General features: G+C 46.9%; 1 protein-coding gene across 3 annotated transcripts; it reads right to left on the bottom strand.

Annotated features, from left to right (window-relative positions):
- Nucleotides 1–10,278: 10,278 nt before the first annotated feature.
- DAGLA (diacylglycerol lipase alpha) lies at nt 10,279–59,250 on the bottom strand. Of its 3 annotated transcripts, none has more exons than XR_002907996.1 (21): nt 59,094–59,250; nt 55,769–55,907; nt 54,896–55,107; nt 51,760–51,861; nt 50,986–51,124; nt 47,692–47,779; nt 41,911–42,045; nt 39,934–40,011; nt 38,042–38,166; nt 36,194–36,350; nt 35,789–35,872; nt 35,541–35,618; nt 27,822–27,902; nt 24,722–24,864; nt 23,148–23,216; nt 21,937–22,009; nt 20,274–20,470; nt 19,747–19,876; nt 18,343–18,524; nt 14,209–16,222; nt 10,279–13,133 (listed from the first exon to the last, which is right to left on the bottom strand). XR_002907996.1 is itself a non-coding variant. In XM_024198026.1 (20 exons), the coding sequence occupies exons 2-20, from the start codon at nt 55,861–55,863 to the stop codon at nt 15,295–15,297; spliced, it is 3,096 nt and encodes a 1,031-aa protein (XP_024053794.1). In that variant the 5' UTR covers nt 55,864–55,907; nt 59,094–59,250; the 3' UTR covers nt 10,279–15,294. The 3 variants fall into 3 exon arrangements, 1 of the variants encoding a protein (XP_024053794.1); XR_002907997.1 differs by having other exon boundaries at nt 10,279–12,365; nt 12,980–16,222; XM_024198026.1 differs by having other exon boundaries at nt 10,279–16,222.
- Nucleotides 59,251–67,418: the final 8,168 nt, after the last annotated feature.

Genomic DNA, 67,418 nt, shown 5'->3' on the forward strand with positions numbered 1-67,418 from the left:
ACCCTGCTTACCCCTTCTCCATATAGAGCAGGGAGGGGACACAGATGGAGAGAGACAGAGAGAGCTTGGGGCAGCAGCTGCTGTCTCAACTTCCTGATCCACTTAAAAAGACAATGCACTTAAGAGTGGGTCAACTTACTTTAAGGGGCAGTGTGCATTTCTCTCTCTCTCCCACACACAAGGTGTGTGTCTGTCTCTGTCTGCTATGCTATCTCCCCTCCCCTCCATTCCTGCTGCCTTGTAGAGTGTGAGAGGCTACAGTAACAACGTGTTAACCCCTGAGGGCTGAGCCGAGTGCTAGTTCATCATTTAGCAGCAAGGCATTCCATGGGAAATATCCCACCCTCTAACTTCACCACCTCAACCAAGCTTCACAATCATCATAGCTGTGAACAGTATTGTTTAAAACATATACTCTCTGTGTGTGTGTGTGTGTCTATATATATATATATAGTTTTTTGTCTGGTGAAAAAAATTTCCCTGGAACCTAACCCCCCCTATTTACATTCATTCTTATGGGGAAATTGGATTTGCTTAACATCGTTTTGCTTAAAGTCGCATTTTTCAGGAACATAACTACAACGTTAAGCGAGGAGTTACTGTATTTTCTTTCTAGCACTCTTTCCCTCTGCCCATATATTTCTAACAGCTGTCCATGCTCCTGTTCCCCTTAGTCCCTTTGTGCAGCACGATCTCATCCAGATTGTTCCCCATATTCTCCTTACCTGTGTATTCTTGTCTGGTTCCCTTGCTCCTTTTCCATTTCCAGGACAGGTTTACTATTATTATTCATAAAAATAATGTGAGCAGCACTTTTATAGTCACAAACAGCTTTACAAGCATCAATTAAGATATATCCTTTGCCTTGAAGAGCTTTTACTCTCAGATCTCTATGAGGCTACACTGGTCACCACTTCTTCCTTGCATGTTTCTTTTGCAGAAGGATTATGGCCTCTTTCTGATGGCGTCTTTCCAGCATTCTTCCACACTGGTGGATTTTCATACTTTCTTCCACTGCACACCTTTTGCCAAAAGGAGTTGTTTCTTTGAATCTACTGCCCTTGTTCATGTTAACCCAATTTCTCAGCATGTTGATTTCAGATAGCTGATAGTTACTAGTAGCAAACTTCCCTGTAACCCTCGCGTTCTTAGTCAACTCCTCCTTACTAGAAAGAAGACAATTAGGTTGCATTTTCTACTTTCTAGCTCATGGAGTTTCCTGTCGCTTTCAGGATTCTCCTTTATGATCCATGTTGAGCTGCCCAGGGACACAGAGAGGTTAGTATTTTCAGGGAGAGATACAAGGCTTAGAGGTCAGAATGGGTGCAGGGGATTGGGAAGAGGAAAGGAAATACAGGGCCACAAGGATCTCCAAGGAGAAGAGGAGATACCGGCTCTAGAGCTGTATGGGGGAGAGATACAGAACCCAGGGATCTATAGAGGGGAGATACATGGCCCCGGAGATTACCTCAGCATCATCTGAATGCCTCTCCACAGAAACCCCCCAGGCAGCCTTAATGATGAAGCAGTATCTGGTTGTTCCCTGGGCCTTGGCAATAGAGATAGGGTTATTTTCTCCCAACTCTCTCATCCTTGCTCACAGTCCTTTAAGACATCACATCAGTCAAACTATATGGCTCTACCATTCTCCAGGCCAAGCTTGGGGGAGGCACATACACCAGCCATACTTCTACATCCATTTTATACACAGCTCTATACAATATACAGAAACCTTTATATACATATATCTTTATATAATATGCTATATTAATTTGTATCTTTCTTTACAGCAATATTAGTTTAGATCTTTCATACATAGGTACAAAAAAGTCACGTGAGAATGGCACATGAAGAGTGCTTGAGTTTCCTTATAGCCTTCATGCTGGGGCAATGTGGAGCAGGGATCCAGCAGGCAGCATTCTTGGGAAGGGCAGTGACCTCTTGAGCAAGTGTGAGAACATGGGCTCCTTTGCTGCTTCCCCAGTGATTGCATATGAAGGCTCTCTAAGGCCCAGGAGAGGGAGTTGGAGCAGCTCAGGGCTGGATAGAAGGGGGTTGCCTTCTCCCCAATGATGCAAAGACTCTAAACTCTAAACAGGCATGTGGGGTGAATGAGTTTGCTAGAAATTGCCCTGGTCCAATTTGCCCCAGCACAAGCTGTGAAAAAGGGTGAAAGAAGCAGGCAGTGGGGCTTTCCTACACAGAGGGGCCTTGACTTCTGTTGAAGGGAAGGGGAATGGGGAATGGGAAAGGAGTGTGATCTCCTGTACACAAACCTTTCTCCATAGCAACAATCATTTGCTAAAGGCTCCCCCCCGCCCAAGTGCAAGGGCCCAAAGGCCCCATTAGAACAAAGCTGGGTGTTCTGTAACACTGAGTCCATGTAACTGGGCTCCATCCCAAGGGGCATGCAACAGGGAAAGTGAGCAGACTAGGGCATAAAGAGAGCTTCATCTGGGCTCCTCTCTTCTTGCCATCTGCACATGAGCAGCAGCATACTTGGGAGGCCAGGCAGGCAGGCAGTTATCACTACAAGACTCTCCTGCAAAAGGCCAGGCTAATTGAAAGAGTCTTAAAAGGCAGCAGCATCCCTTCTCCTGATGGCCACCATTCTGACCACAGGGATGGGGAGGTGACTCACCACCTATAAACCATTCACTGGATTTATCAACAGTCTGTCACTGAAGTGGGAGCTTGAGGCTCTTGCTTTGAATTGACCTCTACCTCTGACTGCAGCAGATTGGCAGGGGAGCTTGGAGCAGAGGCCTCTGCGTCGCAGATGAGGTCACTTCTCCACAAGACAGTGGCCGCCAGCGGGCGCCACAGACGTGCTGATATGGGCGTTGAGACATGATATGGTGCATGGGAGTGATCCATCAATCACACCTCTGATGCAAGCGCGTTGTATGCACCGTGCCCCCAAAGTGTGTATTAAGACAAGACAGACCATGCAGGCAACTGCCAATAAACCAGTCTGAATGTTGAGTAACATACATGCTACGTGGGAGTGGAAAACGCCCCTCCAGTACTGCCCATGTACCATGTACTTTGGAACATCAGAACTTCACTAGGACTATGACGAACAGCAGAAAAGTGGAGCTCCAATCAATATTGATGGAGGCTTTTGCCCACACTGCATTGTATTTATTTTTGCAAAATCATTTAAACTAGTGGCAAAATAACCATTTCCCTCTCTCATGGACATAATGGCTGGATGGACCTCTCCTATGTCACAGAAAAGCAATACAAGGCATGGCCATGTTAGCAGGGGATTCAAACACAGGGATGAGAGGAGCAGAAATCCCACCCCACTAATGTCAGAGTCTGGCGTTGGAAGATCACTGTTCTAGAGCCACAATCTAAGTGCAGTCAGTTACACCATAAATACAATGCACAGTTTAAACACAGTAAGTTCCTTTCATCATGAAATCTTGCAGAACAGAACCAGAGTTAAAAACAGGGGCAGTTTTGCTTATTATTACTAGATCTTCTGATCACCAGCTGGGGGACAAATACAGAATTGCATGACTGGCTAGACATGGTGCATGTCGGGGGTCACTTTCCCATAGTACAGCAGGAAACTGTCCTTGCCCAAGACAAGATACCAGACTAGATCGATCCGGCAGGGTGACTTATATGATTGTGTGGGTATGAGAAGGAGACCTGCTTCAGATCAGTCAGGCTTTGCTATTGGCACTTTAAGACAACCTGAGGGAGCAGGGGACAGCGAGGAAACATGGCATGGCCTAACCAAGATGGGAAAACAGAGACTGGCAGCCAGAGTGATGCTGGTCCAGTCCCCACCTGTCATCTCCCTTCCTTCCCCATTCCCAAGTAGGAGCACTGTACCTGTCTCTGCAGGTGGGAAAAGGAAACTATAGGCCAGGTGTCCTGTCCCAAACAGGATCCTTGCATTGCAATAGAAAACAAAGGCACAACAAAGACATGAATCCAAGCACAGAAGCAATGAAAACAACATTAATGGAGACAACAAAGTGCTTGAAGGCAAGTTCGTACATTTCCTGATGTCTCCTGGGACCATTTCCTATGACAAAATTCATACATCGGGGAACTGGATTTGCTCTCTCCCTGATTTTGTTTTGAATTTTCCAGTGTATATGCCTTTAAAGAGCCACAGTTTATGCCAACAGCATCCTCATCCCCTCTCCTGCTCAGGATACAGAGTGAGATGGCTCTGAGAGAACCACAGGGCATGAATTTGGCAGGGAGATGCTGAAGCAGAAACCCACCACAGTGGAATGTGGGAACAGAAGCAGCAAGGCAGCATGCTGCCTCTGGCACACCCACCTCATTGAGGGAGCTGAGAGCCCCACAACTAGCCTCTTGATGTGGGGAGAACAGCACCCCACACTTCGGGGACTACAGTTATAGTTTAGGGGCTTCCTTTCTAGAGAACTCATCAGAATTCCAGTTACACAGGATTTATACCCACAGAGATTTGGGTTTCAGCCTTTGCCCACCACATTAATATGGTTTCCTAGCATCTTACTTGGCAGTGAAGCCCCTGACTCTTAGAGTGGGGTGTAAAACACTGATCAAAGCAAAGAGGAACTGCAGTCTCCATGGGATGATCCCTGCTGTATCACAATTTCCTGTTGTGGGGGCAAAGGAGGTGCCAGGAGTGGCCTCTATCATAATAAGGGATCCTAGTAGGTGGGAAGGGAATATTACTAGCACATAGGAGACACACCCCAACAGGGGCTTGAGGCTGAAGGGAAAAGAACACTGCTCAATCCATCTCACACATTCTTTACAAACTTTTCTGCAAGAAGAGGATGATCTAGTGACTTGAGCACAGGCTTCAGAGCCAGGAACTCCCAAATTCTAATCATGTATCTAAGACCTGGTCTACACTATCGCAGCAAATTGATCTAACTTACACAACTTCAGTTACGTCAATAACGTAACTGAAGTCGACATAGTTAGATCCACTTACCACGGTGGCTACACTGCACTGTGTTGACGGGAGAGCGTCTCCCGTCGACTTCCCTTATGCTTCTCAGGGAGGTGGAGTACGCAAATCGATGGGAGAGCACTCTCCCATCGATTTAGTGTGTCTTCACCAGACCCACTAAATCGACACTCGCTGCATTGATTGCAGCAGTGTGGATCTACTGCTAGGTGTAGACATGCCCTAAGAAAGACTCACTATGTGACCTTGGGCACGTAACTACGTCTCTTCCTCACTTTTCCTGGGGATAATAGTTGCCTAACTCACAGCAGGACAGTGAGGCTTGCTCAGTCACAGCATGTGCAATGGAATGTAACCTTGTACCATTCAGGGACAACATTGCAGGGAACCCATCGACAAGAGATGTGGCTTTGACATCTGTTAGTTTAGTTTCACAGCTGACTGCAAATCTGGACATTAACAAGAGGACGTGAGATGCTCCAGCTCGGAAGAGAGTGGTGGTGGGAATATTCAGAGACCTTAAATTCCACAGTAGCCACTGAAAAGGAAGAGTGGAGTTCCTGGTTGTGTCAGTCCTGCTGGAGGCTACAGAGAGGGGGACAATCTCTCATATAGAAGACCAGAGGAGAGAACGTCTGTGAAAAATGAGCAGTGGATTTCTAGATCATTCCTTCAGACAGCGTAAGAGGGGTTGTGTGCACTGCTAGTGAGGAATGAGCATGTGCAAAGGCGCTGACTCCATGGGTGCTCCGGGGCTGGAGCACCCACGGAGAAAAATGAGTGGGTGCTAAGCACCCACCGGCAGCTCCCTGTGGCCCCGCCCCCCTGCTCCAGCTCACCTCCGCCTCCTCCACGAGCGCGCTGCTGCGTCATGCTTCTCCCCCCTCCCTCCCAGTGCTTGCGTTGCGAAGCAGCTGTTTTGTGGGGCAGGGAGGAAGGGGGGAAGAGGGGGAATGCAGCGTGCTGGGGGAAGAGGTGGGGCTGGGGATTTGAGGAAGGGATCCAATAGGGGCAGGGAGGGGGTGGAGACTTTGGGGAAGGGGTTGGAAGGGGGGCAGGGCCAGGGGCAGGGAAAGGGTGGAGTCGGGGCGGGGCCAGGGGTGGGGGGGCGTGAGCACCCTCCGGCGCCGGAGAAAGTTGGCGCCTATGAGCATGTGTGTGTCATCTCTCAGTGACAATAAGGACTATTTGCTGCTTGTGCCAATGCTCTATCAGGCCTTCTCTGCTCCTGGCTGGAAGTGTCAGCACTCTGACACCACCCTGCCTGAGACAAACCCACTCAGGGTTGGGTACCACCAAGACTTAGTCCTCCACGAGCCTAGAAGATCTGGAAAGAGACACTAACCAATCAGGAAAGCACAGGCAAATTAAGAACATTTGCCTGCTTCATCCCAGGAAGAGTGCGGGGTGGAGCTGGGCCAGGGCTGGCTCCAGCTTTTTTGCCGCCCCAAGCAGCGAAGCAGAAAAAAAAAAAAAAGATAAAGACGCGATCGGCGGCACTTCGGCAGCAGCTCTACCGCGCCACTTCATTCTTCGGCGGCAATTTGGTGCCGGGTCCTTCGCTCTGAGAGGGACTGAGGGATCCGCCGCCAAATTGTCGCCGAAGACCCGGATGTGCCGCCCCTTTCCATTGGCCGCCCCAAGCACCTGCTTCCTTTGCTGGTGCCTGGAGCCAGCCCTGAGCTGGGCCAGGAGAGGACTTCCTCAGTCCTAACTTAGAACCCTGGGCTGGGTCAGGACCTTCATTTGCATGTTGTGATCAAGCGGTTACTTTTTGTGTTCGTTTACAAGTTTAAAGGTGCGGACAGCCAAATTTTGAGTTTAACTTTAATTAACTATTAAAAGACCAACACCGAGCTCGCTGCACATGCCTTGCTCTGGGCAGGCTGCCACACTGTTAAATCTATTTATTGTTTCCTTGTTTAATAGTTCATGTAATGTATCATTTTGTACAGCGCCTACCACACTAGTAATACTCATAATAATACTGCCCCTGTTTGTTCTATGTTGGGTTTTTCTTTTACACTGAGTCCTCAGACTTAATACATTACCCATTTAATCGATTACTCTTTTACTTCCCTCTACTCTTATGACTAGTAACTTTTGTTGCTAAGAAACAATAGAGAGGGAGCATGCACTTAGCTAACAGTCATTTACTCCCAATATCACCCTAAACTGAAAGAAGAGGGATCAGGGGGATTGTCCCTTTGCTCTGAAAAAATGCAGAGAAACTGAACGCGCGAAGGTTGGGGCAACATAACGAAACAATGACTCTCTTAGCAAAAACCCAGCTTCAATTTGGGTAGATTCAAATAAGAGATGTCAATGACAAACAGGTGGCAGTGCGGAGGGATCTTCAGAAGAAAGAATCTGAGACTTAAAACCGTACTACAGACAGAAAAAAATAAAATAATTAACTGCAAATTGGTGGAAGGCTAGAGGGACTTTGATAAAAGGCAGAACTAGTAGGGGTTTGCAATAGGTTAACTTAGGATGTCTTGCCAGCAAGTGTTATGGCATTTTATTTACTTAATCACCTTATCAGGAAAGTATTAAAATCTATGTGCTATCTACAGAACATACAAATCACACAGAGCTACTGTAACCAGAAAGAGTAGATTAAAAGCCACTGTCCTTGCCACAAAGTAAGAAAGTCTCTGCAGCCAGACTGTCCGTATGTTGTGTATATGGGGAGAAGGGATAAATTGGGGTTAGCCTTTTGGTTAAATGTAAGTGTGCTTGCTTTACTTAGCATAATGAAGACCAGGCTCTAGCAAAGCACCAGAAGGGGGGAGTTCCCAAGGCACCTACCGCAGAGAAAGCGCTGCTCATCACCATGGGAAATTAAACATTTTACTAGGCTGCCCTCCTGCACAATGGTAAAGTGAGACTTAGCTGGAGCAGGTGGCGTTTAAAAGTACACAAGGCACTTGCCAGTGTGCGTGTGCGCATGTACACAAGCAGAGGAATGGCAGATAGCCTGGAACTGAGCAGTCCAGGACGTTCCAAGCTGCCACACGGAATTTATAGACCTGCTTTTTCTGCAAGTAAAACCTGCAAAGGAAAATATGAACATTTTGCATAGGCTGGGTAATATTTGTTCTGCCTTGTTAGCAGTGGGGTGCTCTCCAGATTCCATACTAGAACCAGTGCTATGTAATATATGGAACAATGATCTGGAAAAGGGGTAAGCAGCAAGGTGGAAACACTGGAAGATGACAAAAAAAATTTTAGATTAGCCAAGATTGGAGAAGACTAAAACCTTAAGGGATTTCAGAAGGGTCTAGCCAAGAAAGGCAAATGGGGAACACAACAGCAGCTGAAACTCAGTGTTGATTAATGAAGCTAATGGGCATTGTAAGGAATAATTTGAACTGCTCATATGCCTTTCTGATTCCAAAGTAACTGTAACAACTCAGGGAAAAAAGACCTGAGCATCATTGTAGACAGTTCAATGAAGACCTCTGCTCAATACCCAGCTGTGGTCAACAAATCAGACAAAATATTACAATGCACGAAGAATGGGAGAGAGAAAGATACTGAAAATATTATATAATGCCATTCTGTAAGTCAATGAGATATCCTCCCTGGGAATACTGTGTGCAGTTCTGAGCAGAAGCATGGAAAAACCTCCATATGAAGATATGGGTAAGATTGGGACTGCATAGGTATAGAGATGAGACAAATCAGAAGGGGACATCATAAAGATATATAAAATACTGAACAATATCACGAAGGTAGATAAGGTGTTCCAGTACAAAGGAACATTCAATAAAACTGAAAGGGACCGTACCTTTGACTGGGTAACAAGCCTTGTGGATGGGGGGCAAGCGGTACATGTAGTATATCTTGACTTTAATAAATCTTTTGATACTGTCTTGCGTGACCTCCTCATAAACAAACTAGGGAAATACAACCTAGATGTAGCTACTATAAGGTGGGTGCATATCTGGTTGGAAAACCATTTCCAGAGAGTAGTTATCAGTAATTCAAATGGGGTCCCACAGGGATCAGTTCTGGGTCCGGTTCTGTTCAATGTCTTTGTCAATGATTTAGATAATGGCATAGAGAGTACACTTATAAAGTTTGCAGACAGTACCAAGCTGGGAGGGGTTGCAAGTGCTTTGGAGGATAGGATTAAAATTCAAAATGATCTGGACAAACTGGAAAAATGGTCTGAAGTAAATAGGATGAAATTCAATAAGAACAAATGCAAAGCACTCCACTTAGGAAGAAACAATCAGTTGCACACATACAAAATGGGAAATGACTGCCTAGTACTGCGGAAAGGGATCTGAGGGTCATAGTGGATCACAAGCTAAATATGAGTGAACAGTATAACACTATTGCAAACATCATTCTGGGATATATTAGCAAGAGTGTTGTAAGCAAGACTCGAGATGTAATTCTTCCGCTCTACTCCATGCTGATTAGGCCTCACCTGGAGTATCGTGTCCAGTTCTGGGCACCACATTTCAGGAAGGATGTGGACTAATTGGAGAAAGTCCAGAGAAGAGCAACAAAAATAATTAAAGGTCTAGAAAACATGACCTATGAGGGAAGATTGAAAAAACTGGGTTTGTTTAGTCTGGAGAAGAGAAAACTGAGGGGGGACATTATAACAGTTTTCAAGTACATAAAAGGTTGTTACAAGCAGGAGGGAGAAAAATTGTTCTCCTTAACTTCTGAGGATAGAACAAGTAGCAATGGTCTTAAATTGCAGCAAGGGTGGTTTAGATTGGACATTAGGACATTCCTGTCAGGGTGATTAAGCACTGGAATAAATTGCCTAGGGAGGTTAAAGAATCCCGTCAGGGATGGTCTAGATCAGTGGTTCTCAAACTTGGGCCGCCGCTTGTTCAGGGAAAGCCCCTGGCGGGCCGGGCCGGTTTGTTTACCTGCCGCGTCCGCAGGTTCGGCCGATCGTGGCTCCCACTGGCCGCGGTTTGCCGCTCCAGGCCAATGGGGGCTGGATTAGATGACCTCTCGAGGTCCCTTCCAGCCCTACGAGTCTATGATTCTATATTTAAATGTATAAAAAGGAAAAGCCTTTTTTATACATGTTAAATTAGCCTGCAGAACTCCCTGCCACAAGATATCACTGGGGCTAAGAGTTTAGCAGGATTTAAAAAATGGACATTTATTTGGACAATGAGAACATTTAGAATTACATTAGATAAAATAAAAAGAAAACGAAGTTCAAGGATGCATAAACTCCCATGTTTCAAGGCACAAGTCAAACTGTAGCTGAGGGAGCGGGGTGTATGTGGATGGGGGCCGGGCCCACGCCTGGCTGTTTGTGGAGGCACAACCTCCCCTAACCGGCCCTCCATACAATTTCCGAAAGCCGATTTGGCCCTCAGGCCAAAAAGTTTGCCCACCCCTGCTCTAGACCATTTTTGCAATTTTAGAGCTCTGGAAAGTCTATAGTGTTTTGTATTAACTACCACTACTTCTGAATAAAATTAAGAGGAAAAACTACTAGAGTTGCAAATGTACACCTAAATCATACATCAGAAGGTGGAGTAAGCACCTAGGGCTCCAAGCTGCGAAGTCCTGACCATTTCCTATGAAGTGCTGAGCACCTTCAACTCCCATAGATGCCAGCAGGCACTGAAGGAGCTCAGCATCTTTCCAGGTGGGAACAGGTGGACAGCAGTGCGGAAGCCAAGGCAATGGTGAGCTGGGTGGATGGAGTCAGGATTGGGCAGGTGGGATACAGCACTGCAACTGGTGCCAAACAGGACGTGGACTGGGGCACCATCTTCTTGACATAGAGTAACCTCACCATCTGGGGCACCAAGAAAAGAGAGGAGAGGGCTCCTGACTGAGTGAAAGGGGTGGAGGCAGACACCAGCTTAGGAGAGAAGAGAGGAAAGCGGTAGCAGCAGGAGATGGTCCCAAACTAGAAGTGCAGATCTAAGGAAGGGTAGTGGAGAGATCATCAGCTCTCTGCAGCAGGGACTGTCTTTTTGTTCTGTGTCTGTGCAGCACCTACCACAAGAGGGTCCGGGTCCCTGACTAGGCGCTACCACAATACAAACAAGAAAATAATTTATGAAAGGATCTCCACACATTAAAACCTGATGTAAAACTGCTCCAAAGTCTGGATCCAAGTTCCCTGAAGTCAACGGGAATCTCTCCATTAACTTCAATAGGCTTTGGATCAAGCTCCTAAAGCTCAGAGGGCAGCTCAGAAATATGCCAGTGTTTGAAAAAGCACAAGAGAAATATCGATCACCCAAGCACACACGGCCCTTCATGGATCCTTACTACTTTCAGAGATAGGATTAGAGCCCATCTCTCTTTGACCTAGGAAATATGGGAGTTAAACTGGTGCTGTTACAATGGTTTAAAGCCTCCCATGTTGTCCCTGAATGTTCCAAGGTTTCAGGGTTACAGTACATCACAGTCTGCTATGGGCTTTGAAGATAAAACATGCTATGCAAGTGCAGTCTCATTATTATTCAGCTAACCACAAAGTGCCTAATTGGGGAGATTTCTTTGTAGGACTCTTTGGCAAAGCTGCATTGGTGTATTAGGTTTCACTTTATACATTTTAATTTTTAAGGTGCACAAAACCCAGCCTCTCAGCTCCAGCAATTTGGGTGCCTTCTGCTCTGATCCTTCACTGGAACGGCACTCCAGTACCAATCACCCACTGATTGGGATGGAAGGCAAGAGTGTGCCCCAAGAACTGACATAAACGATTAAACAGCTTAGCTGCTCTCTAACGTGTCAGGTACATCCAGTACTGCCCCAGTCACATTATGATGTCCCATTGACATTTCAATGGACCATCCAAACATTAAAGGCACAAGGTGGCTGCACAGCAGCTGGAGGATAAGATCCAGCAGTCAAGCAGTGAAGGAATCTTAAGTGCTAGGTATGGTTGCCTCAGAAAACGTGTCAGAGCAGAGGAAAGGCAGAGAAGGTGGAGTGCAGCATGGGGTGTGTATGACGGATTAGTGATGGGTTCAGTGTTAAACATGAACACATCAGATATGTTCTTTTGGGTGCAATGGGAGGCTGCGTTTTGCAAATGCTCTCTATAATGCATAAGACAATGGGGTGGAGTTACGCATCAGTCACTTCAAGGGGGAAATTTAACGTGTGTTTGGGCAGTGCTGGTGCAGAGAGCATGGGTTTACTCTGTGCAAAGAGTCCTGATTTCCCAGGAGGGGACAATGAAAAATGACTACAAGAGGGGAGGCCATGAGATACTGGAGTTGGAAACTTTGCTAATTGGACCCTCTCACACCTCGACTCCCCTCTTCTTTGGTCAGCAGCAGCCCTGGGACACCGGAGGCTGCATATTTCCAAATCCTGGGCAGAAGCTCCATAGCCACAGAGCATGTAAACTAGGGAGCAAGAACGCACCCTGCTGGCCTGATTCCTCTACAGCTGGTCAGGGAGAGAGCTTCTGAATTCCCTGTAATCCAATGGCTTTGAAAAAGTAGACACTGTTAAAACATACAACTGCAACAAAGGGGTGCCCAGGTCAGACATGACATCTTAGTGCAATAGCGTGACCCATTAGTTATAATCTGGTCACTAGTGAAATCACTTAAATGCTAACAAAACCTTCACTAACAGGGAAGCTATCTGATCCCATAATTTCTGTGACTCTGACCCCCTAATCTCCCAAAATTGGGAACCGGCTTCACCTAGCCTCAGCAGATTCTCTGAGGCATCTCCTAATACAGTAGGTACGTACCTAACTACTAGAGGTTGGGATGATTCCTTCATTAATGTTTGTAAAGTGCTTTGAAGATATAAAGCGCTAGGTAAGTGCTAAGTGTTATTATTACCACCCGACCTCAGCCTACTGGGCAAGGCAGGAACATGCGCCCTTTCCCCAAGGCTAGCAGACGGCTTGAGGCAGGGTGTCACCCTGTCCACACTGCAGCACCCTCAGCAGACTGCTGCAGGTGGTGAGCCTACCCTGCTAGTCTGACTCCCTACATTCTGCAAACTCCCCTTGTTATTCTAAACTGTACTGCTCATTGTAATGCCTTCCTGAAAATCACCTTTTAATTCCCTTACCATGCGTTCTTGCCCTGCACTTCCAATGGAGGATGGTATTAATAGTTGTTCTTGTACAGGTGCCAGAACCATTCATGTTGTCAGCACAATGCTGGTTAACTGTTGCTGCAAAGCCAGCAAGGGGAACACACCACACTGCTCTTTTTGGTAGGGCCTATTTAAAAAAAAAAAAAAAGAGGAACTTTGTTGCTCAGCAACTAATAGATTAAAAAAAAAAAGATATTTAGAATCTGGAGGACATTCTTCCCTCTGATTGCCGGAGTCTTAAGAAAGGTCACATTTGGAATCTAAACTACTGGGACAGTTAAAAGATTTTGTTTTAGTATTTATAAATGGAAACGTCTGCACTCCCAATGACTAAGCACTTCATGGTGGGGACTGGGGAATCTACCCTACATGATATTGTCACACTGGACACATAGGAGCCAATTCAACATTGCCATGCTGAGTGGGGGTAAAAACGTTCCTGTTCTTATTTGGTGCCATTTTACACTATTTTTTGTTTGGTGTTTGTACAGCACCTACCACAAACAACCAACAACAAAGATGTACCGTGATGGTGGATTGGACCCATCGATTCCTGTTGTGTAATGGGGCTAACCTATCAGAAGCATGGAATTCTCACTGTACTGGGAATTGCACAGCCAAGGGCTCCGGTAAGATGGGGCATTTTACTGCTGACTCAAACAGGAGATTCTTTTCCGGTGAAGGAGAGCAGAGCTGCAGAGACACGGATTGATTCTGCTGAGTTCTGATATGAAGTCTTTTTCCAGTTAGAGGACTCTTGTAGGTCACAGTATGTTTAACTGCCTAGGCAGTTAGTCTCCCTCCTGCTTCCATCATCGGAAAATCCCTTCCATTCATTCAATAGAGCCAGCAGGCTACCCTGGGCACTGGAATTGAGAGCAACAGGAGTGGTTGCTCAGTCACAATTTTGTTGACAATATATTGGGGCTTTTTAACGAGCTGTCGTGCAGCGGGGTGAAGGGGATGAACCCCTGGGGGGGGGGGAGGCATGCAGCTTCCCCTTGGGCTTGGATCAAAGGGCCTCCACTTTGAAACAAGGATTTGCAATAACAGCACCTCCTGCCCCCTCCACTCTCCCCTCAGCCCCCAAACTGAGGGAACGGCAAGGGAAGGGGAGAGAGAACATTCTTCTTGCTCCAGGAAGGCTTTCCAATTTGCGTAATGAATACCTTCTGAAAAGCTTAGCAGCTCTGTAAACATACATGAGATTTCAACACCTGGTAAAGGTTCATCTTTTCCCTGAACTCCGATGGCAGAGACCAGCATTGGTTCTGTGGGGAAGGTGGACTGGCGACCAGGAACAGGCCCAAGGAGGCTCCCAGGCTCCACAGGGACCTGGCAGATAATGCTGGGCACTGGCAAGCCTTTTAAATACCGAAAGCTAGTTTAAAACAATCCATCCATGTGGTATTGAGATGAAAATCCTGTCAGTCTGTGGTGGGAACATCTCCAGTTCTGAGTAGTCCAGGGAGCTGTGAAGTGATGAAGGTGAGGCCCAAGAGACCTTCTCCACCCCTCTTGTGGAGGACGGATGCAGCAGTGGCCTTCGGCTCTCTAGTACATGGATTTCCTTTCTTCTCAGAAGAAGCCTGGTAGTCAATGAACTCAGAGGTAATCGGGGGAGCGAAAACACACAGTGCCAGCCTGATTCTCGCTGTGCCTGGTCAGGGAGAGGGTGGCTGCATTCCCCGGGAATACAGCTCCAATGGCTTTAAAACGGGAGAAAGTGTCTTATAAAAACAAACACCATGAAAGGGTGACGAATTGGTGCTTGGGTCAGACATGACGTGTTAGTGCAATTGGGCCCAAAGTCGCAATCTGCTCGCTATTGACACCACTTAAATGACAACAGGGAGGTGATCCGACCCTTACTTTTGTTAATCCAGTCCTCTAACCTCAGGGAATCCACCCCCTGACTCCAGCAGACTCCCTCAAGCAGGAAATCTGAGCCCTGTGCCTCAGCAGATGCTCCGAGGCAGGGAATCTGCCCCCTGATTTAATCCAGTAGGCTGAGGTAGGGAAACCAAACATCTAACTCCATTGATGAGACCCCTCTTAGTGTAGCAGGCTTTGAGAGGCAGTACATCTTCTCCCAAACTTAAGCATACGACCCAGCATACAGAATCCATCCCCCTTACGTCACTATGCCACCAGCATGGCACCCCAGAAGGAACATTCTCAGGCGTCTCCCCCACTTCCGAACTGCCCAATGACCAGCTCCTCCAAGTGTTATCCCAGCATTCAGCTCATGGGATTGGCTCTTGGAGCCTCACCCCTCCACTCCTGCACTAGAGGGCTGAGATCATGAGGTCCTCCTGCTTGGCAGGGCTGGTCACATGACCAGCTGGAGTGGAAGTCCGGATTTTGTCAGTGACCAGGCATTCCTGGCTGCTCATGCCTGTGGGAGTGATGTCCATAAGCTCCCCAGACGAACTCAGAGGGAAGGAGGGTGAGACTGAGATGCCAGAAGAGGGATCTGCTGAGCCAGCAAACAACCTAGGGGGCTTGGGGACTAGGTTGGGCTCATACTGTGCTCTCAGCAGGATCTCCTGATCACTGACTGACTTAGGCATCTCAGCAAAGTCACTGGAGCTGTCAGATACCATCATGCAATAGAGGTCCTGGAAGGAGCTGCTTTTGCTGTCCAGGTTAAAGAGGCTGTCTATAAATTCAGCAAACTCCAGCACTTGTGGACTGGGCACATCAGTGAGCCGTCCATTCTGGAGGGTCAGTTCCTCCCGAGGGGTGAAGGAAACGTGGTCCCCTTCGCTACCAGCTCCTTCCTCACTGCCGCGTCGCTGGGGAGTAGTGCCACCACTGTTGTGCAAGGCCTCCGGGGGCTGGGTCTCCTGGGAGTGTTTGGAGAGGCTGTCAGCAGCAAGCAGTTCTGTCCGTGAGCTGAGGGAGGGGTTCTCCTCAGGGATAACGGGGTCTATATAAAAGCAGTGCGTTTCATCCTTCTCCATGACGACGTGGAGGCTGGGTGAACCGCGGATGCTCCGGAAGCCAGAGGAGCGCCTCGACTCAAAGCTGTAGATGGACTCATTGTCAGACAGACTCTCCATGGTAGCGAGAGGAGCGCGACGGTCCTGCAGCTCCACAGACAAGCGCTCCTTGGTATCCAGAAGCAGTAGCTCCACAGGGTCCTTCTGCACAGGAGAAAGGAGCTTGGTCTCATAAAACCCCTCCAAACTGATTTCAGAATGGGACTTGCTCCTGCAAAGAGAGAACAGAAACATGAGGCAGCTGCATGACTCTGAAACCTGACTGATACCAGCTCATTCCTGTGTAAATGAGGGAGTCCCAGACACCATCTCTCAGCACCAACATAGCTCTGCTTACTGAGTGCACATCAGCTATCACCTCTGGGCCCAACACCATCACATACACCTTGGCAGTCAGCATCTCAATCTCCACCTCCTACCTCCCAACACTGTCAGTTAAAGCTCTCGCCTGCCACCAATTTAACCCATCCCCTGTACCTAGTTCCCTGAGTAGCCTCTCCCCTGGAAGGAAATGATGGAAAGTGAAGCAGCAGCAGGCTCCAATCCTGGACTGCCCTATCTCTGACCCTCCCATTCACAGCACAAGGCTTGAGAGAGTAACCTCCTCTCCCCTTCACCCACCTCCAAAACAAGAATAGCCTCACATTATTCCACTCTAGAGTCTGCTCTGGCTAGAACATGGAAGTCTCTCTCCTCTGGATAGTCAACAGCCTCTTCCTCCTCTCTGCTTGCTCCTACCTCCCTTTTTTGGCCTCATTGTAGCCTTCACTAATCATAGAATCAAGGACTGGAAAGGACCTTGAGAGGTCATCTAGTCCAGTCTCCTACCCTCATGGCAGGACTGCTCCCTCCTCTGGCTGCTCTACTGTCATGGTTCTGCCCCTGCCTAGCCTCTCACTCTGTCTCCGGTGATGGCTCCTGCTCAGAGCCTAGAATCCCTGTCTCCTGTCTTCTCCTACTTTCTCATCTCATCTTTTTCTTTAACTTCAGATACTACTCAGTTTTATCCCAGGGGTGCATATTTCAACACCCTTAATGACTCCATCATGTTAGGCCTCCCTATCTATCTTAGCCAGATAAGTGCACGGCTTCCTCTCAGCTTCCTTTATCTGAAATCTCAGAAACAGAAGTCCTTTTCTGGGGTAGAAGTGGTCCCTTCAAGCACAGCTCCGTCTCTTCACCCCCATTTGCTCCAACTATCTATAGTCTTCCTCCTCCATCTCCAATGCAACCATGTCCATAAGTCACTCCCTCAGCTTCACGTTTTCTGCAATCTTCATCCAAGTCCTCTCCTCCTCTCACCTTGACTACTGCAACTCTCGCTCTGTGGCCTCCCCAGTCCCAGCTCTGCCAATCCCAGCACGTGCATATGCCCCAAACCCTCACACAGGTACAAATGAGTGCAACCACACTCATTCCCTTTCCCCTACACAATTCCACTGGCTCCCCATCTCGTTCTGACTGAAAATTACCTTCCTTGTTTTTATAACTCCCAATGGTCTGGCTCCAGCCAGCCTCACAGTCACTGCCTACTCCCTTCCCAACTCTCTCTGCCCTGGCCTGCTCCCTGTCCATCACTAATCTGGCAGCTGAATTTGCAACTCGAAGCAGAAGTAGGGAAGGATTAAAAGGCCCTAACAAGGAGAAACAGTATCTTTTATGCTGCTTGGACTCAGAGCAGCAAAAAGACTAAGCATAAGCAAAAGATCCCCAGTGCCTGGTCTGGGTTAGCCCTAAAGGACATAGAGAGCTTGCTTATTATAGAAGCTTTTATTACCTTATAAACTTAACACTGGAACTCGTTTGTGTGTGTATGTGTTTAGCTGCTTTAACCTTTGTAAATAACTCTCTTATTTCCTTTTCTTAGTTAATACATCTTTAAATAGTTTATTATAGGACTGGCTGCAAGTGTTGTCTTTGGTGTGAGATCTAAGATGCAACTGACCTGGGGTAAGTGACTGGTCCTTTGGGATTGGGAATAATCTGAATATTACTAGGATCTTTGGTGGGAGGAACCATCTATCAAAGGTAAGCTTACCTTGGTGCCAAGATAGATCAGTGTTCGCAAGGGGACTGTCTGTGACTCCATGTTAAGGCTGATGTAGTGCTTGAGGAGTTCACACTTGATAATAGCTTGGTGAAATCTAAGTACAGATCTCACAACCAATTTGGGGTTTGTGCCCTGCTCCTTAACAGTCTATACGGGGGTTGGTCTCATGCTCTTGAGCCACTGCAGGACAGCTTGGCAGTGATCAGGGATCCTGTGGGAGGCAACAACCCCTCCACAGGCCTTGGGTAAAGTTTTCAAGGAAATTAAAGGCACATCCTTACTTGACGCTGCTGTTCCTTCTGTCCACTGTTATGGCTCCAATCCCGATCTGTAATGAGGGTCCGCTGGGCAGGGGCTGATTCTGGAAGATCAATTCCGGGTTGAGATCCACTTCTGTTGGACTCACCATCACTTTGGCTGCAGAAAGCAAGGCAGTTTTCCCCTTGTTGTAATTCTCCAGGACCTAGTCAAAATAAGATCAGCTTTGCTCAGTGACCGTTTCTGTTCTGACTGCTGAACATCCCTCAGACAAGCAAACTTATCCCCGATTTGCTTCTTATCAGCAGCCTTTGCAAGCCTAGTGGGATCTCAAAGGCAAGGATCATACCTAGGATCACACACGCTGATATTATACAAATATTGACACTAAAGCCACACTGTCAGTATGTACTGCTGGAACCCAGCAGGGGGAAAGCAACTAGGGACCCTGCCTGTGGTAGCCCCACGATTAACGGGGCCTGGGAGACCCGGGTAAAGCTATGTGCCACTGCCTCATGACTAGGAACTGTATTTGTATCATTCTGCAGCCCTTACCCATGTGTGGTAATAGGCACTCAGATGAGCAGTCCCATTGACTTAAATAAGGGTTGTAAAATCAGGCCCAATGACTTGAGACACGTCCTGCTGTGTGACATGCAGATGCCTAATATTGCCTCTGTAGCACAGTGGAAAGATTCTGCAGAGGCTCTAGCATGTTGGGAGGTGCTGGACAACTCAGGGACCTCCACATGCGTCACTGCTGCCCCACTGAGGAAGTTGTGGTTTATTAGATTAACTTTGAATACATGAGCAGTCCTTTGGCAGAGAGAGGTAGGGTGTGGGATGGGCAGGTTCTGAAGGAAGGAACCAAGGAGCAGACAAGACTAAGGAGACAGCTGAAGCTGGGGTTCACACTGTGCTGTTTTGGAAATGCAGCATGGTCAAGTGGATAGGGCACTTAACTGGGACTCAGAAGACCCAAGTTCTATTTCCAGCTCTGCAATGAATGAGCTATGTGACCCTGGGCCAGACTTGCCCACTCTGTGCTTCAGTTTCCCTTCCCACTCTTTGACCATCTTGTCCATTTAGATTGTAAGTTTTCTAGAGCAGGGACTGGCTCTTACTATGTGTATATACAATACCTAGTACAATGGGCACCAATCTTGGTTGGAGCCTCTCAGTGTTATTGGAATACACTACTATGTATAAGAGTTGTTAAAACCAGGTGCCAGCACGTGACTTTTCGACTCTCCAACAAGGGTGTAGCTTTGGTTTGGAGCAGCTGAGTGGGGACTCCACCAGCTTATGCCCTCATTCAACTTCCCCATCTCCTGCCACTCCCAGGGTCTGAGACTCAGAAGCTATATTGCCGTGCTGAGTCTCCCCCTGCCCCTCCCGATACCAGAGACTCAGACGCTCAGCATTACCTTGTTGAGCCCCTCCATGACCACATAAGGGAGGTGTTCATGCAGCATTGCTGGGGAGATGATGACTTCATTAAATGCTTTATTGTCACCCCAAATTGCAAAGTAAGTGGGATCCTCCTGTTCGCAGCAACTGGAATAGAAGTCAGGGATCAAAAGAGAGGGAGAGATGGAGACATGGGAGAGCATGTGAGTCAGAGAGGGGGAAGGAGGGAGAATGTGAGAAGGAGACAGTGGGGGCCAGAGACAGAGAACAAGGGAATGGGAGGGGGGCGGTAAAAGAGAAGAGACGTTGAGTTACATATACTGCTGCCACTGCTCCCAATCCTGATGCAAGATCTCCCCTCCTATCTCCTCTCCAGGACAGACACAACCATCACAGGATGGTGCTAAATAACTCCCACTTACAGACAAAGCAAGCTGTGGCTTTCCTGAAGGCTATCCTCTTGGGTCCCTTTCCAAAACAGAAGTGTGCCCGCCCTGCCCTGGGCACTGGTTTGCAGCATGGCTGCAGCTCCAGCTGTACTTACCAGCACTGCTCGGCAGGGTGATTGTGCACCACATGGATGATGCGGCCAGGTGGATAGAGTGGCGTACTGGCGGACAGAGCAATAGTTAGGTCACTGGGGTGAGTCCAGAGACGGTTACTGGTCACTGAATTCCCTTCCGTCTCTTCTGGGAGCTCTGACTTGGGTATACACTTTGTGGCTCCCACGATGATTCGCCACTGTCCAAGAAGAGAAAAAGGAGAAGAATGAGGTGATGCAATGGATCGTGATGTCGAAATACAGAAAGGGACAGTGTGGAGATGAGAAAAAAGAATAGGATAAAAAGCCAGGGGAGAAGGGGGCGCACAGTGTCATATTCCTAGGGTCACTTCACATTAGACCATTGCTGGGTTTGGTTAAACAGGATATATAACACCTTAAGAGTGTCCCAAAACAACAAAATCGGGCTTGTGCCCTTATTTGCTTAATCAGAAAACAAAGGAAAGTTAAAAGGTCTCCCCACACCCCAAGGTTTTTTTCCTGCTTGTTTTTACCTTAGAAATAGCAAAGTCTTGTCTTCCCTGTTTTTGCTGAAGGTTTCCTTAGAGGAGCCAGAGACATGGCGTGGAAGTGTTATCAGCCCTGCATTGGAGGGCCAGGTATGGTGAATCTTTTACAAAGAGATATTTTCTCATACCTATTTATTAGGCATTTGAATTAAGTAGACATTAGCAACAAAAGAAAGAAAACAAAGTTCTAAAGAATCTGCATGAAAACCACTTCCCCTCTCAGTTAACCAGGTTTCGCTTCCCTGGTCCTTGTGAAATCATAATCCCAACAGTTTATATACCCACAGAACACTGCAAGACAAGCAGCATAGACAAGAGCTGAATTTCTAATGTGAAAAACAAGCAGAGAACGAACAACCCAAACAAACAAAAAAACCCTTTCAAGCATGTCACACTACACAACCACACAAAAAGACACAGAGTCCTTTTTCCCCATTTACAGGTCACCTTTAAAATCCTTGATATTAAAACTGCTACTAGTGTTAATAAGGCTTCTGTTATCCCTTACATCAGGGGTGCCCAACCTATGGCCCACCAGAGCATTTCCTAAGGCCCACAGCCTGCTTCAACATAATATACTAACAGCCAATTCATTAGCATTTGTTTACATCATTTTCGTTTACACAAGCGTGTAAATAGACTATACTGTACCTAGAAACAAGCTATCTAAATACATATGAAACAAGCTGAACTTAAAATACAAATCAATATGGGTGACTTTAAATCTTATTGAAACAGGTTGAATCTGTTTGGCCCACACAAGGTTGTGCTTAGGTTTATGTGGTAATAAGGTTGGACACCACTGCCTTAGAATGCTGGCATTTCCCAGTATGCTGGAAATGAATCTTTACGACATAGTATACATATAAATCCTCCATCTCCAAAGGGTTAACATAATCTACTTAACCCAAAACTGCACAACGAAATAGATACCATGGAGCCATGGGTATAAAACTCCACACCCGCTCCATTACTTAGTCCATTACTGGCTATTGCTCACTAAAGGCCAGGAAGAGCTAGAATTGGAGTGTGAGATCCTAAACTCAGCTCAGGACACCACCTATTCATTCGGTCTGGTGTTTCCATGCAAATAATTGTCAAGGCTTTTCATTCCAGGTGGATTTTAATCTTCTTACCTTTGGTTTGTTACTTCTCTGGAGAACATCAAGAAGCTGCCGGCGAAATCCCTCTAGCTGTGAGAGACCAATCCTGGAAGAGAGAGAGAGAAAGGGTGTTAGCTACAACTGCACAGGTGACTACTGAGAAGTAAGCATCACAACACAGGTACCAAGGAGATGTGGGACTGACAGAACAGAAGAGTGAGATACCACAATACAAGAGATGGTACAAAGATTTGGGAGACGCCACGATACAGATGACCCAAGAAACATCACAGAGTGTGAGATTACACAATATAGGTAACGAGGTGTAAGAAGCCACAGATAAATTGATAAGATAGTGTACGGGTATGAGATGTCACAATACAGATAACCAAGGAGATGGATACTGAGGTGAGAGATGGCATGAGACAGGTAGATAGTACCTGGTGTGACGTCACAATACGAGGAACCAGGAAAATGGTTCAGAGATATACGAGACTACAAAACAGGTAAGCCAAGGAGATGGTACAGCAGTGTAAGACACCACCATACAGATCATCAGGGAGACAATGGACAGATGAGAGATGTCATCATATAGATTACCAATAATAATAATACTCAGTACTTCAGGGCGCTTTTCCTCGAGAGATCTTAAAGCACTTTACAGAAGTGGGTCAGTGTCATTATCCCCATTTCAAAAATCGGGGGAGACACACCATGAATTGATGGTAGAGCTGGGAATAGAACCCAGGTCTCCTGGTCCAAAGCCCCAGCCATTAGGCCACACATCTCCAATGTGATGAAAAAAAGGTGTGAGATGTCCAACTCTAGGTAACCGGGGAGAGGGTACTCAGGTCTGAGATGACAAAGCACATGGAACCAGGGAGACAGTACACAGGTGTGGGATGACACAATACAATACCATGAAGATGGCAGAGATATATCAGATGTAACAATGAACATAATTGTGAAGTCAGGATATTCACCTTTTTATTCATACAGGCAACTGAGAGAGAGGGGAGGGATACACAGGTGTGTGATACACCAATAAAGGTGTCCAGGTAAAAGATACAGCAATACAGGAAACTAAGAAAAGAGGGACAAGTAAGAAGCACATGAGGACAGGTAAATGAGGAAACTGGAGATAGATATGATCTGGGGGGAGGGGGGTTCAGACAGGAAACGGGTGCCTTTGGTATAAAACAAGTGGATACTGAAGTGAGGAATTCAGAGATTTTTCAACTTGCCTGGGAACTAGATCTTTGCCAAGCACGACAGCAGTCACAAACTCTTTTGAGTACTCCATGGCATCCTCACTGGAAGAGAAACAGGATCCAAGAACAAGTAGGATTTCACTGGCAGAGACCGGCATTCCATGGCCAAATTGCTCTTGGCCTCTGAAGGGTCTGATTTCCAAGAGGCTGGATTTGGGGGATTGTGGTGTTGTGCAGGCCACAATTTCTGTTTCTCACGGCATCTGGGGTTTCTGCCTTGATCCACAGGTGCTAGGCTTGAAATCCACTCCCTGTGCCCCAGGCACTATTAGCCCTTGCATACACTTGGGAAAGGAAGTACTCAAATATTATGCCTCAAATTGAATCTCCCATAGTCTTCGGATGGCCAGGACACTTGAGAGAGATAGGAAGGACAGAACATCCCATGCCCTTCGGAGACTGACACTACATGGTGCTTATGGGATTAAGAACATCACTTTCTGCACCATCCCATCCCTGCTGGCCCAAGGTAAGTGAGCCAAGGCTCCCAGATCGCTGTTCATTATGCAGATTTACATCTTCATTGGCCTCTCTCTGAATCATGGCCTCAATAGCTAGAGGCCAACACTACTGACAGAAGTCAAATGACAGGGTCTACAGACGTCACAGCAAACCACGTTAGAGTGCAATGAAGATCAGAAATATGATAAGTGGAGGCACACCCTAGAGCTATTGGATAGTCCGAGGTTTACCAGCACACTCTAGCGATGGTTGTGTCTACAACAGCCTAATGGATTTCTGCCAGGGGAAATGCGAATAGATAAGCTACAGAGTTCCCTCAGTGACTATCCTGGGGAGTAATTCCTTTGACAGTCACTGCGGAGGACACTCTGTCCAACAGATACTGTGGAGACTCCTATCATGGTAACTGTCTTGAAGGATAATGCCCAGAGTGATTACCGTAACGGGAAACCCCCCCTGGGTGCTACAGAGACACAGGACTATCATCATGGACGAGTCTCTGCAGCTGCTGTAAATACCCCCTGCAATGACAGTCGTGACTGCTCAAGGGACCCCACCCCTCTCTATGTTGGTCAAGATGTGTAATTTTTTTTTTAAAACTACTATATGAGTCACCTGTTGTATATCTATCTGCAATGGACAGAGGAGCACAGCGCCCTGAATCACATAATATGCAGTGAAGGATGTGGGAAGGGAAACATTGTCTGGGCTGCCAGCCTCTTGACTGTGGCTTGTGCTTGCTACTGTAAACAGGGTGAAGCTACAGTGTTAGCCAGGGGACTCCTGTACCATGTCACTTCACAGATTTAGTGAGTGTCTGGGGCAGCTGTCCACCTGGCATCAAAATCAAGATCCAAAACCAAGATGGACAAAACCAGGCCTGTTGGACACAACCAACAGCAACATCAGCTTCTATAGTATATCGCCCCCCATGGCTGTAAGTTCTTTAGGGCAGGGATTGTCTCTTGCTATTTTTCAGTACAGCACCAAGCACAATGAGGCCTTGGGGTGCTATCATAGTACAAATAACACACAATAATGATCAGCTGCAACCCCCCAGTCAGGTCTCATCTTCCAACACATACCTCAGCAGCCCCCCTGGGGGAGAATAGGCATAGCACTTCAGCGATGGGTACTGCGGACGCAGCAGGAAGGACAGAATGGCAGCTGTGCCTGCCCCTAGGGAATGGCCCACCACAATCAGCCCATAGTGTTTTGTTCCTCTGCCCTGCAAAACAAAGACCAGCTGAGATACTGGAAGAATTTGGGCACCTTTCTACGATGCTCTCCCGGCTTAGCAAAAGCTGACTCTCCCATGCACTAGTGCTCCAGACCGTCCCTCCTTCCAATGGAAATTAATTATGGCCTGGTAGGACGACACTTTCTGGAGTGGTCATGGAATTCAGATTCCATGCTGCCTCAGTCTAGGATACATAATGACAGTTCCACCAAGCAAATCCCATCCCTGCCCCGGAAGGACCCTTCTTCTGAAGTGAAAGTGGAATTCCCTCAGTCCTAGCAGTCACATCAATAACTTAGCAGGGGCCCAACTATGCCCCATCTGACGGATGGGAGTAGGACACTTTTGTTACTACCTGTGAATTTGTCTCCTCATAACAGGGAACCCATGAGCCTGGAGACAGAATGCGGGTAACCACATCCACTACCATTCACGGAGGCAACTTGAATAATTTTCAGGACAAGGGGGACTAGTTCCAGAAACCTTTTCAGAGGGAAACCTTAGAGATATGTGCAGCGAGAATAACCACAGATGCATAACTAACAGACTGGGGTGCTCCCAATGGGTTGCACACTTGCCAGGGAAAATGGTCTACTCTGGAAAGGAGGATGAATATAAATTTGCTGGAATTGAGGGTGATCAGGAAGGCCATGGAATGTCTAGTTCCCCTCTTGACCTCGTCTAGGTTCAGAGTGACAATTATGCAATAGTAGCTTACATAAATGGCCATGAGGAATTTCAATCTCTCCTCCAAGAATAGAGACTCTACGCGTTTTACACTGGTGAAAGAGTGGAAGCTGCTGGTTTTGGCCACCTAAGTACAAAGCAAACACAACATTCAGGCCAAACAGCTGAGTCAACAGACTCTGTGCCCATGGAGAATGGGAAATGAATAGACAACCTCCATCGGTTCATTTTCAGGAATGAAGAACTCCACAGATCAATTTGTTTGCCTTGTTGGACTTTTCTTGTTGCAGTCACTGGGAGAGGAAGGCATGGAAAAATCAATGCATTCTCAGTTCAGCAGTCTGGTCCCCTAATGTGGGCGTTTTTTCCTTTCCCGCTCCTTGCTCACGTAGCCAGAGTACTCCTGAAAACACCAAGATCTGGCCCCACAGTCCTTAGTTTTCCTGGCTCCTAGAAATGTTAGTTTGTTCCCTTGAATTCTATCTCCCACTAAAGATCCAATCAGATGCCAAAAACTGAGAAATTCAAACTAGTGCTTAGAACTTGGATGGCTGCATCTTCTGGAGTTTAGATATTCTCAATAGCTGGCAGACTTACTCTTGTAATAAAAAAAAAATCCACTTCTGAGCTTTACTATTGCATTTGGTGTAAATTCAGAAGTTGAAGCTCTAGGCATGGCCTGAATCATAAAGCTTACTAATAAAAAGCTATGTTGGTTTCATCAAAGCTCTGAGTCTCAGTTCTCTGCATGACCAACAGCAGCACTAGGGGCCCCTAGGCTATAAGGAAGGTCTACCATCACATCCTCAGAACTCCACGTTTATCAAGTCAGGGATCAAACCTTTCCCTCCATTTAAGATGGGAAATCAAATCTGGTACTAGGACACAAAATGGAACTATTAGAAGCAACCTCTACAATACTGCTTTTTTTCTTATCAGTTTAAAGTAGCATTCTTAAATGGCCAACACGTCTACTAGGAGGGTAAGTGAAACGAATGCTTTGTCCATCAAAGAACCATTTCTTTAGCTTCTTTCTGGTAAAGTTGTCCTTCAGACAGCACTTGACTATTTCACAAAGTTGCTTTCCCAGAGCACGTTAATGGAGACATCTCCTTATCTTCCCCGGGACCAGATCCTACCGAGCGACACCAAATTACATCTGCTGAAGATTGGACCCATCATATTTAAAACAATCTTACCCAAAGGAAGTCAAATTAAATTACCTTGATGTGAGATGGATGATTAAGTATTACTTAGACAGGAACAAAACCAAGATTTGTGTGTACAATGTGCAGGAGAGAATTAAGGTATCAGAGCTTCTAACACCACTATATTCTTGCAAGTCCAGGCAGCAATTATTGAGGTCTATGGAACAGCAGGAAAATTTCCCTCTCATGAGTAAGAGCTCACTTAATAAGGCCAATTTCCACTTTCTGGGGTGAAAGGAATAGAGCATCATATTAAGAAATCATCAGAGTAGTGACCTGTGCATCCCTCCATCCATTTACCACACATTACAAGGTGGACATCTCATTGGGGCATTTGGTTATCAAGTCCTACAATCTGCCATTCTTCTTTGATCCCTCTTTTCCTTCTTCCTCTCCTTTTTGGTTTCTAGATTGCTTGCTAAATCCCAATAGTCCATCTTCAGATCAAGGCCTTCTTTGGACACGAGAACAGGGCAATCTTCTCATAGCAGGGAATCTGACAGTCCAGAGAAGCCCTCCCTTAGCTAAAAGTGTGGTATAATTTACATTCACTTTGGAGGGCAACATTCTGGAGTTGTGGTATGGTCTTCTTCATGGTACAGGAAGATCAGCTCATGCAAAAAGTATATATCTGAGCTGTCCAGATGAATGCTAGTGGCCATTGCTCCCCAGTAGTCTCTCTCTAAACTAATGGATTCCATGGGCAAGAGATTTTAGTCTTATTGATATGTTTCTCTGCTCAGTGTCACTATAGGATGACTTCCTGTTTTTAGCCTTGCCTCAAGAATTAGCTCTGGAGCTATGCAGGACTGGTGTGGAGAACCCTTCAAAACAGGGAGCATGGAGGAAACAAGGACATTGGAGTAACAGGTAACAAGTTGGCGCTCTGATGGCTAGGATCAGCAGGAATCAGAAGAAAGCTTTGAGTGCCTGGGACCAATTCTACTACAGCTGTTTCAGGGAAGTGTGGATGGAGGGACAATACCAGTGGCACAGGAGAATCCTATCTCCTAAACACTCTGCATGGGGCACAAGAAAGCAAGGACTCACCAAGTCACGTCCGAAGGCTTGAGAAAGCACCATCTCCTGCTCCAATTTCTTCTTGATGTACTCAGCAGACAACACCATTCCCTGAGGGCAGACACCAAGGAGCATAGACCAAAATGTGATCATTAGCATATCAGCACAGTCTCAACACACACAGGCCAGCAAATTACTGAAAGGAGTTAGTGAGCTTTCCAGCTAAGGCTCTGGACTGCACCCAAGGGGTGATGGGGGAAGTACTGACTCACCCTTTCATTTCATTTGGAGAGGAATTAATTGGGGTATCAGCAGGTATGTGTCTAGTTAGCAGGGTTGTGGACTGCTATACAGTAGCAGAAGTAGTAAATATTTATATTATGGTAGTGCCAGTAGCGTAGCTGGGGGGGAGCAAGGCAGCGGCCACTCCCCCACTGAGCACAAGTGGCGCCTTGTCAATTTCTTGGTGCCTTTTTTTTTTTTACTCACCCGGAGGGAACAGGGGGAGCGATCAAAAAAAAAAAAAAAGACGCCACCTGCTGCGACACTTTTACTCACCCGGCGACGCTCCGGGTCTTTGGCGGTACGTCGGCGGTGGGACCTTCTCTCGCTCTGCGGGTCTTCGGCGGCATGTCCTTCAGTGCCTCCAAAGACACCCGGAGCGAGTGAAGGGCCCGCTGCCGAAGACCCGGAGCGCCGCCGGGTGAGTAAAAGCGCCGCAGCGGGTGGCGCCTTTTTTTTTGATTGCTCCCCCTGTTCCCTCCACCTGGTTACGCCACTGGGTAGCCCCCAGAAGCTCCAATCAGGACTAGGGCCCACTGTCATTCTGAAGTATGAACCCAACATATCTTTGAAAGCTTTCTGACACTTGGAACATTAGGCCATCTATCTTTGGTATTTACGTCACACAGGAAGTCTCTGGCAGAGCAGCGAATTGAACCCGGATCTCCTGAGTGCTAGCACTTTAACCATGTTCCTCTCTAATTGCAATCTGTAAATAAAAATGTTAACTATTCTAACAAGTTAACAGGAAAATAATGAGAACATCAAGGTTCTTGTTATGCTCACTAGCAACAGAGAGTGAGAAAATTGTCTAGAAGCCCAGATGGGAAGAGGAATGGGGCCACTGGTGAATGGATACTGAAGACATCGGAGTGGGTTTGTAGTTGTAAACTATTTGGGGGACTTTAGTTGGGTAGAATCTAGAAACTTCTGGAAGGTGGCTGGGGACCTGATAACACAGTTCTATAGAAAGCTGGCCAGCTCATCTTATTTGTCTGCCTTCAGTCTACACAGTGTTGAATTCAGTACATGGCTGTTTCTCATTCTATCCATAGTAAATATTGAGGCTGCTGATCCATACTGCAACAGATGATTAGTCTTTAGTGATCAGCTAACACCGATGTATGACTGTGATGGGGTATACAAACCCCACACTGCGATGGAAGGGATTGAAGGAGTATCCTGGGCCCAGCTAGCCCCCTACTCCATCCCAAGAGCATGGAGACACAGGTTAAAAAGGGAGCAACCCATCTCAGAAGGAAGAGGCTGGGAAGGAGTGCAGACCTACCCAGAAGGCTCCTGCCAAAAGGAGCTGGAGAAGCCTCCCAGAGGAGACAAGACCATATGCAGAGCCCAGCCGGGGCCAGCAGGTTTTGGTTTCCTTCGTTTTTCTTCTTATCTGAGACCAGAAGCAGTGGTAGGAAGCAACCCAGGGAAGGTAGCTCAGAGGGGCCCCCCTCAAAGGCCAAACGCTGCTAACCTTCCTAGGGCCCTAGGTCGGAGCCCGGTGGAGTGGGCAGGCCCAGGCTCCCCTACCACTGCCCCCGCAACGAGCAGACACTTACCGCTAGGCTCCTGTGCCCGCAGAGGACCCTATTACAATTAATCACCTGACTCAATCTGCCTAAAGGTGAAGAATATGATAGGAAACAAGGGATTGGATGGACTGAAATAACTAAAACATCTCTAAAGTAAAAAATGAACATTGTCAAGTTTTGTCCATTAATAAGATATAAGGTATCCATGCGCATCACAAAAATGGGCAGCAACTTGGGTTTCTTCAAATTTTTCAAGATCAAATGTGTCACTGAACTGAATGAAACTGGTATTGAAGGTGAAGAGCAGATGAGTCTGTGAACCTACAAATGAGACATCTGTGATGCTAATATCATCATCAAAAAGTAGCTATCAGGATCATTTAAGTCTCTGTTCCAGGCCTTCTGACAGCTCTTCCACTTCAACCTCATTCAAGAACAGTCCCTGTTCATCTTTAACTTCAATGGGAATGTCTGAAAATCAGGTCACTTATTTAGATAATTAACATGGATTTTAGGCTCCTATTTTTGAAAATCCTGACCTGAATCCATGATGATATGTTACTACTGGGTTGAATTAGTCAGCCTTATAGATATATTCTTGATACTGATAGTCTAATGCACACTGTCCTTTTAATGTTATGGAACCATAGTCATAGCTTCATCATTGTCATTAGAGCTGCATTTAGTTTTCGTTAAACTGGGATATCATTCTGGGATATCACTAAGGCAGGGGTCGGCAACCTACAGCACGCGTGCCAAACACGGCACGCAAGCCGATTTTGAGTGGCATGCAGCTCCCTTCTGCGGTCCCAGCCCCCAGCCCCCCCCAGCCCCCCCCCCCCCCGCCCACCGCTCTCCCCTGCGGGGGCAGGAGGCAGAAGCTTGGTTCTGCGGCAGCCAATCTTCCCCCCTCCCCCGCTTCTTCCCCCAGCGTGGTGCTTTCCTGCCCCTCCTCCTCTCCGTCCCTGCGCCAATCAGCTGATGGCCCTAGCGAGGGGGAGGGGGAAGAGCGGCAGCGTGCACACAGCTCCGTAGAGGAGGCAGAGAGAGGTAGGGAAGGAGCTGGGGGAAGGGGGTGGAACAGGACATATCCCTTCCAGCCCCCTGCCATGAGCCACTCAGGGCAGGGGGCTGGGAGCACCCCCACAAGCCAAGTACCCCAGCCTTCTGCGCTGCACCCCCCACACACCCCAGCCCTGAACCCCCCCACCCCAACACACACCCAGCCTTCTGCCCTGCACCCCCCATACCCCCAGCCCTCTGCCCTGAACCCCCCCACCCCAACACACACCCAGCCTTCTGCCCTGCACCCCCACAGCCCCAGCCCTCTGCCCTGAATACCCCCCACACACTCAGCCTTCTCCCCTGCATCCCCCATACCCCCAGCCCTCTGCCCTGACTCTTGAACCCCCCCACACACCCAGCCTTCTGCCCTGCACCCCCACGCCCCCCAGCCCTCTGCCCTGAAACCCCCACACCCCAACACACACCCAGCCTTCTGCCCTGCACCCCCCCACACCCCAACACACACCCGGCCTTCTGCCCTGCACCCCCCACAACCCCCAGCCCTCTGACCTGACCCTTGAACCCCCCCACACACCCAGTCTTCTGCCCTGCACCCCCCACACACACCCAGCCCTCTGCCCTGACCCTTGAACCCCCCCACACCCAGCCTTCTGCCCTACACCCCCCCACTCCAGCCCTCTGCCCTGATCCCTGAACCCCCCAACACACACCCCAGTCTTCTGCCCTGAACTCCCTCCCCCAGCCCTCTGCCCTGACCCCTGAAACACACACACCCCCAGGTCTGGGGTCCCGGCCATAGGCCCTGTTCAGCCCGCTGCCGGCCTAGGTGAACAGAACCCCAGGCTGGCAGTGAGCTGAGCAGGCTGGTGGCGTAAGATCAGCATTTTAATTTAATTTTAAATGACACTTCTTAAACATTTTGAAAACCTTGTTTACTTTACATACAATAGTTTAGTTATATAATATAGACTTATAGAAAGAGACCTTCTAAAAATGTTAAAATGTATTACCGGCACGCGAAACCTTAAATAAGAGTGAATAAATGAAGATTCGGCACACCACTTCTGAAAGGTTGCCGACCCCTGCTGTAAGGTATGAAGGAATAAAAAATGGGGCCTAATTTAAAAACTGGCACATCACTGATAGGGGGCAGAGAGGAGAATTTGGGGAGTTACAAGAAAATACTTTGTACTGTTCTGTAGTTCTAAGGAGTTAAAAATGACTCCTTTTTTAAATCTGGGTAGTCTAATATTACTTTGGATCCCTCTAGCTCGGGGTGGGCAAACTACGGCCCGCAGGCCACATCCGGCCCACGGGACCATCCTGCCCGGCCCCCGAGCTCCTGGCCCAGGAGGTAGCCCCCGGCCCCTCCCCTTCTGTCCACCCTCCCCCGCAGCCTCAGCTCGCTCCGCCGCCGGCGCAATGCTCTGGGCAGTGGAGCTGTGAGCTCCTGGGGAAGCCCAGCTGCAGAGCCCGGCCTGATCCGGTGCTCTGTGCTGCGTGGTGGCGACGGCAGCAGCATGGCCCAGCTCCAGCCACCGGTGCTCCAGGCAGCGCAGTAAGGGGGCAGGAAGCAGGGGGGATTGGATAGAGGGCAGGGGAGTTTGGGGTAGTGGGCGGGGGTGTGGATGGTGGTCGGGGGGGAAACGGGGTTGAATGGGGGCAGGGGTCAGTCAGGAAGGAGGGGGGGCGGCAGGGGGCAGTCAGGGGCAGGGGTTCTGGGGGCAGTCAGGGGACAGGGAGAAGGGGTGGTTGGATGGGGAAGAAGTCCCAGGGGGGGCCGTCAGGAATGAGAGGAGGGGTAGGATGGGGTGGCGGGGGTCCAGGGGCAGCCGGGGGACAGAGAGCGGGGGGGTGTGGATGGGGCAGGGGTCCCAGAGGAGCCGTCAGGGAACTGGGGGGGTTGGATGGGGCAGGAGTCCAGGGGGGGGGCAGATAGGAGGTGGGGGCCGGGCCACCCCTAACTGGCCCTCCATATGATTTATGAAATTCGACGCGGCCGTCAGGCCAAAAAGTTTGCCCGCCCCTGCTCTAGCTCAAAACCCCTTCACATTTTCCACATCGGTAAATATCTCTGAAAATCCATACATAGGCTCTACTGGAAGAAGGCAGGTTGTAATTAATTGTTATTAGGAACTGTTGTATCTAGCTGATATAGTTAAAAGAGCATGATATTTGTCATGGCCATAACTTTTAAAGCTTTTTGTTACAAGTCATGGTCCCTGTCACCCAGGCTAGCTTGCTACCAGGGAAGATTCCTCCGTTACCTTATTATTTTGTTTCTTCTTTAGCAATTTGGCTTGAGATATGTTCATTGCACTGGACCATGAAAGAATAACCCGAGTTTTAAGAAGACAAGATGGGTGATGTAATATCTGTTATTTGACCAACTTCTGTCGGTGAGAGAGACAAGGAGCTCTTTTATGGTTCGAAAGCTTGTCTCTATCACCAACAGAAGCTGGTCCAATAAAAGGTATTACCTCACCATCTTGTCTTTCTAATATCCTGGGACCAACATGACTACAACTAGATTGAGTTTTAAGGGCATTTTGCTCAATATAATGTAACCCTATGACTTTTTTGAAATTACTTTTCCCATAGATTTGTGATTTTACCCTACTTTTTCAATGATAACCAGCCAACCTTGAATATAGATATAGTCAAGGCCCCAGCAATAGCTCAGGTCATTCTTAACTAATGTAACTATGACAACAGATGTGACTCAACCACTCCCTTTCTATTGTAGTTGTAATGAATCAGTGGTAAGGTCAGCACAAACCTGTCAAGAGTTTCCAATTGTAGATCACATGATAAACTGTACATGAAACAGAACAGTAAACTGGCTCAGCAAATGGAAGTGGGTTATTCCTGTTACTTGTGTATGTGTGAAAAAGTAATCAACACAAGAAAACAAAACAACTTATGGTAAGTCCCAACACTGCCATATACTTTTGTCCAAGATACATGTGAGTATGAGTGAAGCACTTCATTTATTTTCACTTTAACTTTTGATTTTTATACAATATATTAAAAATGTATCAAGAGACATACAAAATATTATCCTTTTTAGTCTTTCTTGGGAGCCAATAGCATTTAATTATCCAGTAATTCATATTAATAACAGTCAGGACCGCCAACAGAAATTCTGAGCCCCAGGGCCAGGGCCTTCCCTGAGGGGGCGGGGTCTGGGGCGGAAGTGACAAATCTGTCAGGACTGCCTGTGCTGGCCAATCACATCGGCTTGCGGGGCCTAAAGCGGTCTCGCGTGCTTAGGAGCCCTGCGGCCCATCTGGGTGATTTAAAAGGGCCTGAGGCTCCCGGACGCCACCACCGCTACTGTGGCAGCAGCTGGGGGCCCTGGGCAATTGCTGCCTTTCCGTTCCCCCGCCCCCTCCCTCAGCAGGCCTGATAACAGTATTTTAAAATATAGTTGTATTTGTCTTTGCTATTTATTAATAGGTGATATCTAAGATATGAAAAATATAGTCAAAACTATTTTATAATTATAATTTGATTTTATAAAATAAAAAACAAACTAAACTTCTTTTACTTATATCTGAAGTTGCAAAACCATTAATCAAAGAACAGCAAAGAAAATTTTAATTAAAAGGCCAAATACAAAAAGAAAACAGCAAATGCTCTGATAAAATATGTAATAAAATCAGACATATTTATGCAAATATTCTAAAAAGATCAGTCAAGAGAACATTTTTACCTCTAACATGGATTTTAGATTTGCACAATAGATAATAAGATACTTGTAACTTAGATTTTCAGTTTATTAATGTCATTTTCATTTGGATTTAAATTTTATCTTTTTTGTTTCATAAAAATTGTTTACAATTATTATTATACTACGTAATTTTGAACAAAATGCATTAGTTCAACAGCATGAGATGTTAGCGCTAACTCCTTCTGAACAAAATGCATTAGTTCAACAGCATGAGATGTTAGTGCTAACTCCTTTTGATAAGCATAATATTTAGTAAATGAAACAAGCAGCATAGATTTTAAATTTCTGAATGCCAATTATATGACAATAACATTACCTCATTTATTTCTGAATAATAGTTTGTTATGCTGATTAATTTTTGTTACTTCAGAAGCTTAAAACACAGCATTCACATTTACAAGAGCAAGAATGCAAGCTTGGTTTCAACAATATGACCCCATTCTGCAAGCCTATCCATAGATATCCTTAACCAAACACAGAGTCCCAGTGACACCAGCTACAGTATGCATGTGAATAAGAACTACCTGCATGAGCAAGGCTTCCAGGATCAGGATCTTACACCTCTATCCAGCCAAGGACTTAAGCATGTGCTTAGCGTTAAGCATGGGATTAGTCCCTTTGACTAAGATACTCATGTACTTAAAATTAAGCACATGCTTTAAATTTAGCACTTTGCTGTATTGGGGTCGAAGGTGTTCTCTGTACTAACTAAATCGATTTAATTACACCAGGCCAGATCTCTAAAATAGACATGCTGCATCAATTTTGTTACATCAATGTAAGTTTTCTCAATAGAGACGAGGCTCTGGTGTGGGTCAGTGACCATCTGCCTTGCAACACTGAGACTGTTACACTCTGTCAGGGCTAAATTTATATTTCTTTCAACTGAGCTTTTCAGAATTTGCTGTCAGTGATTTGTTTTCCACCTTAACAGATTCCTTTTATTAAAGTGGTATTTTTATTAATTGTGTATCTTTCTTTTCTTTGATTAATGGCATAGTGACCTTAGAAGGTTTTGGGGGGTTTAATAATGCCACTTGGCCATGATACGGCCCCTTTTTTAATCCAAGGCTCTCAAATAATTAATGAATCTTACAACATTTTGGGGGAGAGGGGTTGGGATTACACTGTAAACTTAGAAGGCCAAAATAAGCAGCATTTTCTGAGTACCTTGTGTCCCAGCCAGGTTCCATGGTGACCTTCAACTGGGAGGCGCTCTGCATCCCCCGTCAGGTCAGTCAGGGCATCCTGGAGGGAGAGAATCCAACACAGTTCAGAGAGTGAGAGAAAAGAGAGACAGCAAGAGTGTGAAATGAGCTCTCTGCTTGTACCGAAGGAGATTCCCAAGGACCAAGCATAAGCTGGTGCATGCTGGTGAGGGTGAGTGCCAGGGGACTCCCATCACAGAGCACACATACCTTTGGAGACAGGGTTCCTCGGATGCTGATGACCACCTTCTTCTTCTCATGGTCCACAGCCACATAGAAAGGAGTTTCATAGACCTGGGGAAAATGCATTACTCTGTTAAAACCTTCAGCCCCACCTATCTGTGATTTCCCTCCCCCCCCCCCCACACACATCTTTTCCCTCCCAGCTAGAGGGAAGCAGACAACCTGCATGACAGATCTCCCCTCTGGACTGTTCAAGGTCAGCAGTAGCATAAAGACTTGTATACACGTGGTGCAATCAGTCCAGAGGGGGATCTCCAGTGCCGGGGGAATGGCTTAGGGGCCTTCCAGCCATGCTAGAGAGCACATAGCTCTCATGGGGAAGTGGCTGGGGAACATTTCCAGAGTACAGCAGTTGCCATAGAGTCTCCTTACCGCATCATGACAGGAGGTGTAGACAATGTCCACTGAAGTCATATTCTCATCTAAGAAGTGGCGACGGATAGCGATGGCGTTGCAGCCGCAGCAGTTATCCTCCTCAATGGTGACACTAGGGGCATAGCGGGGCCGCGAGGGGCAGAGACAGCAACATCTGCAGAGAAAAAGAACTACTCTGAGGAAAAAGGAAAGGTGGGGCTTTGGGAAGAGGGGAGGGCAAGCAGGAGAGGCACTGAGCCAAGAAAGGGAAACAGGGAGATACTATGGGGGTTTGAGAGACTCTGCATGCGAGTCTCTGGCCATTGTTTTTTATGCGCTGGTGCCATGAAGCTGGAGCATAGACAAGAAGGCACAGGCATTTTTACCACCTAACTGTGACCTGAGTAGGTTTAGATGCCATGGCAGTAAAAATGCCCGTGCCCGCCTATGCTATAGGTGGAGCTGCACCCATGCCAAAAAATGCTTAGTTTTTCCCAGAGTAGACACACCCTCTTTTTCAGTGTCACCATGTAAAATCATGAGGGGGTGCAATGTTGCTTGCGGACACCAGGAGGAGCAACAGTGCAACTAATGACGGAAGAATCAATGTGACTGTGGGATCTTTGAACACTCCACAGCTTTGAACGCCTGGAGGGATGCTATACCTTTGTTACTGCAGTCCCAAATGTCTTGTAAGGCTGGGTCTACACTACAGCGGGGGTCCGACCTAAGATACGCAACTTCAGCTACGTGAATACCGTAGCTGAAGTTGCGTATTTTAGGTCGGCTTACCTGGCGGTGAGGACGGGGGAAAGTCGACCGCTGCCGCGCTGCCGCCGACTCCGCTGCCGCCTCTTGCCGAGGTGGATTTCCGGAGTCGACGGCAGAGCGATCAGGGATCGATTTTACCGCGTCTTCACTAGACGCGGTAAGTCGATCCCCGATAGACCGACTGCTACCCGCCGGATCGGCGGGTAGTGAAGACATGACCTAACAGACAAAGAGGCCATCCCTCATTCAGGTCTATGTCTGTAAAAAACAAAGCAGTTCTGGAGGCTAACCACCAAACCTAACCATCAAAAGGACTTGAAAAATGTCTTTCCCTATACCTCATGCACAGATGATTGAAAAGTGGACAGACTCTTATTACAAATGTTCCTAAAAATCAAAACAGCTTCTGGACTGAGACTGTGCCTGAGAAGCGTAGCCCTTCCCCCGCCCACCCCCGTCCCCCGCGCTCCCCCCCCAAAAAAGAAAGTAATGAGAAAGTTCCAAGCAACTGAAAATATAAAGTGTTTAAAATGAAAGTGCTACCTCACTTTAAGTGAAGTGCTGCTACCTGGAGGTGACCATGCTACTCCTGGCATCAGAAATAAATCCCAGACACCAAGGAGCACAGATCCTGGCCAAATCTCATTGACGCCAAATGTCAGCTCCTTGCATTTCTGTGCTTCCCAGAGCTATGAGATGGCAATTCTGACTCAGTGAATATCATCTTAATCAATTCCCCATGCTGGCTGTATGAAGCACACAGGTCTGGCAAGGTCTTTAGCATGTCAGAGAGGGCATACTGAGACACAGTCTGGATTATTTAATAGGGAGGACAGATGAGCAGTGGGGAGTAAGGGTCTGAAAAGAAAGAGCAGGAAGGGATGGGGAAAGTAACTGAGAAGAAGAGAGGGAATGGAGAAAGAAAGAAAGAAAGAAAGAAAGAAAGAAAGAGGTGAGGAGAAGAGAAATGGAAAGAAAGGGGAGATGGATAAAGAAAAGGAAAAAGAAGGGAAAAATGAAAAAGGGGAGAGAGGAGCAAAATGGGGAGAGAAAATGAAAGTGAAGGCAGATGGAGAGGCAGGCAAGGCCACTCACGAGCAGGATCTGGCCAGGCGACAGAGTCCACAGGTGGGCTTCCTCATCAGGTACATGGGCCAGCCATAGGCAGCCAGGGCAAACAGCATATAATAACAGACCTCTTTGTACCGCAGCATCTCTTGCTGAAAGAGACAAGAGAGATTAAGTGCCCTTCATATTCTCTTTGGTGGTGCTTGCCTCACCTTGCCTCCCTTATCCAGCGCTCTCCCCACCAAGAACTCCCTAATATGTGTTAGGGACGTGCATCCTTGTTTCCTCTTGATGTCTGCATATTACGTGAGCCCTCCCTATCCCCACCACCAGAGCAGCTACAGACCTCGGAGTATATCATCAGTTGCCTTGTGGAGGGCACATTGGTTATCCTGGGCCAGATCCTCCACTGGAGTAAATCAACCAAGCTACGGCAATTAACACCAGGTGAGGCTCTCACCCATAAATGTTTAATAACGTTTAGAATTAGATCTAAAGATATTCCTGCAGCACATCAGCAAACTATCAAACTTTTGCAAGGGAAGCCATCCCACAGTGGTCTTAGCTCTATTACACTGAGGAGATCCCAGTCCACACAAAACCCAGAGTGCCCTGCACTGCCCTAATTGAGGAGAGGAGACACTAGATTACTACTGGTCAGTAACAGGATCTCTCTAGCACAGGGGTTCTCAAACTTCATTGCACCGCAACCCCCTTCTGACAATAAAAATTACTACACAACCCCAGGAGGGGGACCGAAGCCTGAGCCTGCCCGAGCCTCGCTGCTCCAGGCGGGGGGCCAAAACCCCAGCCTCGCCGCCCTGGGTGGAGGGGCCTGTAACCTGAGCCACACTATCCATGGCCGAAGCCGAAGCCCTCAGGTTTTGGCTTCAGCCATGGGCGGTGGGGCTCGGGCTTCGACTTCAGCACCAGGCCCCAGAAAGTCTAAACCAGCCCTGGTGACCCCATTAAAACAGGGTCACAACCCATTTTGAGGTCCCGACCCACAGTTTGAGATCCACTGCTTGAACATATTGTTCCCATATAGCCACAGATGGTCATGGAGTTGCACAGAGATGGAATTGTAAAGCCATTCTTCTAGTCTAGGGCCATGTGCCTCAATGCACGTGTGGATCAGTGCTGACCTTGTCTATGAAAGGAGACACATAGGCAATTCTCCACCTGTCTAGAATGAGAGGCAGTCTGAAGACAAAGTGGAACCCAGTGGAGCAGAATGGAACCACAGGTAGATTAATCACAGAATCACTTGATCAGAAAAGACGTGGATTGGGTCGTCTACCTCAGCGATTTTGCAACAATCCAGGAAGATGGCCAAAGTGTGCCCTGTTAAGGGCTGCAATGGCAACATGCCGGGAGACCAAAAGCCAAACAGAATTTGCACAAAATAGGACAGATTTCAGCTGTCTTCACCTTCATTAAAGAACTGCAACCTGCAGACACTATTGGTTCCAGCACGCAATGTTCCATCTTGATGTAGGTGGCCTTCTGCTCTGATCGAGATAGAACCCTGTTCTATGCTGGCAGCACTTCCATATGAAAGTCCTGTATTAACACCCTGCCTGTGGCACTGACTCCTCGTTTGTTGCCTTGGAAAAGTCAATTAATTGCTCTTTCTCCTCCATGTGGGATAATACCACCTACTTCATAGGGACATGGTGAGGATAATGCTTTAGAAAGCTTTGAAAGACCAAGGCAAGAGCTAAGCTTTATTGTTATCATCATCTAATAGGTCTTTTTCATCTTTAATTTCCTTGATTATGTGAGACAGACAAAGAAATAAATGAAAGCGCAAACACCAGCTAAGAGACAAAGGGAAATGAGCTATGAGAAGACAGTCAGTTTGCTCTTTGTTTTATGGATCTGCACAGAGCAGGTGAGTTCATGGGCTAGTGACTTACCGAGTTTTTCAGATCCAGGTACTTGGTGTTCCTGGTCACTGGCATCCCAGACAGAAAGGCCAAGATGTCATTGTTTGCCTGTAAATCACACACACATATGGGTGAGTTCCCTCCATCCACAAAGACACAATGCCTGTGCACAAGGGAAGGCAAGTTCCCATTGTTCTGTGCCAACACAACTCGCAGACTATGAGATTTTTTTCCCTACCATCTGGTCAGCTTTCTGAGCTTATTTTTGTTCCAATTCTCACCCAGTCTGATCTCTAGTCCCCTGATTTTGAATCTCTCATCACTAGCACGACAGCCTTGAAAACTGGGGTCCTGAACCACTTTGCTCCCATGGCACTTTTCTGCAGGGGTATCAATCAGCCAAGTTCAATTTCAGTAACTCCCTGGGTACAGTAACTATCCCTAATATTCCCCCTGTCATTTTGGCTGGATACAGGAGTCTTCTTTACACAAAAGTATAGAAGGGGGTCTAATCTTGATGTACATAGTTAAATAATTATAATGCACTAAATCTGCATATATTACCCGCCTACAAAAAGAAAGGGGTTATGAGGTTTAATTCCTTAATGGAATCATAGAAATGTAGGATTGGAAGAGACCTCAATAGGTCATCTAGTCCAGCCCCTTGCACTGAGGCAGGACTAAGTATTATCTAGAGTAGGCCATCCCCGACAGGTTTTATCTAACCTGTTCTTGAAAATGATGGAGATTCCACAAGGTCCCTAGGTAATTAGTTCCAGGGCTTAACTATCCTGACAGTTAGGAAGTCTAACCTAACGTCTAACCTAAATCTTCCTTGATGCAATTTAAGCTCGCCCATTACTTCTTGTCCTATCCTCAGTGGTTAAGCAGAACAATTTTATCACCCTCCTTTTTATAACAACCTTTTACATACTTGAAGACTGTTATTATCTCCCCCTCAGTCTTCTCCTTTCCAGATGAAAAAAATCCAATTTTTTCAATCTTTCCTTGTAGGCCATGTTTTCTAGACCTTAAATCATTTTTGTTGCTCTCCTCTGGACTTTCTTCAATTTGTCCACATCTTTCCCAAAGTGTGTAGCCCAGAACTGGGCCCAGTACTCCAGTCGAGGCCTTATCAGTGCTGAGTAGAGTGGAAAAATTACTTCTTGTGTCTTGCTTACAACACTCTTGCTAATACGTCCCAGAACAATATTCACTTTTTTTTGCAACATTATTGGCTCACATTTAATTTGTAATCCACTATAAACCGCAGATTCTTTTCTGCAGTACTCCTTCTTAGGCAGTCATTTTCCATTTTGTATTTGTGCAATTGATTATTCCTTCTTTGCATTTGTCCTTACTGACTTTCATCCTATTTATTTCAGATCACTTCTCCAGTTTGTCAAGATCATTTTGAATTCTAATCCTATCCTCCAAAGCGCTTGCAATCCCTCCCAGCTTGGTATTGTCCACAAATTTTCATAGGGCAGGTCTACATTACAGCCTAAGTCAATATAATTTATATCGCTCAGGGGTGTGAAAAATTCCCCGACAAGTGACGCAAGTTTCCCGCCGACATAGCTTTCACTTCTCATCGAATTCTCCTATCGTCATAGTGCATTTTCACCAGACGCGCTACAGTGGTGCAGCTGCACCGATGTAGTGCTGTAGTGTAGATTTGCCCTAGGTGTACTCGCTATGCAATTGTCCAAATCATTTCTGAAGATATTGAATAGAACCAGAACCAGGACAGATCCCTGTATGCAAAGCACTTTGGGAGTCTCAGATCAAGGTGTTACAGAAGAACTAAGTATTTTATATTTAATTCACAACCCAGTGACTGGTAACAGCCCATCATAAAACCGAAACAAAGTGGGCAGAGCCATGGGGTTCTCACACACTGAGGCAGGTAAAACAGGGGCCAGGTGGAAATGAGTGAGATACACGTGTCGCAGTCTCAGAACCCCCATTGGGACAGTGCAATCCGGACGCACTCCATGCGCTCACCTCATCCAGCACTGCATTGCGCTTTGCCCTCTGCCGCTGACGCAGGAGGACCAGGCCCGCGATGATGTCAGACGGGACTATGTCAAGGTCTCGGAAAAACTCAGCAAAAAGGTAGGCAATTTCAGAGTACGCATCCTGTGGAATCCAGAGAGAGGGGAGGGTTATGGAAGAGGAGTTTGGGGGAAGGAGCAAGAGGGAAAGAGTGAGTGGGAATCAGTATGGCAGCGATGGCCTCATTCCCAGAGCGATCTCTGGAAAACATTCCCAAGGGGACCTCATGGGAAAAAGTCTCTGGTCTAATGATTATTAATATGTATTATTTATATTACAGTACCATCTAAAGGCCTCAGTTGAGATTAGAGCTACACTGTGCTGGATGCATGAATGTTAAGAGACAGTCCCTACTATCAAAATAGACAAGACAGACAAAAGGGGAGAGAAAGGAAGTATTCTTAGCCCCATTTTACAGATGAGGAACTGCGGCACAAAGAGAGTATGCTGGAAAATGAACTTCAGTCCCAATCCAGCGCCTGAACCTCAAGGCCAGCCTTCCTTTTTAACACTAATTTCATTTGAACAATTCATTTTAGTAAGAAAATCCCCCATATTTCCTCTACTTGTTGACCTCATCATTCTCTAGCTGGGAGTCCTATGATCACCTCTAGTATACTGAAGCCGGACAGTCTTCCAAGCCCCTCTGTCCCAGCCATACTGTGAAGAATGGGGGAGATAGCTGTATTATTTTTACAACTATTATCTGATTGCCATCATGTTTGTTACATGGTTTCAATGAGTTAAGTCAAACATGGGTGGTTTTATACATCTGCAGGAAGATAAACAATGGCTATGGATAATCCCAGTCACCCCAACTTAAGGGGACAATACTGATGACAAACCCTTTAAGTCTAGCTCAGACTATGTTGAGGCTCACCACCTGCACTGACACAGGGGAAAACTGGAACAAAGGACTTTGGAACTGTTAAAAGCTGAGCCCCTGACAGACAAAGGGGGAGAGCACTGCAAGGAAGAGAAGACTGAGCAGGAGGAGCAGCATGCAGGAGGATCCCTGAGTCACTGAAGGACGCTGCTCGAGACCCAAGTGACTCTCAGCAGGACTGAGGATCTTGCAAACAGGTGCTATTTTTGCTTAGATTGGTAACTCCCATGTACACCTCTACCCCGATATAACGCGACCCGATATAACACAAATTCGGATATAACGCGGTAAAGCAGCACCCCGGGGGGGGCCGGGCTGCGCACTCCGGCGGATCAAAGCAAGTTCGATATAACGCGGTTTCACCTATAACGCGGTACGATTTTTTGGCTCCCAAGGACAGCGTTATATCGGGATAGAGGTGTACCTCTATGAGAAAAGGGGGTATGGTTTAGAAGTTCCTTTGCAAAGTCTGTGCATTCTATGCTTTAGCTGTCACATAGTCCCCAAAGAATTAAACTGTTAACTCAGGTACCCAGGAGGGTGGAGCTCTGAGGACAGCATGCTTATGCTCTTGGGGAGACATGGGGGGTCAGCACTGGCCAAGGGCAGTTGGGCCGCAGGGCCCCATATCCCAAGGAGGAGTCTAGACAGGAGAGGCCAGATTAAGAGAGAGTATCTGGATGCTGCTCAGATCCAGCAGGCTTAAAAGCAATGGGATCCAGAGATTTGGTCCAATATAGCAACCGAGTGTCTAACCACAAAGCGGAGCTCAGCTAGGGCTGTAGCACATACCTAGCCACTACTTTGGCTCTTCCTCATCACTTAATCTTTCCTGGAGGTTTGTCACAGTCTTTACCCTGAACTGTCGGCCCATACTTTCAAAGGAACCTTCACCCAGCATCTAAATTTACAACTGTGATTTTGTGTGCAATTGGTCTGCATGTGTGAATGTGGTCATTAGACATGTAACTCCCTGACTGGAGAATGAGCTTGAAAGCAGAGTCTGGTTTGGAGAACATGGTCTCCCTTCTCCTGTCCTGCCCACTGCTTGGAAGCTCTACTTTTCCAGAGGTAAATGCTTCCACCTCTGGCAAACTATGAAGGGCAGGCTTCTGGGGTGCGAGATTATTTCCCTCCAGCTCTTGCACAGTCTGCACTAGAGATCTCTATCATCAGTGACTGAACCAATGGGACTTCAAGTACCAATGATGCACAATCTCTACACTTGCTGTATTGTTTTAAATGCAGTTTTGACCTGTACCAATCCTAGCACTGTACTGCAGCATTATAACTGCATTGCCTTCTGGGTACCTATCCCACAGTTCCCTGAACTAGTGGCATGTGGGAAATGCAAAAGGCCTTAAAAGAGAAGAGGGGAAGTTCCCATAAGTCCGAGGGAACTGGTGAGATTTCCCAGACCTTTTGTCAAGATGGAGAGGCCAGCGTAAAAGTTGAGTTCTTATTCCTTGCTCAGCAAGGAAGGTTTGTGCTGGAGCTTTTCAAAAGTAGGTACAAGATCTCTGAGATGACTAGAGAGACAGTGTAGGTTGTTTGGGCAGGACCTGCAGTGCACAAGACCAGCACTAATAGACTCCTTGTTGCAAAGGTCACTCCCCAATCCCACAATAACCATCTCTGTCCAAGTAGTTCAGGGTGATATCCACTTGGCAACACTCCACTTGTGTGTCTAGACAATGACCACAGTTTTCCACAGACTGAGGGGGACAAGTTTTCCTTGAGGCCTGGGCCAGGCAGCCATGACTACAAAACTTCAGAATGAGGACAAAGACTTTTCTTCCCTCTCTGTGGGGAGCTGCCCCCAATCTTGCAACTCTGGATCACAAAGATGGGAGCTCCTATCCCCATGCAGACCAGACTAGTGTTTGCTAGAGCTGACAGAAGAACAGAACTTCCATCTCACAGAACATTTTGATTATTTTACATTTGTTCTCACCCTGAATCAGGCCACTGAAACTTATCACATAAAGAAAAGTACAAAAAAAACCTGATTCAGAAATGTCAAAACAAAAAATGTTGACATTCCTCAATCAGAATGTTTCATTTTGGGTTATTTAGATATTAAACTGTGTCTACTTGAGCCACTACAGTGCCTCATGGGAGTTGTAGTTTCGGTGCCCCATTCTTCCCTATGGGCTGGGCTCCCCGACTGCACTACATCTCCCACAATGCACCACAGTTTCCTCTCTGGCTGAGCCACTGTGATGTATCTGGGATGTGCGAGCACCCAGACTCAACTCCAGTGAGACACCATGACAGCTCAAGCGGGCACAATGTAAAAATGACCCAAATGAAAAGGTTCAGATTCAGAGCGATCTGACCAGAAACAAAACATTTGTTTTTTCCAGCTGGATCTTCCATCCAGCAACTGACCTGTGGAAACTGGCTATGTTGGATAGTTACTGTCAGTTGGGCATCAGTTTAGGGCTCGGAAGTTCCCAGGAAATGCTATGGCATTTGCAAGGCATTATATCCAGTACTGCAGGGGCATGTAACCAGGGTGGCCAATTGTGCCAGTCTATAGGGGGATTTCAAAAGTGCCAAGTGACTGATCCTTTGGTGATTCTCACTAAGCCCCGTGCGGCTCAGTAACAACATCCCCAGGTTAATTACCCACTGTCTAACAAAGCCTTCCCTTTAATCTCTAATTTACAAATAGGACAAATAAAAGCATCCCGGTGGCCTTCTCCAGACCATCCACTACTTTACAGTGCTCTGTATCTTCTCGAATCATCTCCTCTCCAGGGTAAAGAACATATACAACCCCACATTTCTTTCAGTACCATTCTCTGCACCTTTCCTGTGTCTTTTTCTGAGATGAGGAGACCAAAATTGCAAGCTGTACTTAGTGCAGATGTACCATTGATTTATAGAATGCCCTTAGAGTTTTTCCATATCGTTCTCTATTCCCTTCTAATGCAGCCAAAAATCTTTTCTGATTTTTGGCCACCACTGTGCATTGACGTCTTTGCTGAGCTGTCCTCAATAACTCCTAGATCTTTTCCTGAGAGGTTATAGCTAATTTAGAGCCCATCGGTGTGTGCAAGTAATTTAAATTGTTCATTGCAATGTGTATTAGCTTGCCCTTATCTTTGATGACTTTCATCTGCCATCGGTAACAATTCCCTCATTCTGTCTGATCCTTCAGGAGTTCCTCACAAATGCTCCATAGTTTTGATTAACCTAATTATTACTGTGTCCTCTGCAAAATTTGCCACCTTACTATTCACCTCTCCAGAAGGCCATTAATAAATACAGTGAACACCAGATCTAGTGCATGAATCTGCTCCTACTGAAGTCAATACGAAAGCTTCTGCTGACTTCACTGGGAGCCAGGATTAAGCCATTAGGCCAGATCTGTGGGGGAACTATCTACAGCAGTGATTTTCAACCCGTGGTCCGTGGACTCCTGGGGGTCTGCAGACTATGTCTAAGATTTCCAAAGGTGTCTACACCTCCAATTGTAATTTTTTAGGGGTCCGCAAATGAAAAAAGGTTGAAAACCACTGATCTACAGTATTAAACTTTTGACACTGAGAATTGGTCACTGTCTCCTACCTTAGTTTGTAAGCCATGACAAGACTTCACAGGGACACTTAATTTGACACTGAGTCACTGTATTTAGCAGTAGTTTTATGCACTCCATCTGCCCGTAAGAGACCTCCTGCCAATTCTGGTAGTTTTGCATTTTCGTATTTTTAAGATGTCTCTCTCTCTCCCTTGCTGCTGTTTGAAAGGCTCTCACAAACAACAGGGAAAACTGAAGTAAGTGTTAATGAAGAGGAAACAGGAAAGCTGCCTATACACAAAGTTCCATGAAATGCAGAAAGTAAACACAGTAAAAAAGATTTTTTTCTCTAATCTTCATTTACAGGAATCTTAGGTGCTACATGTAACAACAGCAGGTAAAAACACTTCAGGCAGAAGTGTGATCTTAAAGCTGACAGTGTCCCTAGGAACTACTACATTTCCACATACATAACCTTTTGTGAGGGAATTTCTTCAAAGGCTTTTTCAAAGTCTAAATGAACTATATCAAGTGTTTCCACCTTAACTACTGTTCAGTTAACCCCTGCAAAGAATCCCAGAAGCTCAGATAGACATGATTTTCCCCTGCTCAAGCTGTGCTGGGTTCTCCCTCTCATATTGTACTCATCTAGATGCTACGTTATGTCATGGAACTGAGGGATGGCTCACCCACACCCGGAGTAAGAGACTCTGGGCAACAATTGAACATCACCATAGTGACACTCAGATGGGACACAGCTGTATTAAATAATACTGTAAGAGGATGCCCCCTTTTATTAATCCTGGTCCCATGACTATAATTTCCAGGATCAGATGGGTAAAACGCTATCTACCTTCAAGAGACCTGGGGACCTGCCTCTCTGGACATGGATATAGCAGTTATATCTAGTCCTTCCTGTGCCATACAGGGATGGGGCTCCAGGTGATCACCTTCCAAATCCATCCTCTAGATTCTCTAGATTCTCTTATCATTCGTATTCCTGACAATCAGCCAGTCTACTCTAGAAAACTTGTAACTCAGAGGAGGGTGAGGAGACCCACTATACTGCAAGCCTTTGCACTCACCTATTCTGAGAGCCATTCAGTTTGTTGCTCCTAGAGAGACATTTCCACTGTTCTCTCCCACTGCACTTAGTGCCCCTAAATCCCAACCAGGTGAGAGTGCCCCCTGCTGAAACCAGTGAGACACTTCCATTGTCAGTCTTGGGGATTCTCACAGTGCTATTCTCAGAAAAGCCCAGGACAAGGTTGGCTGGGCCTGGAATTTGCCCTCTGATGCAGAGCTATTTGTTACTTACTGACTGGGAGTCCTTTGTCCGTGTGCAGCAAAGAAAAACTTTGAGCCGGCGAGTCCAGCTGCTGGCCTGTCCCTCCTCAAGGCGATGCCTGCATCAGGAAAACAAAGAATGCATATGGACAAAGGAAAAGCAGTAGCATAGCAGAGGGGCAGGAGCGAAGACGACAGCAACAAGAACACAGAGAGACAAGCACTAGGACCTGGTGTATAAACCCTGCAGACTATGTGCTATCAAGGACAATATACATACAGAGCCTAATTGTCATTTCCACTAAGGCCCCTATACACTGCTCTGGCAGCAGTACAAAGGGGGACTTAGTGGATGAGAGTCTGGCCCATGCTGTATATAGACAAACATACACAGGGCAGGGGAGATCGTTTATGAGACAGTATTCCACATATGACTGATTGACAGCTAGTAGAGTGTGTTGGAAGGGAGGGGGAGACATTCGTGAAAGTTCTGACTTGTCTGGCCAGTGCGAAGCCTCAGTGCTCACATACATGATGTCCTTTTCTGATTTGGATGGTTGTAACGAGGACATTAATGTTCCATGGTCTGCTAGAAGCAGAATGTCCAAGGATGTCTCATTCTTTGGAGCTTGGAGGAGTACCTAGAGGTAATTGTTTGCAGGTGAGGTGCCTTCCCTAGGATTTACTGCTATTCACAAGGAGAGAACTTTTACCTCGATGGGACAAACTGACTCCTTGCAAACTGGATTTTACAATACACCACAGTGGAGCTCAAGTCAAGCCCAGATGCCACTGGGCTTGGGGAACTACATTTTGTGACCAGTTCCTTCCCTGTTTTTGACTGAGGCACATGCAAAGCAAAGAGTATTAGATCAAGCAAATTGAAATTCATCTCACTTTAAGGCTGGGGATGGTAGTGTCTTTGATTCTCTGCTGAAAGTCTTTTACTATAGGGATCAGCCCTTGGTATCCCCAATCAGATACTCGCTCTGTTGGTGCCAGCACAGATGAATTAAGGTTTAATGTGCTTCAGTGTGATTAGAAACAGGTCACCTCAACCCTGTTCTCCAGGCACAGGATCCTGCTGGGGAAAGCTCATGAGTACAGTGGGTTGCTTTTGGGAAACGATTTTGGTAACCAGGGTGCCTCCTATAGAATCATGGGACCCAGTCAAGCAATTCAACATATAGTGCCTGAAAGGGGATATGTAAAGGGTTAAAAAGTAGCCCATAACTTGCCACTAAGATTCCAAAAGATGAACAAGAATATCGTTTTAAAATGGAGTTGGCACTGTACTGTAACTGAGCTAGAGAGAATCATCAGCTTCCTGAAATGCTAAGGAACCCAGGTGGCAGAATTTGTACTTCCTCTGTCAGTGTCAAGGACCTCACAAATGCTCTAACGGGGGAGCAGGGGGGCATAAACCCATCTTTCGGGGCTGGACTTACAGGTGTTTAGTCTTAGCCCAAAGGTGAATTTGTCAGGTAAGTCTGAACATAATCAGTTGAACTATCTTTGATTTCTGTGAGGATTAAAATAACCATGTAACACAACAGAGAGTCTAATAACAACAGCTGAGTAGCACAAAAAGGAAGCCACCAAAAATGAACTGTCCTAAATGTGACAAATAAATCCAAAGGAAATCTGTCATCTTGACAGGCTCTGTTATGGGTTAAGACAGTGAAAACACAGTTAAATCAAGTTTAAAATGCATTTACAAAGGTCACATTGACCCTTACATGTCACAGGCACTTGCCATTGAGGACTAAGGGCTCGATCCTGCAAGGCGGAGAGTGTCCTTAACTCCCTTTAATCCCTTTAACTGACAATGCCCAGCACCTTGCAGGATTAGGGCCAAGACCAGAAGATGATTTAAAAATAAACCTTTTGGGGGGCTAGTGTTATAATAATAATAATAATAATAATAATAATAAATACATCATAGCATTTTTTCTATATAACATTATATCCCAGCAGATCTCTAGTTACATATACCAATCACCACTGAAATTCAGCCATCTCCAGGGTGGAAGGCTGTAAACAGCAGGTTCATAGCACACTGCATAACAATATGAGGAGGAGAAATTTGGTCAAGGACACTGGGACAAAGCCATACCCTGACCGATGGTGCCCTGGGGTCTTTAATATCCACAGAACAGTACATTTTAAGATCTCAGGCAAAAGGAACCTTTCAGACTGCAGGGTGCTCAGTTTCTCTCTCTCTCAGGAAGAGGAAGACCTGAATCAAACCTGCTGGGATTTGGCATGTGGTCTTAGAGCTGGATCCTGACCTTCCCGGGACTGTCCTGATTTCAACGGAGCAAGCTTGAAGCATGAAAGATAGACTAACAGGGTACTGAAGAGCCCTGGAGATCCAGAACTGATGCAAGTGACATGTTGATTGGTAAGGAGGGATCTCCCCATTGAAAAAATCCAAACTCCTTAAAGGGTACATGAGTTTGCTGTATGGCTCTTTAATGGTCCAAGGGTCTTTCCCAAAACGTGAACAGCATCTGAATGATCCCTTTTCAAGCCAAAGTTGGAGCAAATGTTTGGCGCACCACCCCTCACTGTTTATTCTTGATTTGAAACACATTACTTGCAGGCTATTTTCAAATGGTCACACCTTTGCACATGCAAAAGGAAATAGCCTCAACTGGCAAAGCCACATTCCTCACCAAGGGCTATCTACATGTCCACACTGCAGGTGAAAACAAAGCCAGTTTGTGCTGTCCAGCATTTTAAAAAAATCCAAAAAATGTCTTACTGGGTGAAAAAAAACCCTCTCCTCTATTTTGGGTTACTCACAAATGGCACAATGGGTTCTTAATTATAATGTCTAACTATCAACACAAAAGTAATTGCTTCTGGGCAGAGACAAAACATACCAGAAGGGAATATTTCGAAAAAAGACAAACAATGAGCAAAGAAAGGGGCTTGGAATGAAGATGCTGTTTCAACCTTAACTAGAGCATCAGCGTTGCAGCACTGTAGAAGGGTAAACAGCCATGCAAAAGGATGACCAGTATAGGATATTATGCACTGCAGCACCAGGGCTCACTGGGGACAGCAAAACCCCTGGCTTACATTGGGATCCAATCAGACCTCTCACTTCAGACACATACACTGATGTACATGTGCTGCACAGCATGAATATACTGGAGCATCTGACCTGTATTCTTTTGAAATGATGCTCAACACAGAAATGCACAGATGCCTGCAGCAGAGAGCACCCTGAGGTAGGATGGGGAAGAGTCAAGAGTTGGACAGATCAATATGGGCTTCAGACCTCCTCTTTCTGGAGAACTGTGCCCTGCTTCCTTACCGCAGGTTGTACGTCCTCAGGTTACGCTGTCTCCTCTTTGTGGCTCGCAGTTTGACAAAGGTCCGTCCCGTCGGGTCAAAGACACACAGGACAGTGATGCAGACACTCAGAATGACGACCCAGTTGCAGACGACCATTCCTGCAGAGAGAGAAGAGGGGGAAAGTCGGGGGTCTGTCCTGGAGCCACAGCAATGGCTCATCCACCCTAATCTCTTGTGTGCATACCAGCTCATTTCTCCATTTCTGCAAAGAGAGCAAAGAAATGGCATTAACCATCTCACTCCTGCAGAGAACTCCTTTGGGAGGGTCTCTGATCACAGCTGGGTTCTCCAGCCTCAGGATTCTTGCTTGGAAGTTACCCAGACAGAGGGAGACACCTAAATATCTGTTCAATATCTAGAAGGATTCCAGGGCATGTGTTAGGACCCAATAAGACTAGCTGAGATCCTGAAAAGAAATCTGGGTAACTAGTTAAGTCTCTGCAGAACAAATTGTAAAGGACAGAATCCTTCAGATTCACCCACCAGACCCAATGCTGGGAACTTGGATTCCTGTCCCTCTGGAGACAGCTCAAACATATGAATACAACGTCTGCTCTGTGCAGTGACATAGCCAGACAGCAAGCACTACATTCACAGTGACAGTACTTCAATCCGTTCCCAGGGGTACCTCCCCATGTATGGAGTAACTCCCCAGTCAGGGGCACCCCCTACATGCACAGAAGCACATGAATGCACTAACTGAGCACTACATTCAGGACACCCAAATACATACCCAAGGTGACACTCTTGGCAGTGAGGTCATTGCAGGAGGAGTAGTACTGTGTTAACCAAACGATGCCCACAATAGCATACACAAACTCGATCACCAGGATGGCTGAAACAATAGGAACACAGAGCGCAATAGCAGCAAATTTCTAACAGTTAAGCACTGCTTCTCCCCAGAAAGGTGGGCATCCTCCTAGCCCCAGCTCTGTCAATCCCACCTGTGTCACATAGCAGCAGCCTCATGCCAAGAGAGAAATCCCAGTTCCTAATGCTGAATGAACTCTAACCAATGGCTGGTTCGTGCCCCACTAGGATAGGCACTGCTCTCCAGCAGGAGAGCAGCACAAAATGGATTACCTTGCAGTTTTGGCCACAGTGCTTTAGGAGTTGATCCTCAAGGAATGATTACAGAGATCCACTCGCTCCTCAACAGCCCCTACCCGTGTTACACCCTGACTGTACGTACACAGAGCCGCAACACCGGCTTGATTCAGACACACAGTTATACCCCACCTAGCCTTTTCCCGCACCCCCACTCCAATTCACAGAGACTCCTACGTAATGTACCACCGTGTAACCATGCATCTGCCTCCCCATGATACACTGCCTGTGTGATTTGTAAGAGAGAGGTTAATTCCCTTAGGCAAATTTAGGAGGGTTTGTATATGTGATTAATCCCACCTTGTACATTCTGGCAAATCTGGTGTGTGTGGAAGGGAATTTTTCTATTTTAGGTACTTATATAGCCCCCATTACCTCAGTATCTGAGCACCTCACAATCTTCAGTGTATTTATCCTCACTACACCACTGTAGGGTGTATGTTATTATCCCCATTTTACAGGTGGGGAACTGAGGCACAGAGAAGCTAACTGACTTGCTCAAGCTCACACAAGAAGTCTGTGGTACAGCAGAGAACTGAAGCCAGGTCTTCCAAGTTCCAAACCAGCATCCTAGCCACTGGACCATCTAGCAGACTCAAAGCGTGCGGGGGCGGGGGGAGAGGATGTTAAGGCCCCAAGCCTAGCAGCCTCAGGACACAGATAATCCCTCCTGCGTCTGGCAGGTTCAGAAAGGGGCATACAGGGCGGGGTTAATTTCCCACGGGCTCTAGCAAACCCAGGAGGATGTAAGTGTAACGCGGGGTCTGTTCCCAACTAGCTTTGGCAGACTTGAGAGAACACGTGGAGAGCTTACCTCCCTTGGGCTCTGCCAGATTTGGGGTAGGAATTATACCCCCCAACTCTGCCAGCTCCAGGAGCAGGGGATGCTCTGGCAGACTCAAGGTCTGTTCTAGTCACATGCTGCCACTTCTTTAAGGCCAGAACCCTCTGTCTTTCTTGAGCATTTCGGGTACTACTTCCCTCACTAGTTGGTACATCTCAGTCCTTGGAATTGTTTCCCTCAACTGAGACACAGGCATCCACCCAAGACATTGATCTGTTGTTTCTTCAATTAACTGCAGACCTGTCAGGCACTCACACTCCTGTCATCTCTAGGGCCCTGTCAACCATGGGCTTGCACCATCTTACTGAGCCTGATTTAAATACAGTTCCAGCAAACACTTTCTCATGCTGTTTGGCCAGCCAGTGGCATGTTTAAAAACTGTGCACTAGGCCTTGTGTACATTGGCTCTTCCCCCGCCCCAATTCCTACCATTGCTACCATCACATCAGCTCCATCTATGGGACTGTTAGCATAGACAAGACTTCTGGGGGCTCAGAGCTGGTCGAATGGCATGTGCTTATCCTGCAGCCACAGGGGCCTTGACTACACTAGTGGTAACACCCACACTGCTAATACCAGAGGAACTGATGAAATTGTGGTAGCAACAGTGAGAAATTTTGGGAATTAAACACAGACAGGCCCAAGACTAAGTTTCAATATAGTTCCTTAACATGGATAAAGTCCAGTGCAGACATGGTATTAAAGGGCTTCATGACTTTGCAGGGAGATGTGTGGGGGGGGGAAGAGATCTCTCACTTGGTTTTTCCCTTTTTCTGCCCCTTCCACTCAGCCTGGATTTAATACAGTGTGTCTCAAACTGCCAGGCTCTGCTCCTTTCCCTTGGGAGACTCCACAGTGTCTGGGAGAAATGGAGAGAGGAAGATTTGTTTGCTTTGCTCGTTAATGGTTTGCACTTAGCACTCAGCAAAGATGGAACTGCCTCCCATATGGAGAGAGCTTTTAAGAGAGGATGCTGGGCTTTTGATAAGTCCTAAGTGGAAAGAAGCCAGCAAAACAAGAACAGGCAACAGGCTGCCCTGCCCTCACGTTTAAAAGGGGCACAAATCCTTGTCTATCCAAAAGATTTCCACACCCGGCTCCTTATAAAAATACTTCCCCCAGGGAGAAGATGTGGTGGCCTAAATACATTTCCATACCTCGGGGGATGAATAGAAGGATAGAGTGAGAAACCCTTTGTTGGGATATCCCAACACCTGCACAAGAGACCAGTGTCTGTTCCCCTTTCTGGTATGACTCTGAGGAGCTCAGGATAGGTGTGACAGGAAGAAAGTTCTTAGGAGGAAAAGAGGTCTGTACGCACAGCTCAAGACTGGAGGGGAGTCATGTGGGCATCCAGTAAATATAGTTATCGCTATGGAGGTGGGTTATCTACGAGCACACTGCTAGATAGGTAAGTGTATTGAGAGGTGGCCTATAAGTGGTGTCTTAAAGTAGGTGGGTGAAGGCTGGGTGTATATGTGTGACAGGGAAGGGCACGTGTGTGCCTTGGGGTGGGCATGCTCGTGTTGTACTGAGGCATATACTTGTGTTATGGGAAATCTTGTGGAGAAGGAGGGGGCAAAGGTGTAAATGTGTCACAAAGTGGGTGTACAATTGTATTGCAGGAAGAAGGATGAATGTATTTGTTGTAGGCATGGGGTGTATGACGTGTCACAGTGAGGGGGAGTAAATGAAACGTTTGCTGGGAGGGTGTTTTGGGTGGTGGGTGAAGGTATGTATGGGAGGGCAGGGGGTTGTGTACCCATTCCAGAAGAGCTCCACAGCTATTCATGTGCATATCACAGAAGAGTGGCTATCTAGGTGTCTCTCAGGGTGTAGGAAAGAAAAGTCTTCTGAGAGTGACAGATGGCAGAGTGGAGGGTAAGTGGTTAGAAGGCCCTATGCTGCTGCCTCTTACCCAGTCTGACATAGAGCACATACTGCATCGAGTCCCGGGGCTCTGTGTACAGGATGCTGCCACGCATGCTGAGCCAGATGATTGCCACCTCTGCGATCATGCAGCTGAGCAGGATGCCCAGGTAGCCTCTGCCGTGGTCCACCAGGTTAAGGGAACAGGTCTCGTTGGGATTGTACGCCAGCCCGAAGAGCACCACGGAAAGGATCACAAACCTGCCATGCACAAGCCAACTATTTACCAGTGGCAACACCAAGCAAAGCAGCCCAGCATATGGTAATATTTCCTCAACTAGAGTCTCCTCACAGCCAGGTTTTTTTATCCTTAGGACTAAAAGAAGGAACCCGAGATGGCCTGTACATTTCCTGCTAGTTCTCCCACTCACCTGCAGTTCATCTATATATTAATTTGGTCCTGAATTCTCTTTCCCAGATGCCGGGAGACATGCTGCCCAGATCTCACCATCTTGGTATCCTGCGTTTATCTGGCAGTTCTGAGATATCCCCTGGGACACATCACACTCAAATCACTGTCCTCTGGGCCCCTCTAAAGAAGCACACCCCAAAATTTCAATAGACCACTCAGAATAAAGGGTGAGGATGTATCAGAGAGTCACAGGCACCAGGCTTCTAACAGAGGCTTCCCCTGTGAAAGTGGGACAAGGGCTTTAAATAGCACTGATCCAAGGAACGGGGAAAGCAAGAGGGACCAGAAGTTCAGAACAATTTGGTACCAGTGATAAGTGTCCAATACAACCTTCCTGCGCTATACAGGGGAACTGGAGAGAACTCCAGCCACTGGAGATGGGAGTAGCAAAAGGAAGTCATGAGTTGCTGCAGAGCAGCCTTCTTCTGAGCATCTGTGCTCTCCACTTACCAGGTGGTGTGAAGGAGGAAGAGGAAGATGGCTGGCAAAACGAGGTCATCGCTGCCCACAGACCAGCGACGGCGGAACACCACAATCCCTGGCATGGCTAGCGGGTCTGAGGAGGCTCAGCAGGCACGATGCTCATCTCCTGAAAGTGAACAGAAATGCTGGAATGAAGGATGCAGGTCCCCTCCAGTCCCTCAATGCACCCCGTGCTGACTTAAAATCCCCTCTATCCACCACACACCAAGGAGAGGGTCCTGTTTGAGAGTCCTCTCCATCTCACTCCCATGACAGCATCATATCTCCTCCATTCATCACCAGCAGGCAAAGAGGGGTGGGCATACCAAACTCAAGGTGGGGAGGCAGGGAAAGAGAAAGGCAGTCAAAGATCGTGGGAAGCATTAGCTTAAACAGGTATGTAGCTCATGCTGAATGTAATTAACACTCACCGAACACCAGCTTACATGATTAGTTGGAATCCTGTTACAGAGCTCTGTGTTTGTAAGTGATCCCTGCTGGGCACCTACGACAGGTTGTGCCAACCTAAGCTCTGTACAGCTCCCTATTACCGTGTTCTCCCACACATCTGCCACCAGGTTCTTCTCTCAAAAGCCTCCTCACAACACCTTCCTTTCAGCCAGCCAGGTGCTCCAAAGCATCCATTAACACTTGGCCCTCACACACCACTGGGAAAGCTGTACATCTCCTTCCCATCTCTTGGGGGTGTGCACCCTACAGCCTCCATGGTGTGCCAAAGCTAAGGAAGCAGCGTCCAAGGAGATCTCAATCTTGACTGCAGACTGTTTAGAAGCCCCCGTTTGCTCTGCCCTCACTTTGCCTCCTGTATGCGTTCAGTCATTGGAGATTTAAGGGACAATTGCTTCTCTCCCTTTCTCTCTCTTTTATTTATTAGTTTTTCAACCTGATGATCCTTAATTAGCACTGGCAACAGAAGTCAGAGGCTATACAAAGCTCCCCTGCATACACAGCTCTGCACCTCAATCCTGCCCTGCAGCATTTCCCCCACTATTCTAGTCCAAGATTCCCCCTTACGCAGCTCTGCCAAAGCTCCTCAATCCTGTACTGGAGCACCCCCTGCTATTTCAGTCTGAAGCTGCACCTCAATAGCGACCTGTGACTTCTGCATGGCTTTGTTAATGTATTTCTATCCGGACCTGCAGCGTCTCAGGCAATTCCACTTCTAGCTTTCACCAGCAACCCATTGTGCTCTGCCCGTGTACATCCAGGGTGAGGTTACAGAATCCCCTGCAATTCCAGTCTCTCCTTCACCCTCAGCTTTGTCAATGCACTTCAAGGCTGACCTGCAGCTTCCTATGCTATTACAGAGTCTGGGTCACCATGCAGCTCTGCCCATGCACCTCAACCTTAATCTGCAGCACCCCCTGCTATTCTAATCCTACTCCGTCACACCCAGACACTGCTGACAATGCATCTCAATCCCAAATTACAGCAACTGTGCTAGTCCAGTGCTGTCTCTATGAAGTACTGACAAGCAGGATAACCTAGTCAAGTGTCCACAGAGGCAAAAATAAAAACATCTCATTTCTATTACTTGTGATATAATCAGGATTTGCATCAGGCTTTCAGAGGGACAAACTACTACACTAATCTGCCATGTCCCAGTCCTAACACAAAACTGATCGTAGCTCTTTCACATTAGATCTCAAAATCCAATTCAAATACTCTGGATAAAATGACTTGATGAGTGATCACATTTAAATTAACTAGAATCTTCAAACCACAAAAACATTTGCAGCTCATGACAGGCCCCACGAGCTGCCCTAGCAGCATCACACAGCTACATTATTAGAACATCTGATGTTACAACAGGTCACAAGATCTGGCATTTTGTACCTGTCAGTTATGTTTCTGCTCTCTAATCTGCACACAAGAACTGCAGCTCATCCTAGAACTGGGCAGCATTTCTTGTCCCGTGTCCACTACCAACTGCTGTCACCCTGGTTCAGTTGGATTTGCTCTCCTACACATGCTGTCACGCAGCAGCAAGTGACTACACACACACCTCTAACACTTTTCAGGAAATTCCACAATTAACATGCTGACACACTTCCAGCGTGTTACTCACTTTGGTAAAGGCAACACTGTATTCCATGCTCAGCAGAACAGAAAACAATATGAAATAACTACACACCATTTGGAGTCACACTCCCCTAGCGCACACTTGTCAAGCGCACTTGGTACATTTCAAACTGCTCACTCCACTGGCCATATGGCAATACTTTCTAGCCTGATCATGAACAACCCTACCATCTACCACTGCCACATGGTGGTACTTTCCACCTTTACCTTGAATATGCTACCCTAAATCAATGCACACAGAGATACTTTTCACCTTGCTCTTACATGCTGTTGCTCCTTGCCCATGAACACAGTGGTACCTCCCAGCCTTTCCCTACCTGCAACTGCTCTTTATCCATGCAGACATTTCCAGCCTTCCCTGGCTTACTAGTGTGCCCCATCAATGTATTTTCCATCATTTTTCTGCATCTAGCAGTACATGCAGTTGTACTTTGCAGACTTTCCTGCCTACTACCAGATTAAGCAGTGCTATCTTGCAGAAAAAAGTGAGTCCTAGGGTAGATTCCTGATGAAAATCAACAGGTGGGCTTGGAATGGGGTATCCGGCCTTTCATTATTGAACATGATAAATACTGTGGGACTGATGCTGCTAGTCCTCTATTTACAAAGACCCTACACATAATAATGTGGAAACCAGGGGTAGATGGAGTGCAATTAATTCCTAATGATCGCCTGTATGAAATCTAAACCAGGAAGCCTGGGGCCCTGCCCCCCCGTGTTAGAAACAGCAAGAGAGAGGAGTGAGAGACGGCCTGTTACTATTATACCTGACTTACAGCAAGATAGAAATAGTGCTCTCAGGGGGAGGAGTCCTGGGATCTGGAACCCTGGGATGCAGCCAAAGAGTTATATTTGAGGAGGCCTGAAGACATGAACCTAGCAGGGGACTGGGAAGGGAGGGAAAGAGTCAGAGGACTGAGTGCAGAAGAGCCTTGGGACCTTAAAACAGTGGGTTAGAGACTGCTCCGAGTGCAAGGAGCCCCAGACTTTGCTCCCCAGGTTACAGCATGCAAAAGCACTTACAACACAAGGAAGCCCAGGAGTCTGAAACCTGGGTCAGAGATTGAGAGAGCCCTGTGTGTGAGAAGCCCTGGGACCCTGAGCCCCGCCTAGGGGGAAACACATGCATGCACAAGTGCTCAGTGCAAGGAGCCCCAGGACCCCGACCCTTCAGGCCAGAGTGAGATCTATGGGAATCAGAAACGCTTACATGGCAAGTGGTCCAGCAGAAGCACATTCTTCTCTCCCGAGAGGGTGTTTCAGGGAAAGTGCGCGTCCATGGAGACAGACATCACGAGTGAAGGAGGAAACAGCGAACTCTTCATGCAGCCATTGAAAATCCCAGTCAGGAGAGGAAAGGACAGCTTGATGACTGTCTGCCAAGGAAGCCAGGCATCATCTTCAGAGCACTTCCCTCCCTCCAAGACGGCAACCTCATTTATTCAACTGGGGCTGCTCGGAGCGAATGAGCTGGGGTCGTGACTTCCCCCCCTTCGCACCCCCTCTCGACACACTCTAGAAGGAAGTGACATCATCTCTGTTCTGAGGAGATTGTGTGTGAATTGTGGGAAGAAGGATTGAAAGTGAGAGCATGAGATGCTGTCAGAATCATGGGGAGAGAAACACACAGAGAGATGGAGACAGGAGGGAGCTCTCAGCCAGCAAGTGCAGCAGCACAGAAACCGCCTCCCCTCTGCCACAAGGAAACAGAAAAGACTGAGCTTGCTGCAGCGATCCTTTGGGAATGTCCTGGAACTTGGCTGCCTGCAGGAACCCCCCCTTCCCCTGCAGTGGATGGCATCAGAGACAGCGCTGCTGGAGGACAGCTCGGAAAGGCTCTGGGGCACTAGTCTATCCGCTGGCATTTGCTGAATGCAGAGGGGAGGAGGGGAATTGGACAGGACATGAAAGGGGCAGCCAGGAGGGGCCACCCTCCTGGTCAGAGAAAGGAGGGACTGTTCAAAAGGAGCAGCCTCTCCCAGGCCTTTTCAGCCCTTAATTCCCTGTGACATGCTCTCTAGGCGAGTATGGCAGGACATGGGGGAGGGGTAGAGAAAGCTCTGTCGGGTGAAGGCTCAGAGAAAAGAGCAAGAGAGAGAGACATGCTACAGCAAGACAAGATTCCAGCTAAACCTAGATTTAGTTTAATCCAACATCCTCATGTGTGACATTAACCACAGAAGAAGGTATACAAGTAAATACATGAGCTGAACACAGCTGCAATCTAAGGAAATAGGTTTACACATATCCCATTAGACATGAGACACCACCTGCATCCACACAGCCCCTGACAAACCGACCCAAGAATCACCCACTCCCCATTAGCCAAATACACAGAGGAATGAGCTGGCATGTTCACACCGTCACATGCAGACACCCAAGGCACAACACCTATACCCACACAGTCTCACCACAGCCCATAGTAATCCCTCATCTGAAACTCTTCCTCCTCTCCCCACCCCCCAATCCACACAGGCAATGGGCTCACTCTCACGTATACCACCTGTATAATCCTGAAACTGCCTACCTGCTATCGGCTCTCCACTCAACCCCTCCCCCCCCCGTCATCTGCCCTCTCCTGGGAAAAGGAAGCAGGAGGCCCTCAAGTGGCCAAACTCTGGGTCCCCTGTGGCACCAACAGTTTGTTAAGACTCAAACAGGCGTGCTGGAAAGAGAGAGTCTTGCTAGGGAATGTCCGTAGAGAGGCCCTGAGATTTAGTGAATCTGCTGTCGCGAGGCATTTGCCATCAGCATCCGTGCATGAGATAGCAGGCTGTGTGTGGCATAACACAGGCACTGAAAACCATCCCTTACCAATCTCATCCATGTGACACACTTGTAACCCCCCTGCTGTCAACCCATCTCCCCAACCCTAGCTCCAGGAGGGGCTCGCAGCGTTTAACGGGAAACCCAAAAGAGAGAAAACAGTTGTGTTCTGAAATCTTCAGCCAGGCCTTCATTCCTCTGCCTGTGACTACAGAAACTCCTTTTCCTTATGATCCCGGCTCCAGAGACTCTGGCATGTGTAAAATGCTGCTGCCACCTTCTCACACACACTCACAGATGAATGACCACATTCACCCCAAAATACTCCATCATTTCCCCACTCATTTCAAGGTTAGGTTCAAAACTGCCCTCAGTGTTCTTAAAACCATCCCAGGACATGCTGTAGGAGTGTAGGTGACCTCAAAACCTTCTCTCTGCCTCCTCTCTTCATCTAGCCTTGGCCTCTTCTCTATCCTACCATGCAGTCTGACCACTGTAGCTGTAAGAACCTTCTCTGTGGCATCTTATATCTCTTCACCTCTCAGATGGAATCCTATTGTCCCTTGCCTGTACACTTTTATTTCTCTCCCCTTTTGAAATTATTTAACTCTGTTAAATGTGTTGAGTTTGTTTGTATATTTCATACAGATGCCACAAAGGTTGTACTGTACTGAAGAAAATAATTAAAAGTGTACCAGCAGTTGAAAGCAGCCAAGCAAGTCTATCTCAGGTGCCCACAAGCCAATGAGCACACTTCACCACACTCTCGCTATACCCTGAGCGTCCACTGGATTACAGCCTACTACCACACATCCCAACAAACCACATCACCACTGGACAGGTTTCCAACTCCACCAGACAGAGTGTTCTCCTGGGACCTGCACTCCCCCTGACCACGCAATTGTGCCAGATATGGTACATGCCCCATAACTCACGTGCTGTGTCACCACAAGTGCCGCACACAGAGCCCCTCCCTGTTCCTGTGAGTACACCAGACTACACGCACGTACTTGTACTCGACTCCCGCGGAAATCAGCAATTAGAACTTGTACAAAACACGATCAGTCTTCAATCGGTTATTTTTAAAGCCCCTAAATGGAGCTCTTTCTGCTTCAGAGTCTGGATCCTCACAATCTGGGAACTGTTCTTCTATTGGGGGGGGATGTGATTTCATCCTTAGGAAATGTTTTAAGATTGGTAGGGAGGTGCTTTCTTGCCTATGGCTGCACACTTACAAAGAAACATCTCTTCCTGCTGAATCTTGTGCGAGGCTCACAGTGTGCACTCTGAAGGCATGCCAGTGTGAATTGAACAGAAAGGCTGCGTTCCTAGATCACTCTCCTGCACAATTTGCCCATGACAAATGTAAGCATTAGTAGTATCTCCAAGCAGAGTTGGTAAAGCATCAAGGGATGAACCCCAGAATAAAGGGAAACTGAATTCCCCTCTCATCCCAGAAGTAGAATGTGTCTCCAAGACAGGGCTGGGTTCCACTCTGGAAGCAGTATGGGAGAGAAGCTAAAGGCTGAATGAACAGGGAGACTGAATTTCCTTGACACTCTAGGAGGGCAGGGCTGTGTTTTACTGGTAGAAGACTATATTTCTCTTGATGGAAACCCACAGCAACTGCCGGAAGAACCTCTCTGCTTCCCATAAGAGGAGCTGGTGTGCGGGCTGGTGGAGCGTTTGGAGAATGGGCCAATTACTGAGGTAAACAGTTATTAGGAATAAAAAAAATCCACTTCATTCTATTTAGAGCTAAAGCTTCCAAAGACAAGGGTTCCTGAATATGGGGTGGGGAATAATGGGGAAATTGATGGGGACTTAATATTGGAATTTATCACAAGTTCCAACTTCACACCTGATTTTAAAGGTTCTCCCTTATTCTTCTCCAGGTCCTTTATGATGGGAGACAAGAGAGGGAAAATGAAATGAAGCAACCACAAGAGAGACAGGACTAAGGGTATGTCTATACTACAGTTGCTACAGCACCACAGCTGTGCTGCTGTAGCGTAGTAGTGCAGACACTTCCTACACCAACAGAAAGGGTTTTTCTGTTGATGTAGGTAATCCTCCTCTCCAAGAGGCAGTAGCTAGGTGGACAGAAGAATGCTTCTGTCTACCTTGCTGCATCTACACCAGGGGTTAGGTCAACCTAACTATGCTACTCAGGACATGACATTTTTCACAGCCCTGAGTGATGTAGCTAGGTTGATCTAAGTTCTGGTTGTAGACCAGGCCTCTGTTCTCCATTTGAGAAGGGAAAGGCTCAAGAAGCCTCTTTAGGTCAGGACTCCTAGGGTTGGCGTATTTCAGACTTATGTGGCCCAAGACAAAGCCATTGCACCACAACCCAGCCTAGTTTATTAATGACATTATAATAATGTGCTTATGTCTAGTGCAGCATCACTACCTAATGAAACAGACACCCAAACTAAATTCTGGAAGTCAAATTGTCCTGCAAGCCCCAAGGAACAAGTATTTACCTCCAGGCCCAATACTGCTTAACTTATGAGAACTGGCAAGATCTCACTCCTGCAAGTGGAATGACGTAGGCCACAAAACAAAAGATATTGTTAGGAGCTAGAAAAGACCAACCAGCTGGCTCAACACATTGCCCCATCTCCAATTTATCTTATTCCTGCCTTCTGCTTTCTCACAAAATCCCTTTCCCAGGCCTCATCATGCTGCAGACACAAATCAAGATGTCTTCTGAGCACTTCCATTGTCCAAACTTAAATCATCCCCTTGGTCACTTACTCCACATACTTCTTTCCCCTTAGTACGAAGTAGCTCTCCCAAGTTCCCTATTTCCTCAAGTTGAGGTGACATCTTCTACATAGCTGAATGCTCCAGCAGCTTTACTGCATTTATTGATCCCTTTTGGAATTTCAAAAGTCTCCATCAGTCACCCCTAGAAGGCCCCCTTTCCCTCATGATAATAAATTAGGGCTGTCAATTAATCACAGTTAACTCACGCGATTAACTAAAAAAAATTAATCGCGATTAATCGCATTGTTAAACAATAGAATACCAACTGAAATTTATTAAATATTTTTTCTAAATGTTTTTCTACATTTTCAAATATATTGATTTCAGTTACATCACAGAATACATAGTGTACAGTACTCATTTTATATTATTTTTATTACAAATATTTGCACTGTAAAAATGATAAACAAAAGAAAGAGTATTTTTCAATCCACCTCATACAAGTACTGTCGTGCAATCTCTTTATCATGAAAGTGCAATTTACAAATGTAGATTTTGTTTGTTACATACCTGCACTCAAAAACAAAACAATGTAAAACTTTAGAGCCTACAAGTCCACTCAGTCTTACTTCTTATTCAGCCAATCACTAAGAGAAACAAGCTTGTTCACATTTATGGGATGTAATGCTGCCCGTGTCTTATTTACATCACCTGAAAGTGAGAACAGGTGTTCGCATGACACTGTTGCAGCTGGCGTCGCAAGATATTTACGTGCCAGATGTGCTAAAGATTCATATGCCTCTTCATGCTTCAGCCATTGTTCCAGAGGACATGCTTCCATGCTGATGACGCTCGTTAAAAAAATAATGCGTTAATTAAATTTGTGACTGAACTCCTTGGGGAAGAACTGTATGTCTCCTGCTCTGTTTTGCCCTGATTCTGCCATATATTTCATGTTATAGCAGTCTCGGATGATGACCCAGCACATGTTGAAGAATGAGGGGGGATTTGATAGCTGCTTTCAACTACCTGAAAGGGGGTTCCAAAGAGGATGGATCTAGACTGTTCTCAGTGGTAGCAGACGACAGAACAAGGAGTAATGGTCTCAAGTTGCAGTGGGGGAGGTTTAGGTTGGATATTAGGAAAAACTTTTTCACTAGTAGGGTGGTGAAGCACTGGAATGGGTTACCTAGGGAGGTGGTGGAATCTCCTTCCTTAGAGGTTTTTAAGGTCAGGCTTGACAAAGCCCTGGCTGGGATGATTTAGTTGGGGATTGGTCCTGTTTTGAGCAGAGGGTTGGACTAGATGACCTCCTGAGGTCCCTTCCAACCCTGATATTCTATGATTCTATGTTGTTCGTTTTAAGAACACTTTCACTGCAAATTTGACAAAGCGCAAAGAAGATACCAAGGTGAAATTTCTAAAAATAGCTATAGCACTCGACCCAAGATTTAAGAATCTGACGTGCCTTCCAAAATCTGAAAGGGATGAGGTGTGGAACAACTTAAAAGAAGTCTTAAAAGAGTAACACTCCAACGCGGAAACTACAGAACCTAACCACCAAAAAGGAAAATCAACCTCTGCAGGTGGCATCTGATTCAAATTATGAAAATGAACATAGAATCATAGAATATCAGGGTTGGAAGGGACCTCAGGAGGTCATCTAGTCCAACCCCCTGCTCAAAGCAGGTCCAATCCCCAGACAGATTTTTGCCCCAGATCCCTAAATGGCCACCTCAAGGATTGAACTCACAACCCTGGGTTTAGCAGGCCAATGCTCAAACCACTGAGCTATGCCTCCCCCCATATGTTGGTCCACACTGCTTTGGATCGTTTTCAAGCAGAACCCGTCATCATCATGGACGCATGTCCTCTGGAATGGTGGTTGAAGGATCAAGGGACATAAACTTTAGCGCATCTGGCATGTAAATATCTTGCGGTGCCGGCTAGCTCTCACTTTCAGGTGACATTGTAAACAAGAAGCAGGCAGCACTACCTTCTGAAAATGTAAACAAACCTGTTTGTCTGAGCGATTGGCTGAAGAAGAAGTAGGACTGATTGGACCTGTAGGCTCTAAAGTTTGACATGGTAGAAAATATCCAAAAACATTTAAATAAATGGTATTCTATTATTGTTTAACAGAATGATTAAGCGCGATTAATTTTTTTAATTGCTTGACAGCCCTAGAATAAACCCAACTCTCTAAACCTTTCTTTAAATTAGATTAATCAGAAGCGGTATCATCTTCACTCTCCTCGCCAAGACAATTATTTTCCTGTAGGACAATGGTTCTCAAACTGTGGTCCGCGAGCTCCATTCAGGTGGTCCGCGGATGGTTCCCTCTCAGGTGCATGCCTGGGCGGCCACACATGAGAGAATAAAGGGCCACCCATCTAATTAGTGGAACCGCACAGGCATGGCTCCACTAATTAGGTGCCTGGACTCTGGAGAAGATGCACATGTAAGGTGAGGTGGTGGCCTTGGGGGAAGAGGGAGTAGGTGGGAGAGGGCAGTGGGGCGAGAAGAGGGGGTGGTGGGAATTTGGGACCTGCAGGGCTGTGGCGGCCAGAGAAAGAGGCAACTTTCCCCAGCTGCTGGGGGGAGACGGCCCTCCTTCCCAGCCTCAGCTCTGTGGCGGGGGAGAGACCCCCCTCCTTCCCAGCCCCAGCTCAGGGACTGCTGCAGTAGGGGAGAGAGGGAGAGACCCCCCTCCTTCCCATCCCCAGCTCGGGGGCTGCTGCAGCGGGGGAGAGAGGGCACATCCATCGCATTAGAAAGGTAAGACTACTGATATTAAAATATGAGTAGTGTGCTTTTATTTGTAGAACAAAAAAAGTTAATTATTATTAAGTTTTTTTATATATAGTGCTTTTATCCGAAGTGCTTTACAATAGTTAGCTAATAGTACAAACAACATTTGGAAAGATCATTAAGTGGTCTGCTGAGACCCTCAGCAATTTTCAAATGGTCCACGGAAAAAAAAGTTTGAGAATCACTGCTGTAGGACAGTGCTCACAGCACTGCATACAGTATCTGACACAGGGCCTATCACTGTATCAATTTCTCTTACGCAATAATATTATGGCCAACCCCAAGCAATCTATAACTATTAGTCAGGCTTCAAAAAATCATGAAATAGGCTCAAAAATCATGAGTTTTTAGAAATAGTAAATTTAGGATTCTTTTTATTTGTCTTCTGGGTTTTTAGCCTTTAGGATTCACGTATTTTCTTCAACCATGAAGGCTAGAAATTCAGCTTTCATTAAAAAAAAAAAAAAAAGTGAGATTCTCACCTAATAACATGACCCCATGAACAAAATATTATGAAAGTTGACAACATTGCTTGATTAACTTATTCCCATGGGATGGGACCAGGCAATGCCCATAGTATCCAAGGTGAAATCCAACAAATGCCTCATATAGCCACAGTATCACCTTACAGACCTAGTACCTTGCTTGCTTTTCTAGAGATGACTGGCCAGTATTAATGCTATCTTAAGGCATGAAGGTGTTCTTTACCAAGTTCATTATGTTCTTTGAAAGGAGCCTCTTTTTGCAATCCCTTGAGACAAACATACAGCTAGGGTTACCATATTTCAGCAAGCAAAAAAGAGGACGGGAGGAGCCCCGCCCTAGCCCCGCCCCTGCCCCTCCCACTTCCCACCCCCCTCAGAACCCCCAACCCTCCCCCCGTTCCTTGTCCCCTGACTGCCCCCTCCTGGGACCCCTGCCCCTAACTGCCACCCAGGACTCCACCCCCTACCTAAGCCTCCCTGCCTCTTGTCCCCTGACTGCCCCCTCCTGAGACCCTCCCCCCATCCTAACTGGCCCCCTAGGACCCTACCCCCTACCTGTACCCTGATTGCCCCAACCCTTATCCACACCCCCAGACAGACCCCTGGGACTCCCACACCCCATTCAACCACTCCCCACACCCTGACAGCCCCCCCCAGAACTCCCGACCCATCTAAACCCCTCTGCTCCCTGTCCCGACTGCTCCGATCCCTCTCCCCACCCCTGCCCCCTGACAGCCCCCCCAGAACTCCCAACCCCCCCC

The sequence above is a fragment of the Terrapene carolina genome, unplaced genomic scaffold (assembly GCF_002925995.2).
Source record: "Terrapene carolina triunguis isolate 2854851 unplaced genomic scaffold, T_m_triunguis-2.0 Scaffold90, whole genome shotgun sequence".
Lineage (NCBI taxonomy): Eukaryota > Metazoa > Chordata > Testudines > Emydidae > Terrapene > Terrapene triunguis.

Bases quoted from the DNA above. Each gene is read 5' to 3' on its own strand.
- DAGLA (XM_024198026.1), bottom strand. From the start codon at position 55,863: ATGCCAGGGATTGTGGTGTTCCGCCGTCGCTGGTCTGTGGGCAGCGAT. The intron at 55,108-55,768 runs GTAAGTGGAGAG...TGTGCATGGCAG, and splicing joins TTCCTCCTTCACACCACCTG to GTTTGTGATCCTTTCCGTGG. The intron at 47,780-50,985 runs GTAAGGAAGCAG...TTCCTGATGCAG, and splicing joins CTGAGGACGTACAACCTGCG to GCATCGCCTTGAGGAGGGAC.